Here is a 58683-nt window from a genome sequence, read left to right as displayed (position 1 = left end):
TCCATTTTCAGTATGACTGAGAAGCCCATGGAGTAACACCACATTTGCTATTCCCTTTTGAGAAATGTATCTACTTGACCACCTGTCCTCAATGCAAATAGGTGGATTGGAAGCATGGCCACCTTCTAAAGTCCCTTTTTCCCAGGAGCAGCAGCAGACAAGATTTGCACCTAAAGCTCTAGGTGCATTTGTTTCTCAAAGGGGAAAAGGAAATGGGCTTCTTGAGGACACAATGCAAATGTTGACAATTCCCCCCCCCCCCTTTAATGGACAAATGTTTATTTAAATCTACAGTTTAAAAGTAGATTCAGTCAAAGGTTTGTTGCTTGTTGTTGCCGTGTGTCTTCAAGTTGTTTCTGACTTGTGGTGACCCTAAGGCATCAATAGGAATGTAAACCGCTTTGTAAACCGCTTAGGTTTACACTTTGTAAACCACTTAGGGAGTGCTTATGTGCACTGATAAGCAGTATGGAAATGTACTTGCCATTACTGTAGTGTTTAGATGGAGGGAAGTAATAGTGCCACTCTATTCTGCTTTGGTCAGGCCTCACCTAGAATAATCCTAGGCACCACAATTCAAAAAAGGATGTTGAGAAACTGGAGCGTGACCAAAGGAGGACCACCAAAATGGTCTGGAAACCATGTCCTATGAAGAAAAACTTAGGGAGCTAGGTATGTTTAACCTGGAGAAGAGAAGGTTAAGAGGTGATAGGATAGCCCTGTTTAAATATGTGAAGGGTTGCCATATGGAGGATGTACAGAATCATAGAATCGTAGAGTTGGAAGAGACCCCAAGGGCCATCCGGTCCAAACCCATTCTGCCATGCAGGAAATCTCAATCAAAGCATCCCCAACAGATGGCCATCCAGCCTCTGCTTAAAGACCTCCAAGGAGGGAGACTCCACCAAAATCTCCAAGGAAGGAGTGTTTTCCACTGTGAAACAGCTCTTACTGTCAAGAAGTTCCTCCTAATGTTGAGCTGGAAGCTCTTCCTCTCATTTGAATCCATTGTTCTTAGTCATGTTCTCTGGAGCAGCAGAAAACAAGCTGGATCCCTCCTCAATATGACACCCCTTCAAATCTTTAAACAGGGCTATCATATCACTTCTTAAGTCTCTTTTCCAGGCTAAACATACCTAGCTCATAAGGTATGGTTTCCAGACCTTTCAGCATTTTGGTCGCCCTCCTCTGGACATGCTCCAGTTTCCCAACATGCTTTTTGAATTGTGGAGCCCAGAACTGGAGACAGTTTTCCAGCTGGGGCCTGACCAAGGCAGAATAGAGTGGCAGGATTACTTCCCTTGAGTTAGACACTATAAGGATTGTGGCTGGGCCTTGAGCTATTGGCCTCCAGCTGTCCTGATCTAGTTCACAATGCAGATTGTGTTTTATCATAGCAGGGGAAGGGAAAGAGAGCCTGGCGCACCTTCCTTGTGAGGGCAGGCTAAAGTTAGGGGGTAATTTTTTCAGTTCAGTGAAACAAAAGACAAGGAAAGCAGGTTGTGGTTTGCACAACTATGCCTGGTGCGGAGGAGGTTAGCGGCAGGTGCTCCTTGTGCCTTGCCCTCTGCTAGGAGTCATGCTAAGAGTTGAGGATTGGCACACAGCAATATGGATGGGATTCAAGCAAGTCCTCCATTCAATAGTGTTCACTCACACAACTCCCTGCCACAAGAAGCTAGTTTGGGTGGCATTTAGAGGCTCTTAGAGTGTTATCGCTTTATTAAGTAAACCTGGCAAGCAAACAAAAAGATGCGTATGTCTTTTTTCTCCCTTTGCATGATGTCAGTCTTTTTTGTTCTCCTCCAGTTTTATCGTGGGAAAGAGTAATAAGTGTCACAAAAGTGCCCCATTTGCCAAGCTGATATAATCCATTTGGCAAAAGCGATGCTTTTACAACCTGAAGAGAACGAAAGTCACGCGGATGGAGAGAAAAAATGGGTCTTTTCGTTTGCTTGCTATGCTTGCGGCATGTCATGCTAAGGGCCAAGCAGTCAGGAATTTAGTGTCCAGAGCCTCCAAAACTTGTAGCCTAACTTGTTGTTGTCACTTTGGGAACAAACAGACCAGGCATTGCCTGAGAAAAAGCCTTTTAAGGCAATGCAAAATGCACAGTGGAAACCTAGTGGGTGACCTTGGGCAAGTCACACTCTCTCAGCCTCAGGGGAAGGTAATAGCAAACCTCCTCTGAACAAATCTGGCCAAGAAAACCCCAGGATGGGTTCATCTTAGGGCTGCCATAAGTTGGAAACTACTAGAAGGCACGGAACAACAAACGACAAACTTTCATAAATGCTTTATTCCTTGGGCATGAATTATTATTATTATTATTATTATTATTATTATTATTATTATTAGCTTTATTTATAAAGTGCCGTAAATGTACGAGGCGCTGTACAAAACCAGGTAAAATCAAAAATATATAAAAGCCTGCCTCTGGTGTACAATCTAGAAGTTAAAACAACAAATTAAAAACATCATAAGAAACAAGTAAAATGACAAATATCCAGTATTGAATCAAGCATCAGAACAACCAGGTCACAATCTGAACAGAATGATAGGATAACAATATACTTTATACAAAACAACAATAACTAGCAAAGGAAATGATCTTTTCTGGCATTTTATCTGCAATATATGTGATAACTCTATTAAAATCAACTTATCTGGTAATCCTTGATTCCATATTCAGTCTTCTTGCTAAATCAATAAACTGGGACGGAGACATGCAGCTGATGCGACTCTATCTGGATTTCTCAACAGTATTCTCAGGCTGAGAGAAATGTCTGGAAATGTTTGTAGTCAGTTAATAAACGCAGCAATTCGAAAGGTTTCAGTTCTGGTTTTCAAAGCAGTCTAAATGGGTGATTTGAAAAAGGACTTGTCAAACTTGGATCTGAAAGACATGGTAAATGTGTGCCAAATAATGAAAAGGTGGCTTTTCTGGTTACAATGGGTGCATCTACACAGCAGAAATAATGCAGTTTCACACCACTTTAAATGCTGTTGCTCCAGCCTATGGCATCTTGGGATTTCAAATTTTACAAGCACTTCAGCCTTCTCTGCCCAAGAGTGATGGTGCCTTACAAAACTACAAATCACAGGGTTCTGTAGGATGGAGCCACGGCAGTTAAAAATGGAGTCAATCTGCATTATTTCTACAGTGCAGATGCACCATGAAATCAGAAGATTAGAATAACAGAATCATAGAGTTGGAAGAGACCCCAAGAAGGGCCATCCAGTCCAACCCCATTCTGCCATGCAGTAACTCTCAATCAAAGCATCCCTGACAGATGGCCATGAAGCCTCTGTTAAAGACTTTTAAGGAAGGAGACTCCACTCCACTCCGAGGAAGAAGTCTGTTCCACTGTTGAACAGCCCTTACTGTCAGGAAGTACCTCCTAATGTTGAGCTGGAATCTCTTTTCCTGCAGCTTGCATCCATTTCTCTGTGTCCTGTTCTCTGGAGCAGCAGAAAACAAGCTTGCTCCCTCCTCAATATGACATCCCTTCAAGTATTTAAACAGGTCTATCATATCACCTCTTAATCTTCTTTTCTCCAGGCTAAACATCCCCAGCTCCCTGAGTCTTTCCTCATAGGGCTTCAGGGTTTCCAGACCCTTCACCATTTTATTTTATTGTTTTTATTTATATACTGCTATTCCAAAGATCATAGCGGTGAACAGCAAGTAAGCTAATGAGCAAGTAAGCTAATTTGCCCCCAACCGTCTGGGTACTCATTTTAGCTCCCTCCTCGGAAGGATGCAAACCTGAGTCGAGCTTGGGCCCTTTTGCTGGTCTTGAACTCGCAACCTTGTGGTTTTGAGTGAATGGCTGCAGTACAGGCATTGAACCACTGGGCCACCAGGGCATGGCTGCAGTTTCTCAACATCCTTTTTGAATTGTGTTGCCCGGAACTGGACACAGTATTATTCCAGGTGCGGCCTGACCAGAGCAGAATACAGTGGCACTATTACTTCCCTTGATCTAGACACTATACTTCTATTGATGCAGCCTAAAATTGCATTGGCCTTTTTAGCTGCTGCATTGCACTGTTGACTCATGTTCAACTTGTGGTCTACTTGGACCCCCAGATTCCTTTCCCACGTATAAGTCTCTCGTTCAGCCAGGTGCCCCCCATAATCCTATATCTGTGCATTTCATTTTTCCGCCCTAAGTGCAATACCTTACATTTCTCCGTGTCGAATTCATTTTGTTAGCTTTGGTGCTGAGGACACTAGATGATTAGGAATGGGAAGGGCAGCCATGAAGGAACTAGACAAGATCCTAAATTGTAAAGATATACAACGGAGGACTAAAGTTAGGATAGTCCAAGCTGTTGTATTCCCCATCACCAGGTGCAGCTGTGAGAGCTGGACAGGGAAGAAAGCAGATAGGAAGAAATGCATTCATTTGAGATGTGATCCTGGAGAGGAGTGCTGAGGATACTGGATGGTTAGGAAGACAAACAGATGGATCCTAGAACAGATCAAGCTGGAATTCTCCCTGGAAGCCAAGATGAAAATACTGAGGCTGTTATACCTTGGCCATATCATGAGAAGGCACAATAATGCTAGGAAATATGGAGGGATGTAGAAAGAGAGGAAGGCCAGATGGATGGACTCTATGAAGAAGGTTTAGAAGACAGGGGGATTTTGAGATGTCTCATCCACAGGGTTGCCGTATGTCGAGATCGACTCAAGGGCGGTTAACAAAAACCCAAACTCAGGCATTTTGGGTGGGTGGGGTGGGGCCATGGGTTTGTTGAATCTCAGTAGAGAGAGGGATGCCAGAAGCAGATCCCACATCTTGGGTGAAGAAAAGCAGCCCCCCTCCACTGCATCTGATCTGCTGCACCCCACTAGAGACACATAGGAGAATACTTGCCCATAGGGAAACCTATGAGAATATCTGCCCTTAGGGCAACATTGGAGGATACTTTCCCACAGGGAAACATTGGAGGACACTTGCTCATAAGGGAACATTGGAGGATACTATCCCATAGGGAAACATTGGAGGACACTTGCTCATAAGGGAACATTGGAGGATACTATCCCATAGGGAAACATTGGAGGACACTTGCTCATAAGGGAACATTGGAGGATACTATCCCATAGGGAAACATTGGAGGACACTTGCTCATAAGGGAACATTGGAGGATACTATCCCATAGGGAAACATTGGAGGACACTTGCTCATAAGGGAACATTGGAGGATACTATCCCATAGGGAAACATTGGAGGACACTTGCTCATAAGGGAACATTGGAGGATACTATCCCATAGGGAAACATTGGAGGACACTTGCTCATAAGGGAACATTGGAGGATACTATCCCATAGGGAAACATTGGAGGACACTTGCTCATAAGGGAACATTGGAGGATACTATCCCATAGGGAAACATTGGAGGACACTTGCTCATAAGGGAACATTGGAGGATACTATCCCATAGGGAAACATTGGAGGACACTTGCTCATAAGGGAACATTGGAGGATACTATCCCATAGGGAAACATTGGAGGACACTTGCTCATAAGGGAACATTGGAGGATACTATCCCATAGGGAAACATTGGAGGACACTTGCTCATAAGGGAACATTGGAGGATACTATCCCATAGGGAAACATTGGAGGACACTTGCTCATAAGGGAACATTGGAGGATACTATCCCATAGGGAAACATTGGAGGACACTTGCTCATAAGGGAACATTGGAGGATACTATCCCATAGGGAAACATTGGAGGACACTTGCTCATAAGGGAACATTGGAGGATACTATCCCATAGGGAAACATTGGAGGACACTTGCTCATAAGGGAACATTGGAGGATACTATCCCATAGGGAAACATTGGAGGACACTTGCTCATAAGGGAACATTGGAGGATACTTTCCCACAGGGAAACATTGGAGGACACTTGCTCATAAGGGAACATTGGAGGATACTATCCCATAGGGAAACATTGGAGGACACTTGCTCATAAGGGAACATTGGAGGATACTATCCCATAGGGAAACATTGGAGGACACTTGCTCATAAGGGAACATTGGAGGATACTATCCCATAGGGAAACATTGGAGGACACTTGCTCATAAGGGAACATTGGAGGATACTTTCCCACAGGGAAACATTGGAGGACACTTGCTCATAAGGGAACATTGGAGGATACTATCCCATAGGGAAACATTGGAGGACACTTGCTCATAAGGGAACATTGGAGGATACTATCCCATAGGGAAACATTGGAGGACATCTGCTGATAAGGGAACATTGGGGAGTACTTGGGAAGATACTTGCTCATAGGGCAACGTTGGAGGATCCTTGTTAAGTGGGCAATGCAGCTCCCATGGAGAACCCATCCTTGCCCGTGTTTCCCTATGGGCTGTGAGGGTGATCCCAGGCAGGGCTCTAGGGTCAACTCAGCCTGGCATCCTTCAGGTAAATGCTATTGCTATTGCTATAGGATCCCCATGGAGAATCCATTCATGCCCATAGGGCGCCCACCCGTGCCCATGCCTCCTTATGGGCCACTCTGGGGAAGGATGGGCGCCTATTCCGGGCCTTGCTTTCCGTGCCCCCCCCTCCCCTCCCAGCCTCTCTCTTTTTGGGGGGGGGGCTTCCGAAGGGGGAGGGGGGGGGCTTCCGAAGGGGGAGGAGGGGGGGCTTTTCTTCTTCTCCGTCGGATCGGGCGCCATTCCGGAGGAGGAGGAGGTGGGCATCGCCTCGTCCCTTCTTCCTCACCTGGAGACCAAAGGAGACCTTCGGGGGGGGGGAGCAGTGGAAGGGCCTCTCTTTGCCCCCCATCTCCCCCCCCCGGATTCTTTGTTCGTGTCTCGGGCTCCGATTGGCGCCCTCCTTTCTGCCAAGCCGACTACCGACGGGGGGATCAAGGAGGGGATCACTCCCCCCCCATGGCATGTGCCAGCCTCGGTGCCAGTGGGTCCGGCGAGGCGTGGGAGGGCGACCCCGGGCCGCCTTCCTTCCTCTTTCTTTCTTTCTTTCTTTCTTTCCCGTGGGCTCTGGCTTTGGTCCGTGGGTCGGGCTTTTCGGGGGAGGCTGGCGTCCGGGGAGGACCAGGCCGGAGGAGGAGGAGGAGGAAGGAGGGCAGAGCTGGAGGGGGGCCCCGTCCGTCGGGTCTCTTCGGGGAAGGGACTTGGGGGCCGGGAGGGGAAGGCTGCCCCGAGCAGAGCCAGGCAAGACCCCTCCTTCCCCTCGGTTTTGCTGCTGGGGGGGAGGGAGGGAGGGAGGGCCGCGTGCCCGTCTCTCTTCCAGGGGCCCAGCCCAGCCCCCTCCCCTGCCTGCCCTCCCTCTCTGCTCAAATTGGAAGCAGCTGTGGGGCTGGGAAGACCCCCCCCCGTCCCTCCCGAAGCCAAGGAGAGCCCCAGCCCCGCCTCAGAGCCCCCCTTCTCGGTCTTCTCCTGGGGGGGCTCCGGAGGCAGAGGCAGCAGGGTCCCCCCAAGGCGGTTGGGGAAGGGCCCTCGGACCCCGACTGCCCCCTCCCTCAAGCCCAGCCAAGTATGAGCTCAGCAGAGCCCCCTCCCCTCCCCTCCCCTCCCCGCCCCCCAAGGCCCTGCCCCACCGGCTCTCCCTCTTTTTTTTGGGGGGGGGGCTTTCTTTCCCCGTCTCCGCCTGGAGGGGTCCTGGGCTGGGCAGGGAAGGAGTCCCCTTCAGGTTTCCTCTGGGGGAGGGAAGGAAAGAAAGACCCCCCCGGCTCCGAGGGAGCCTCCCCTCCCCTTCCCTCTCCCCCCCCCCCCAAGTTGGCTGGGCTGCGGCTGCGGCGGCGCTGGGGCTGGAGCCAAGGAGCCCGAGACAAAGGCCGAGAGAGAAGGAGGGAGGGAGGGAAGGAAGAAAAGAACAGGGAGGAAAAAAGGGAGGGGAGAAAGAGGGAAGGAGGGAAAGGAGAAAGAGAGAAGAGGGAAGGAAGGAAGGAAAGAAAGAAAGAAAAAAGAGAAGGAGGGAAAGGGAAAGAGGAGGGAGGGAAGGAAGGAAGGAAGGGCATACAGGGAAAGAAGGAAAAGAGGAGGGAGGGAGGCAAGCAAGGAAGGAAAGAACTGAGAAAAAGAGGAAGAAGGGAAGGAAGGAGGTAAAGAAAAAGGGGAGGCAAGGAGGTAGAGAAGGAAGGAAAGACAGAAAGAGAGAAAGGAGGCAAAGAGGGAGGGAAGGACATAAAGAAGGGGAAAGAGTAGGGAGGGGAGGAGAGAAAGAAAGAAAGAAAGGAGGAAAAGAGGAGGGAGGAAAGGAGAGAAAAAAGGCAGAAGGAGGGAAGGGGAGAGGGCGCCAGTGGGCTGGGAAGGAAGCCTGGTCGACGTCGGAGACAAAAGCGGTCCGGAGCCAGCTCCCCCTTCCTCCCTCCCTCCCTCCCTCTTCCTAGCCAAGGCGTCCTTCCATCCTTCCTTCCTTCCTTCCTACCTCCCTGCCTCCCTCTTTCCCCCGGGGATAGCATCGCTGGGGCCAGTCCGGAGGGGCTGGATGCCTCCTTCTGTGGCTGACTTGGGGGGCCCCGGGGGGAGATCGGGGTGACCCACCCCACCTCACTGCCAGAGAGAGGGAGGGAGCAGGCGAAGAGGCAGCTGTTGGGAAGGAAGGGGGCTCCTCGGCCCCTCTCCCCCTCCTCTTTTGAGTGGGTTAGTCCACGGGGGGGGGGGGGCGTCCTGAGGGCTTCCTTTGGGTCCGGCGGGGGGCATCTCAGGGGATACAGGGAGGGGGGCTCAGGTCTGGCTCAGTGCCTATTTCTCATTCCAATGCCTCTTTAAGCGGGCATGGGATTCCTGCACACTGGGGGAATCCTGCCCCCCTCCAACCTGCTCTAAGGCTTGTTTTGGAGGAGGAGGGCATGCCTTGAATATTTGGGTCAAGAGTGCAAAGGGAAACCCTGCAGGGTCCTTCCTGTGGTCCAGCAGTGCCCTCCCAGGCCATGCCATGCTGCAGTGGGCAAAGGGCACATGCTTAGTCTCCGTCTCCCCCTCCCTTCCCTAACTGGCCTTCTCACTTGCATTCCTTGCAGGATTACCAGGCTGCTGAGCGGGCTGAGGCTGCGGTCACCACAGCCGACACGGCAGGCGCTCATCCTCTGTGGAGCAGACCCATGGAGCTGCTGACCCCTGGGGCTCGGGTGGTCCAGGGTCTCCCCTTTTTCCTCCTCCTTCTCCTCCTGCTCCTGGGGGCGCCTGGGCAGGGCTCAGCTGTGCCAGGGACGCTGGACTTGCAGATTGACGAGGAGCAGCCGGCGGGCACCATCATTGGGGACATCAGCGCAGGGCTACCCCCAGGCACCGCCAGCTATGTGTACTTCATCTCGGCTCAGGAGGGCAGCGGCGTGGCCACTGACCTGGAGATCGATGAGAACACGGGCATCATCAAGACGGCCCGGGTACTAGACCACGAGAGCCGGGACCACTATAGCTTCATTGCCGTCACCCCAGAGGGGGCCACGGTGGAGATCCATGTGCAGGTCAACGACATCAATGACCACGCACCCACCTTCGCTCGAGCTCAGGGGTCACTCTTGATTCCAGAAAATACACCCCATGGAAGCCGCTTCCCCCTTGAGCCAGCCTTCGATGCGGACAGCGGCCCGCTGGGCATCCAAGGCTACACTCTCAAGGGTGGTGGTGCGGAGCAGGTCTTCCAGTTGGAGGCCCGACGTGGCCCTGATGGTGTCTTGCACCCAGAGCTGGTGGTGACCGGAGTCCTAGACCGGGAAATACGCTCAACTTACGTGCTCTCTGTGGAGGCCTATGATGGTGGGTCTCCTCCACAAAGCTCCCAGATGGCCTTGGAGGTCTTGGTGCAGGACATCAATGACAATGCCCCAGCCTTCAACCAGAGCCGCTACCACGCTCTCATCCCAGAGAACCTCCAACCTGGGAGCAGCGTCCTGCAGGTCTTTGCCTCAGATGTGGACGAGGGAGAGAACGGGGCCGTGGTGTATGAGATCAACCGCCGGCAGAGTGACCCTGAGCGGTACTTCACCATTGACGCAGCCACTGGGGTGGTCAAGCTCAACCGGGGCCTGGACTACGAGCTGCGGAAAGTGCATGAGCTGGTGGTCCAGGCGCGAGACCAGGCCCTGCACCCGGAGGTCTCCACGGCTTTTGTCACCATCCAGGTACGAGACTACAATGACAACCAGCCCACCATGACCATCATCTTCCTCAGTGAGGACGGCTCCCCACGTGTCTCCGAGGGGGCTCAACCAGGGCAGTTTGTGGCCCGCATCTCCGTCTCAGACCCTGACTATGGAGAGTACGCCAATGTCAACGTCTCTCTGGAGGGAGGCGAGGGTAAGTTTGCACTCACCACCAAGGACAACATCATCTACCTCATCTGCGTGGACCAGATGCTGGACCGGGAAGAGCGGGACTCCTATGAGTTGCGGGTGACGGCAACAGACGCGGGGACACCCCCCTTGCGTGCCGAGTCAGCCTTCGTGCTCCAGGTGACTGACGTTAATGACAACCCCCCACTTTTTGACGCCCGGGAGTACGAGCAGAGTGTCCCTGAGGTGGTCTACCCTGGAAGCTTTGTCCTGCAGGTGACAGCACGCGATAAAGACCAGGGGGCCAATGGGGAGATCCGCTACAGCCTCTTGCACACGCAGGAGACCCACTCACACTGGTTTACCATCGACCCAGACACCGGCATCATCACGACCGCCTTGCCTCTGGACTATGAGGTTGACCCTCGGCCCCAGCTGACCGTGCTGGCCACGGATCGAGGCAAGCCCCCGCTCTCCTCCACAGCCCTGATTCGGGTGGCCCTGCAGGATGTCAATGACAATGAGCCCATCTTTGAGAGTAACTTCTACAACGTCTCTCTGAAGGAGGATGCTCTCCCTGGCACCTGCTTCCTCCAGGTGAGCACAGCCCCTGACCCCCATTAGGTGGTGTGGGGTACCTTTTCTCCTTTGAGGGTAGTGTCCTGCAGGAGGCAGTGTTTCCAGTGAGGGTGGATTGGGTCAGTCTGCAGAGAGAGAGTCTTGGACCAAAGCTTGAGAGGATTGCAGGCTTTTCCTACAAGGCACAAAATGTCACCCAGAATTTCAGGCACAGACAGAGTCCAGATGGTTTAGGGGGATGGCAGACAGCCAGGTCAGGGTGTCACAAAAAAGCAGAAAAGAAATAATCGGGGTGGCAATTATCTGCACAGGCCAGACGCATCTTGCTGATAAGCCGAACGCCTGAGTAAGCCAATTAACCCGGGTTCGGTGATGAGAACCCCTGTGCGACATCCGGATGAACGGCAAGGCACAGTCTTTCTCACTTGCTTCCCCCAGTTTTGCTCTGAATTTTTTTTTTTTTAAAATGCTACAATGGCCATTTTAAGGCCAGTAACAAAGTGTCTGAGAGGCTGAAAGGTATTCCTACTGGTCTTTGACAGCTGTAATTTGTGAGGTTGGCTGTGCATTGAATTAATCGGTTGCCTAGAGACTGGCCTAAGATGCAGAAGGGGGCTGCTGCTGATATCGCTTTGCGTGTACGAAGGCCTGGCACTGTGGGTGGGTGGCGTTGCCAGGGCTGCCCTGTCATAGCATTGCCAGAATAGACACAGCCACAGGGTTGGAATTTGCACCGTTTTGGTGAAAGCCTTAGCAACTCCGATCAGCAACGAGGAGGAGGATGCAAATATGGGGACCGGAGTTTGCAAGAAATCTGGGGCTATCCCTCTTCCTGAGGAGTGACACCACTTTGGAGCTGACTCAAGATAACAGTCGAGATCACAGTAACTCTTTCCGTAATAAAGGTGCCCGTCTCTAAGGTGCCACACCCAGCTCTTTGTTGTTTTGGCACAGAAGACACATTGAGAGTTAGGAACAACCATGCTCGCCTTGAGACGTGCTCCAAATTGAGGCTGCCAGGAGAAATCCAATCCCAGTCTGCAGGGGCTACAATTGGGATGAGCAGCTGGATTCCCTCTTCAAGGATGAGGATTTGAACCCACACTCCAGCAACCAAAAGTGGCACAGAAACCCACTCCTCCTCCTCTTTGGGCTGCTGGTACTAGCTGGGGCTTTGCCAAAGCGGGTAAACTTTTCACAGGTGATGTTAGCTCATGTGTGGCCTCATAGGACTCCCCCCACAACTAGAGGCCCAGCAGTTTTAAGAAAGGCTGGCTGATGCTGCTTACGGCTCTGAGCCTGCTCTGTTAATGTGACCAGCCCCATTACAAGACTACGTGTGAAAGGAATCTAGGAGTCCTAGTAGCCCACAAGTTGAACATGAGTCAACAGTGCAATGCAGCAGCTAACAAGGCCAATGCGATTCTAGGCCGCATCAATAGAAGTACAGTGTTTAGATCGAGGGAGGTAATAGTGCCACTCTATTCTGCTTTGGTCAGGCCTCACCTGGAGTAATCCTATGTCCACTTCGGGGCCCCACAAATCAAAAAAGGTGTTGAAAAGCTGGAGCATGCCCAGAGGAGGGCCACCAAAATGGTGGTCTGGAAACCATGCCTTATGAGGAACGGCTTAGGGAGTTAGGGATGTTTAGCTTGCGTCCATTGTTCCAGTCTGGAGCAGCAGAAAACAAGCTTGCTCCCTCCCCAATATAACATCCCTTCAAATATTTAAACAGGGCTATCCTATCACCTCTTAATCTTCTTTTCTCCAGGCTAAACATACTCAGCTCCTTCTTTCCCCATAGGGCATGGTTTCCAGACCTTTCACCTTTTTTGCTCTGTGGGGCTCCTTCCATTGCATTGTTTGGCCCCATCAGCCTGTGGGTCAGTAGAGAAGGATACTGTGTTTTGCATGACAGAGGGTCCTGATGCATCTTTAGTCCTCTTGGCCAACAAGCAGGATCCGCAGGCCAGTGAAGGGCCATGGGGCTACACCTAAAGGTCTGAGCAGCAACTGGTCAGACTGGCCAGGCAGAGTTATAAAATAAAATCTGTGCATTGGTGTATAGATATTTAAAGTTTTGCTTGTTCTAGCCTTTTATTTTGTTGCTGTTGTGTGCTTTCAAGTTGCTTTCAACTTACAGCGACCCTAAGGCAATCTTATCACAGGGTTTTCTTGGCAAGTTTCTTCAGAGGCCATTGCCATCCTTTACAACTTCTTTGGAAGTTTTTAAACAGAGGCTGGATGGCCATCCGTTGGGGTGCTTTGTTGGTGTCTTCCTGCATGGCAAAATGGGGTTGGACTGGATAACCCTTGAAGTCTCTTTTAACTCTATGATTCTTTGATTCTGCCCTCTGAGGCTGAGAGTGTGACTTGCCAAGGGGTTTTTATACTTGCGCCAGGAATTGAACCCTGATCTCCAGAATCGTAGTCCAGTGCTCAAACCACTACACCACATTGTCTCTTTGTTAGCTTTACTGTGCATCCCAGTGTCTCCTTGAGCTTCTCATCCAGAGTTCACATCCTTGTGTTTGGAGGTCGCCTTTGGACTGACGTTTAAGCTATCAACTCCCCAAGGATTTAGTTTAAAGCCCTCTTGCTCCAGACTTGCCAAGCTACTACCGAAGAGATCTTTCCCAATCTTCATGGGGTGCGGCCTATCTGTAGTCAGTTGTCCTCTATCTAAGAAGGAAAGGTTGTGGTCCCAGAAGCAAAACATCTCTTATCTACACCATCCATGTAGCCAGTCAGTCATTTTTAGTATTTTCAGAGGAAAAGCATCCTGCCTATCATAATTCAGGATGAATCCGGGTTGAATCTCCGTTGTTCACACGCATCCCGAATGCACCCAATTCAGGTTTTTTTGGGGGGGCTGCCTAAAACCCATTTAATTGAGATAATCGATATAAAGGTTTTCCCCAAATTTTTAAAAAAGGTCCACATTGTCGTTAGTGTGAAAAAACGATGCAAACAGATCCAAATAGACCCAGGATAAAACTCTGCATGCCTTGAACCTATTTTGACAAATGCATTCTCATTATCAACTCCATCTTTATTTGAATGCTTGCACATGTGTGCAACCGAACATGCAGAGATGTGCATCGATGCAGTTCCATAGTGTAAATAACAAACCCAGAATGCGTGAGTGAGATGGTTCACATCGTGGCAAAAGAGGTCTGAATGACCCCTCTATTTGAAGGAATTCGAAAGGTTTGGTTCTGCTAGGATCCTGTTCACTCTTGATTTGGTGCCCTCTGGATGATCCTCCTCCTCTTCTTCCTCTTGGTTTCCCTCTCTCTTTCACACTTGGACAGTTTGCTCTTCTGTGGGCCAGAGCAGTGGACTCTGGTTGTTGATGGTGTGGGGTCAAGATCAGGGGCTCCTCTTTCCCACAGGAGGCCAAAGTGAATGGAAGGGGACAACTTTGCCCTTTAGGATGGCATGGCAAGAAGTGCGCATAATGTGAGCTCCCAGTCTGCTGGGTTTAGGCATTGGTGGCCTCTCAGGGAAAGGGTTGCCATCATTCTCTTCCACAAAATGGGATGGAAAGATTGAGGTGGTTTATCAGTCTCCCACCTATAAAAAAAGACCACCACCACCACCACATTTTGATATTTGACATTGCATACGGTCAACCCCTCATATCCATGGATGCAACCAGCCATGGCTTCAAAATATTCCAAAAATATACAGATTCCAAGAAGTAAAGCTTGATTTGACGATTATATACAAGGGACACATTTGACTATGCAGTTCTATATAATGGGTCTTGAGCATCCATGGATTTTGGCATCCAAGAGGGACCAGGGACCAAACCCCAGCGGATACACCAAGGTCCCACTGTATTTCAGTTGTTGTTTATTTATATATTGCAATCAATTTACATTCTGGGTTTGTAGTTTGTTGCTTCAACCGGCTCAGCTGGCAGGGGTATTTTTCAAAACCTTCAAATCCGGGATTTTCCTAGTTTTCCAGGACAAATGGTAATCCTGCTCAGGGAGCCCAAACTGTTGGCCTGCTGAGTCTGGAAAGGTCGGCTGCATGCAAGCCTGGCTCCTTCCTTCCTTCCCTCTTTGTTTTTGTGGGGCCCTTCAGCGCAAAACCTCCAACGGTGGTTGACTATGCAACATGGCTTATGCCAGTCTTCCCAGGCTTAGAATCATAGTGATAAGAGATCTCAAGGGCCATCAAGTTCAGCTCTCTGCCATGCAGGAATTACACAAAGTACCCCTGACAGATGGCCATCCAGCCTCTGTTTGAAAACCTCCAAAGAAGGAGACTCCACCACCCTCCAAGGAGCAGCATCTTCCACAGTTGAACAGCTCATCCCTTCAGGAAGTTCTTCCTAAGGTTGAGGCGGAATCTCTTTTCCTGCAGCTGAAATCCATTGTTCCATGATGTCCTATTCTCTGGAACTGCAGAAAACAACTACTACTAGAAAACTATTTCCCTGCCTCCTCCTGCCTGCTCCCCACCTCCCCCCTTTTTTGGCTTGTTTTGCTTTCAGGATATGGGATCTGCGCTACATCTTTCTTTGTCTCTTGCTTTGTTTCCTTTGCATTCCAAAAGCTCATCGTAGTTGCAGGCTCTTCTGCTGCTGCTGCCCTTTTAGGAAATGCCCTCCTCTGGAACAGCTTTTCCTGTTGGCCGGCTGCAGCTCCTCTCCTTGAGAGATTCCTTATGTTGCTGACGTCTCTCTCTTCTGCATCAGGCAAGGGACTTTTCTGGCTGAGCAAACCTCTCCTTCCCCCTCCAGCAGCTGTACGGCTGCAGCTGGCCTGGGCCCAAGGTGGACGGCCACCGAAGGCAGAGCTTCTGGCTGGCTGGCAAGCTGGCTGCAGGGTGGACAAGCCAAATCTGTGCACAGCACCTTTCCCCCTTTCTTAAAAAAAGGGGTAAGGGGCACTCTGGCCCAGGACAAGGAGCCAAGCCACCAGCAACAGAAAGGATGTGGGCAAACTGGAGCATGTGCAGAGACAGTGACCAAAATGGTGAAGGGTCTGGAAACCATGTCCTACGAGAAGAGGCTTAGGGAGCTGGGTATGTTTAGCCTGGAAAAGAGTAGGTTAAGAGGTGATATGATTGCCTTGTTTAAATACTTGAAAGGATGTCATATTGAGGAGTGAGCAAGCTTGTTTTCTGCTGCTCCAGAGAATAGAACCAAAACAATGGATGCAAGCTAAAGGAAAAGAGATTCCACCTAAACCTTAGGAGGAACGTCCTGATGGTAGGAGCTGTTTGACAGGGGAAGACACTCCCTTGGAGTGTGGCAGAGTCTCCTTTGGAGGTTTTTAAACAGGCTGCATGACCATCTGCTTTGACTGTGAGTTCCTGCATGGCAGACAGTTGGACTGAATGGCCCTTGGGGTCTCTTACAACTATGTGATTTCATGATTCTAACAAGGAGTCCTGTGGTACCTTAAAGGTGAAAAGATGTCATTCGACAAAGGAGGGTGGCTTTGACTCACCCGAGTTTATGCCAGAATACATTGGTTTCTCTTAAAAGTGCCATGCAACCTTTTTCATGTCTTTTGCTGGAGCATAGCAGGTGAAACCCCTTTGGAAACGTCCTGTAGGCAATTCACTCAATTCCGTTTAACTGAACTAGGTTGACAAGCAGAAAGCTCACAAGCAGATATTGCTGTAGGAGGAGGATTTAGCCTTGTTTCTTTTCCAAGCTGTACTCCTGCTGGGAGAGTAGACATCCCCTGGAGAGCAAGACAAACGCTTGACAATGGCCCTTGGGTGCCCAATGGGGCAAGGGCAGCTTTTTGGCATGGGTGCCATGCAGGCACAGGGTGCAACACAATATTTGTGGCCAGTATTCACAGGACAGGAGTGTGTTGAGCCCTGGCCCCTTGATTTCAGGAACAGTTGCTGGGATGGAGGCTAGTTCAGATCATACCTGCCTGCAGGTACTCTTTTTCACAATGGACTTTGTTGTTGTTGTTGTTGTTGTTGTGTGCCTTCAAGTTGGTCCCAACCTATGGAGACCCCAAGGTGAACCTATCATGGGATTTTCTTGGCAAGATTTGTTCAGAGGAGGTTGCTTTTGCCTTCCTCTGAGGCAGAGAGATTTCCGTGGCTGAAAGTTTCCACTGCTGAGCCAGGATTCGAAACCTGGTCCTCAAAGTCATATTCCAATGTTCAAACCACTACAGCACACTGGCTCTCTTTTAAAATGTAACATTTTAACATATGTAACATAAAAAGGAGGAAGGAAAGGAGAGGAGGGGAAAAGGGGGGGAGACTGTGGCATCATCTTCAGGACTAACTGGTTTTTAATTTCGCACGAGCTTTTGTGGTTATAAACCCATTTCTTTGGATGCAGTACAGAGTGGTATTAAGGCCTCAGGCATAAAGCATATTTATACAGTTGTGGGAATGGGATGGAATGTAAGAGGATCTAGAAAGATGCAAATCATGTCCCTTGTCCTAAATTTTCAAAGGGCTGCAAAAGGGGATGTATTTCCATCAGAGCTTTACAGTGAAAGGAATAAATCAGTTTACCAAAAGTCAGTTTCCCAGGGCTGAAAATACGTTATTTGTGCAATAGCAAGGACAATTGCATCAATACAGTGGTCCCTTGGTATCCGCTGGGGTTTGGTTCCAGGACTGCTGTGGATACCAAAATCTCTGGATGCTCAAGTCCCATGAAATACAATAGCATAGCAAAATGGTGTCCCTTATATAAAGTGGTAAAAATCAAGGTTTGCTTTTTGGAATTTATATATGTACTTTTTAACATTTTCACGTTGTGGATGGTTGAATCTGTGGATAAAGAATCTGTGGATATGGAGGGCCGACTGTACACGAAGTGTGCTATGAAGCCATTGCCCTGGTATCTCTTTGTGCCACTTTCCCCCACTATCCTCAGCTTATATCACTTCTTCTAATGGAGTTCACAGCCAGGGTGACCAGATGTCCTCCTTTTTCAGGGCATGTCCTCAGTTACAGCCATCTGTCCAGGAGGAATTCCAAAATGTCATCCATTTTGAGCATCACTGAGAACATGAATTTACAGTGCGTTCGCCCCATACGCGGGCTGCCCTTATGCAGACTCAAGGTCATGCAGATGGCAAGATCCCATAGAATGAATGAGGCATGTGTCTGTGCTGCGCAGCAAGTGGGAGCTTACCCCATTCATACAAATGGGACTAAAGGTCCCATGTTTTTTGCCTTACATGGGGGGAGGGGGGAACGGATCACCACATACAACAAGGGTGGACTATATATTCCTATGAGTGTTTTCACTTTCATTATGTAATGTCCTACATTTTTTCTTGATTCTCGTATATTCTGCGGTGCCTTGTCCTCCTTTGTAGGTTAGGACATCTGGTCACCCGGTTCATAGTGCAAAAAGAGCTTGCACTCAGCCCAGGAAGGAGGAGCGGAAAGGAGGGCCCAGACTCTTGCCCTTCCCAGGAGGCTCAGGCAAAAGCAAACTGCTGCTGCCATTCCTAGCTTGTCTGTTCTTCTTCATTAATAACCTTTGCCATCCTGGCCAAATCCTGATGTCTATCAGCCACATGTCACCTACTTTTCTTCTGTGAAATATTGGAGAGCGTGCAGCCCCACATTTGCCCAGAGGAGCAGTGATTGAGCAAGAATCATAGAATCATACAATGATAGAGTTGGAAGAGACCTCAAAGGTCATCCAGTGCAAATCTCTGCCATGCAGGAACTCACAATCAAAGCATCCCTGACAGATCCATCCTCTGCTTAAAGACCTCCAAAGAAGGCGACTCCATCATTCTCCATTGAGGGAGTGTGTTCCACTGTCTAACAGCTCTTACTGTCAGGAAGATCCTCCAAATGTTGAGGTGAAATCTCTTTTCCTGTAGTTTGAATCCATTGCTCTGTGTCCTAATATCTGGAACAGGAGAAAACAAGCTTGCTCCCTCCTCAATATGACATCCCTTTAAATACTTAAACAGGGCTATCATCTCACCTCTTAACCTTCTCTTCTCCAGACTAAAAACACCCAGCTCCCCATGTTTCCAGACCCTTCGCCATTATGGTCACCCTCCTCTGGACATGCTCCAGCTTGGACACGCTCCATCCTCCTGTGTGGCTCTTCAGAAGCCAGATTGGAACAGACTGCCAACCCACCTGCCCCTCTATGCCTGTCTGGAGCCAAAGGTTGAACAGGGAGGGGGCAGCACTGCTGGGCAATGGGTGGATGACTGTGGGCATTTTCAGGGAGCCCTTTGCCACTTACACTCCAAGTGTGGATGCACACCTATTTCATTTCCCACCCACTGCGCCTCAGTCTAAACTGACTTTGAAGCTACTGCTTTCTCTGCTTTGCCCAGAGCAAAGGGAGCACCAGCAGAATAACTGGGCATCCCTGCCAGGAAATGCCAGGGGTATTTAGGAATCCATACGGCGCCTCATCTTCTCAGAGGGGCAGGGGCCATTTTAGACCATACTTGGGGCCCTGGGAGTTTTCCTTTGAGGGCTGGACTGATGGTTGGTGGCTTAGAATCATAGAATCATAGCACTGGAAGAGAGCCCAAGGGCCATCCAGTGCAAGACCCTTCTGCCCTGCAGGAGGACATAATCAAAGCTCTCCCTGTGACAGATGGCCATCCACCATCTGTTTAAGAACCTCCAAAGAAAGAGAATCCAGCATCCTCCAAGGGAGTGTGTTCCACAGTCAAATAGCTCTTACCATCCGGAGGTTCTTCCTAATGTTGAGGTGGAATCTCTTTTCCTATAGCTTGCATCCATTGCTCCATTGGCTCCTATTCTCTGGAGCAGCAGAAAACAAGCTTGCTCCATCTTCAGTGCGATACCCCTTCAAATACTCAACCAGGGCTATCATATCCCCTCTTAACCTTCTCTTCTCCAGGCTGATCATACCCAGCTCCCAAGTCTCTCTTCATAAGTCCCTACTCGGGAAACGCTTCAGCTTCTCAACATCCTTTTTGAATTGTTTTGAATTCTGAATTTGAATTGGACACTATTCTAGGTGAGGCCTGACCAAAGTAGAATAGAATTGGAATATTACTTCCCTTGATCTAAACCCTATATTTCTGTTGATGCAGCCTAGAATCGCATTGACTTTTTTAGCTGCTGCATCACACTGTTAGCTGCCGCACCACACTTAAATATGACTGAACCCTGCCTGGCATCCCCTCTCCCCACCTTGGCACTTGAGAGACCCCATGAGCTTCACCAGTGATGTGTTGGGACAACTTTGCTACAGTGGCTTTACCCCACAGGGCATAAGGTCTCCTTGGCAAGTGCATGGTGGTCCCCTGGGGAGCAAGTGGTGTTTAATAGCCAGACTGAGATCATTGCTTTTGGCTCAGGCAGGGTAGCTGGCAAGTGGTAGCGGCAGCAGCCTAAACTGCACTCAGTCCCTGGCAGGCAGTGCTGGGTCCAGTACAGATTCCCCAAAGAGTGACGAAGGGTGGGCTAGAAGTCTGGAGATGGAGAGTCCAGGGTCCCCTGCTCCAAGTCTCTGACCTGCAAATAGGGGGATCCCAATGGGAAGAGTCAGTTCCCCCCAGTCCAGCATGTCATTTCCCAGCAGCGGAAGCTCAGCTGTCACAGATAATAAACTCAGGGATCTTGAAGGGCCTCAAAGGCTGTATAGTCCAGCCTCCTCCCTCCAATGCAGGAAATTATTGCTAAAGTATTCCTAGCAGAGGGATCTCCACCTGGCAGCTGCTTTAAAAACTTGCACGAAGACCAGCAAAGCTCTTCCGCGTTTGGATCATGTCTCCTGTCTTGACATTTGGCCCAAGTCCCTCCTCTTGTCCTTGCATCATTCTGGTTCAGGTCTGACTCTCTGAAGCCGTGGGAAGTGAACTGTTTCCATCCCTTCCTGCAGGGCCTGGGCTGGCCCATTGCCGGCACTTTCAGCAAGCCTCCCTCAAACAGTGTGCCCCCCTCCCTGCTGGCTGTGACTTCCTCCCTGGATTTGTTCCCATTGGCTAGTCTCCTGCCAGAGCAAAGGTGCACTAAATACGGTGCTATGAGGTCACTGTCCTGTCTGGAAAGCTCCCATTCTCATCCTATATTCTGGTTACTGCTGTTATTGCAGCCTAGAATGGTATCAGCTTTCGTTGCTGCTGCATCGCACAGGGGAGCTGCTTCCATCCTCTGCTCTATTTACTTTCCAGGTGCCTTTCCACACATGCTGCTGTCCAGCTGAGCATCACTGCCCCATATTTGGAGAGCTGATGCCTTCTACTAAGATGTGCCAATATGGGCTGATTCCCAATACCTTTTAAACCAGATTGCAAATTGGTTTGAACCGGTTCAAACGACCCTGGTTCCCACTTAAACCTAATTGCTGAAGCAATTACAAGAGGGGGGCCATAAGTTAGACCCATTTAATCCACATCTTTTTGACGCTGATTTTTCCGTGTCTTTTTCGATAAATTGATTCCGCGCAAGTGTGAACCAGATGTGAGTTGGAATCAATTTAAATTTGCCCTTTGGCCGGCTGGAGTGGCTCCATTTTGAATCGATTCATGCATGAAGGTGAACTACAAGTGGATTATTTTAGAGGGAAAAAATGCGGTAGTGGGAACCACACTCAACTGTCGATCCATCAATTTGGATCCCACACTGATTTATCTGTAAGTGGGAATGAGGCCTATGCTGCCTTAGGTTCTTTTCAGAGGTCTTTTGTGGGTCTTGGTCCAATTCTCGGCCACCCCAAGGAGATGTTTTGTGGCTCAGTGGTCTGGAAACGAACCCCGAGCGTATGTTGCTCAGGGCCATCCTAGATTCTGCCCTGGGAGGTCTTTTGGCAAGAGCAGTTGGCCTGGGACCAAAGTGGCAGCTTCTTCCCCCAAGGAGGCAGCCCCCAAATGTCCCTGACCACAACTAGAGATGCACAGACCCCTCTGGGAGAAAGGGGTCCCACTGGGGCTGTTGTTCTCAGTGGGGCTGGTGGGCAGCCCACCGCCTAGCCATCTGCCATGGAGGACAGATGAGGGGTCCTCCTGCCAGTGTGATGCCCCTCCAGTTGTTGCTGCTGTATCTGGGGCAAGTGTGGATAAGGCCCTGCAGGGAGATTTAGAGAGAAAGAGCCAAGCTTCATACCCAGTGTATGGGGAGGTTGGCATTATAATAGCCCCTGCTGGCCCAGAATGGACCCATTAGGAGTCCTGGGGGCACCCACTGCCTAAGTGTAATTGGATGTCTTCCTTTTCCCTGACATGTCCTGCATTTCACCTTTTTATCCTGGTGGAATTCCAAAATGCCCTCCATTTGGAGCAGGACTATGAAGCAGGAATTTGCATTTCTATGACTGCTTTTGTTTTAGCTTTTTAATTTAGGAATGTCCTCCATTTGGTGGTGCATGGATAACCAGAGGTCCTCCTCTTCCTGGACATGCCCTCCATTTCAGCCTTCTGTTCCAAAAGGTCATCCATTTGGAGCAGGAATATGAAGCAGGAATTTACATTTCTATGTGTTCTTTTAGCTGAAGTTTGGGAATGCCCTCCACATTTTCTGGACTGCCCTCCATTTTTCTGAAATGTCCTCCATTTGGCGGTGCCTTGTCCTCATTTGATGTGAGGACCCCTGGCCACTCTGTGCCAACTAACATGCAGCATTGATACCAAGTTAGAAACATGTCTAGCGTAACCAGGCATCTTCTTTTTCCTTGACCTGTTCTCCATTCCAGCCTTCTTCTATCCAAAAAGATTCCAAAAGGTCCCCCATTTGGAGCATGACTAAGAAGCATGACATTTGCATTCCTATGAGTGCTCTCTAGTGTTTTAATTTGGGCATGCCCTCCATTTTCTCCCCAGAATGTCCTCCATTTGGCAGTGCCTCATCCTCCTTGGCAGTGAGGACATCTGGTCATCCTCCAGCCACCCTGCAGGCTGACCCCTGGGCCTTGCAGGCGCCTGAAATAGCCCTCTGGCTGGTCCCAGGGCGTGTGCGCATCGTCGGGGGACGGCTGACCGCACTGGCGCCGCTTGGGCCGCGGCCTTCCTGGGCGGAATCAAAGCCAGATGTGGAGCACAGCAGCTGTATCGCCTCCCCCACGGGCAGCCTGCCATCTGGGCCGACAGCTCTGCAAAAGGGAAGGAGGGAAGGCCACGGATGCTCATCATTCCTCTGCCAAGAAAGGGCTGGGAAGTTGTGGCCCCCAGGGAAGGATGGGGGACCCCCAGGATGTGGGGCAAAGAAGACCACCTCCTACACCTTTCCCACCTCCACATCCTTTCTGTTGCACTCGGTCGTTGGAGAAATGTCAGCGTGGCACAATGGTTTGAGCACTGGACTAGTATGATGCTGGAGTCCTGGGTTCGAATCCTTTTTCAGGCATAGGAACCCATTGGGTGATACTCTGTGAGCCTCAGTCAGAAATAACTTGAAAGCAATGGCAGAACAGCATGGCGCAGGGGTTTGGGCATTGGACTAGGAGGATTCTGGAGTTCAGAGTCTGAATTTCCATTCGGGCATGGAAATGCCTTGAGTGACAATTTCTCAGACTCAGAGAGGTTCTCCATAAGTTGGAAATTACTTGAAGGCAATGGCACAACAGTGTGGTGTAGTAGTCTGAATGATGGACTGGTAGGACTTTAAGATCCAGGGTTCGACTCCTTGTTCAGGAATGGAAACCCATTGGGTGACACTCCCTCAGCCTCTCTCAGGGTCTCCATAAGTTGGAAATTACTTCAAACCAATGATACAACAATGTGGTGTAGTGGTTGGAGTGTTGGACTAGTAGGACACTTGAGTTGAGGATTCGAATCCTTGCTCTGCAATGAAACCCATTGGGGGACCTTGGCAAGTAACATGGTCTTAGCCTCCTCAGAGGATGGCCAGGGCAAACCCTTCTGAAGAAACTTGACATGAAAACCCCAAGATAGGGCCACCATAAGTCAGAAATGACTTGAAGGCACACTACCACCACCACCACATTCATTGATAGCCAGTGCTGCTTCAGGGCAGCAGGCCAAGCCTCACCCTTGGGCAGAGAGGTCTGGGTTCAAATCCCTGTCCAAAGGCTAGCACCACCGCGGCTGTGAGACTTCCCTTCTCCCAGGTTTATTTATTTATATTTTATTTTTATCCTGTCTTTCTCCCAAAGTGGGACCCAGGTTTGTTGTGTGAGGAAGGGGCAACCAGTGGGCAGCAGCCTTAGCTGTTGTGGGTTGGGGTGACTGTCTGGGGAGACCTTCCTGGGGCCAAAACTAAAAAAATGAATTTCAACAGGGAGAAATGCAAGATACTGCACATAGTAAAAATAAAATAAAAATGAAATCCATAGATGTACGATGGGGGACACCTGGCTTAAGGAGACTTATATGTGTGAAAGGGATCTAGGAGTCCAAAGAGACCACAAGTTGAACATGATCCAAGAGTGTGATGCAGCAGCTAACAAGGCCAATGCGATTTTAGGCTGCAGCAATAGAAGTATAGTGTCTAGATCAAGGGAAGTCATATTCTGCTTTGGTCAGGCCTCACCTGGAATAATATTGTGTCTAGTTCTGGGCATCACAATTCAATAAGCATATTGAGAAACTGGAGCGTGTCCAAAGTAGGGCGACTAAAATGGTGAAGGGTCTTGAAACCATGCCTTATATGAGGAGAGACTTAGGGAGCTGGGGATGTTTAGCCTGGAGAAGAGAAGGTTAAGAGGTGATATGATAGCCCTGTTTAAGTATTTGAAGGGGTGTCATATTGAGGAGAGAGCAAGCTTGTTTTCTGCTGCTCCAGAGACTAGGACCCGGAGCAATGGATGCAAGCTGAAGGGAAAGAGATTCCACCTCAACATTCAGAGAAACTTCCTGAGAGTGAGAGCTGTTCAACAGTGGAACACAATCCTTCAGAGTGTGGTGGAGTCTCCTTGTCTTTAAACAAAGGCTGGATGTCCATCTGTTGGGGGTGCTTTGATTGTGAGTTCCTGCATGGTGGGGGGGTTGGACTGGATGACCCTTGAGATCTCTTCCAACTCTATGATTCTAAGCCAGGCATTTGCAGGGAGCTCCCCTCACACCAGGCTGCAAGCTGATCCTCCTCCCCACACCTTCTGTCATCAGCCAGCCAGACATCAGGACCCCCTCCTCTATTCCATGGGAGCTCAGGGGGCAGGGGCTGCAGTGCCAGGCTGTGCCAGGAGTCCACCTCCCTCCTTCCCTCCCTCCCTCCCTCCTTCCCTTCCTCTTCCAGCTGCAGGACAGTGACCCCATTCCTCCTCCAGCAGCCTGCCTGCTCAGCCTCCCAGGCCTCTCTTTCTATGGGGCTGATCGCTTCTCTTGTCCTGATGGAGAAGCAGCTGCTCAGTCAACAGGCACCTCCCCTCCCCCTTTGCCATGACTTTCCAGCCCCCTCCCAGCAGCATCTGTGCAAGCAAATAGCGCAAGAAGACTATTTTGGAGCAAGGATTCCCCTCCAATTAGCAGATCCACATGGGCCTCCCCTCCTCTGTGCATTGCCCTTTCCAAAATGACTCTTTCAGAGGAAGCCTCTCTCACATCATTTCTCTGGTTTGTTGTTGTTGTTAACTGCCCTCTGGTCGATCATGACCCATGGCGACCTGTGGATGAGACATCTCCTTCACTGCTCTGCTCAAGTCCTGCACATTCATACTGTTGACCTCCCTAATAGAGTCCATCCATCTGGCATGTGGCCTTCCTCTTTTTCTACTTCCCCGTACCTTTCCTAACATTGCCTTTTCTACTGAGTCCTGCCTTCTCATGATGTGGCCAAAGTATGACAGTCTCAGTTTGATCATCTTGGCTACTTCCAGGGAGAGCTCTGGCTTGACCTGTTCAAGGATCCATTTGTTTGTCTCTGGCTGTCCATGGTGTCCTAAACATTTCTCCAACACCACGTATCCAATGAGTTGATCTTTTTTCTATTCACTTTCCTGATTATCCAGCTCTTGCAAACATACATAGAATCATAGAATTTATTGGGGTGGGGAAGCACCCCCCAGGGCCATCCAGTCCAACCCCATTCTGCCATGCAGGAACACAGAATCAAAGCATCCCCGACAGATGGCCACCCAGCCTCTGCTTAAAGACTTCCAAAGAAGGAGCTCCACCACTCTCTGAGGAAATGTGTTCCACTGTCAAACAGCTCTTACTGTCAGGAAGTTCCTCCTAATATTGAGGTGGATTACTCCGTGTCCCAGTCTGGAACAGCAGAAAACAAGCTTTCCCCATCCTCAATAATACACGACTTCAAATATTCAAACAGGGCTATCATATTACCTCTTAAACTGGAGCGTGTCCAAAGGAGGGTGACAAAAATGGTGAAGGGTCTGGAAACCATGCCCTATGAGGAACGACTTAGGGAGCTGGGGATGTTTAGCCTGGAGAAAAGAAGGTTAAGAGGTGATATGATAGCCCTGTTTAAATATTTGAAAGGATGTCATATTGAGGAGGGAGCAAGCTTGTTTTCTGCTGCTCCAGAGAACAGGACCCGGAACAATGGATGCAAGCTACAGGAAAAGAGATTCCACCTGAACATTAGGAGGAACTTCCTGACAGTAAGGGCTGTTCGACAGTGGAATGCACTTCCTCGGAAGGTGATAGAGTCTCCTTCCTTGGAGGTCTTTAAACAGAGGCTGGATGGCCATCTGTCAGGGATGCTTTGATTTGGATTTCCTGCATGGCAGAATGGGGTTGGACTGGATGGCCCTAGTGGTCTCTTCCAACTCTACGATTCTATGATTCTATGAACCATCTCTTTCCCAGACTAAACATACCCAGCTCCCTAAGTTGCTCCTCATAGGACTAAATGGTTTCCATACCCACCACCATTTTGGTCAACTTCCTCTGGAAATGCTCCAGCTTCTCAACATCTTTATTGAACTGTGGTTCCCAGAACTGGACACAGTGGTATTCCAGGTGGGTGCTGATGAAAGCAGAATAGAGTGGCACTATTACTTCTCTTGATCTAGACACTATACCTCTATTGATGCAGCCTAAAATCACATTTACCTTTTTAGCTGCTGCATCACACTGTTGATTCACATTCAACTTGTGGTCTACTTGGACTCCTAGATCCCTTTCACACGTACAAATCTCCTTAATCCAGGTGTCCCACATCTGATGTATGTGCATTTATTTTTGGCCCTAAATGTCTTACCTTACCCTGTTGAAATTCATTTTGTCAGTTTTGGCCCAGCTTTCTAATCAATTAATGTCATTTTTAATTTTGTTCATCTGCTGTGGGGTATTACTTATTCCTTCTAATTTGGTTTCATCTGCAAATTTGCAAGGAGGAGGTTTTGTTCTTTGCCCAGGTGGCCTAGGGGCTGTGCCCAATTAGAATACCCCCCGGTAATCCTGGGGCCTAAGGGCTAAGCTTTCCCTTTATGACCCTCAGGTCACTGCTACGGATGCTGACAGCGGCTCTCTGGGCACCCTCTCATACTCGCTGGGCACTGGTCTGGGCACCTCTGCCCCATCTGCATTCAGCCTGGAGGAAGAGAGTGGCCAGCTCTGCACCACACGGGATCTGGACCGTGACGAGGGCACCTCTGCCTACGACTTCACCATCACAGCCATCGACGGGGTGAGTAACCCCACAAGGGACCTTTGAGTATTTGGGGTGGCAGGTGTTCCTGGGCATTTGGGGTGGCTGTCAAAGATGAGCCATGTCCGTCCTGGACCTTTCCTGATGGGCAGGAGGAAAAGGGGTCTCCAAAGAGTGCTTTGTGGAGGGGACACACTGTAAACCGCTTAGGGAATGCTAGTTCACTGATAAGTGGTATAGAAATGTATTTGCTATTGCTATATTGCTATGGAGATTGAGGTGCCTCTGCTTGCCCTATAAGATGTGTGCCATCCGAAGCCCTTCAAAGACCATCATGGGTAACACCCAGTTGCTCACACTGGCCCAGCACTCCTGGCTGGCTGTTGTTGTCTTTTGTGCTGCAGTCATTCAATCAAAAATAAAATACAGCAACACATCGATTTTGGAGCAAGCATCACCATAATTCTTTCATCTGCATGACCCGGGCTGCTGTCTCCATCGCTCTCTCTTCCCATCCTCTCCCTTATGCTTTACCCAGCATGAGGAACAACTTAGGGAGCTGGGGATGTTCAGCATGGAGAAGAGAAGGTTAAGAGGTGATATGATAGCCCTGTTTAAATATTTGAAGGGATGTCATATTGAGGAGGTAGCAAGCTTGTTTTCTGCTGCCCCAGAGAATAGGAGACAGAGCAATGGATGCAAGCTGCAGGAAAAGAGATTCCAGCTTAACATTAGGAAGAACTTCCTGACAGTAAGGGATGTTCGACAGTGGAATACGTTCCCTCAATGGAGGTTTTGGTGGAGTCTCCTTCCTTGGAGGTCTTTAAACAGAGGCTGGATGGCCATCTGTTGGGGGTGCTTTGATTTGGATTTCCTGCATGGCAAGGGGTTGGACTGGATGGCCCTTGCAGTCTCTTCCAACTCTATTATTCTATGATTCTATGCCTATAGCTATTTTTATTTCCCCCCCAACTTTTCCTGCGCAATGCCAGGTCTCTGCAGCCCTGATTTAGCCATAGCAATAGCATTTACATTTTTTTTACCACATTATAATGATCTCAGCACTCTCTAAGCAGTTTACAATCTGTAAGCCAATTGCCCCCAACAAGCTGGATACTGTTTTACTAACTGACGAAAGGATGGAAGGCTGAGTTAATCTTGGAGCCCCTGGGATTGAACTCACAACCTTGTGGCTGCATTACCAGCATTTAACCACTGCAACACCAGGACTCCTTTGTAAGCTTTTTAAAACTTTGAGGCTTCAGAAGCCCATTGTGGGAGAAAGGCGAGATATAAATCATTGTAATGAATAAAATAAAATAAAATGCAGAGATCTGGAATTGTGCAAAACAAAGGAATTTTTTTTTTAAAAAAGTGAGGGGAGGTGGGACGGGGGAGGAGGGGATGTGATGCCATGTGACTGGCAATTGCCCAAGTGCGCTGGAATGGCTTTCTGCACCTGCAGCATTGCCCTGTGAGTGCAAAGGGACAGATGGGAGATGCGTTGGCTACAGGTGGGGAGTTTTGCGATCAGCATCACTGATACCACTTCCATCCCAGGGGAATCGTGGTTTAAAAGCCACGTGTGATAATCTCTTGTCTCTCAAACACACGTGCCAAGGACTCACAGCTTTTGCCTCCACCCCACCGGAGTTCACAAGGGACCCCAGCCATCTCCCGCATATTGCTGGGCCCCCTTGAGGGAAAGAAAGGTCTCACCCTCACCTCTCTGTCCCTTCTGCCAGGGGGGTCTGAGCTCTGTGGCCTACGTCCGGGTGTTCTTGGAAGATGTCAATGACAATGCCCCGGCCTTCTACCCACTGGAGTATGCCACTAGCATCAGTACCCAGAGCCAGCCGGGATCAGCTGTGCTGCGTGTCACGGCTCATGACAAAGACGAGGGGCCACATGGACGGGTGACCTACCACGTGGCTGCTGGCAACATGCCACCACTCTTCACCATCAACCCCGACACTGGTGAGGACATTGGCGGTGGGGAAGGGGGAAAGTTAGGGGTGAGCTGTATTTTCTTTGACCAGAGCAAAGTTCCTTATCTCCCACCTGGCACCTGAGTCCCCCCACAACCCTGTGCTTTCCTTGTTCCTTCTCTTCCCATCTCAACCTCTCTCTGCAGGGACCATTTCCCTGCTCCGGAGCCTGGCAGGCAAGGCCAACACGCTGGCGCAGTTGGAGATTGGCGCCCGGGATGGAGGTGGCCTGGTAGCCCAGCCCAATGCCCAGGTCAACATCAGCATTGTGGCTGGCACCATCTCTGCTCCCAGCTTTGAGCGCACCCAGTACTACTTCTCCATCCCTGAGGACACGCGGCCAGGAAGCAGCATTGGGTCTGTTTATGCCCACAACCCCACAGGTAGGAGAAGAGACCACCCCTTGGACTGTTTCATCAGAATTGCTTTCTTTCTCATAGGACCATCCAACCATTCCGGGGTTACAACATTCGTTTGCACTAAAAGCATCCAAAGCACTAGGGATATGAGTCAACGATGTGATATGGCAGCTAAAAAAGCCAATGTGACTTTAGGTTGTATCAACAGAAGTCTAATGTCTAAACTGAGGGAAAGAATAGTATCACTCTATTCTGCTTTGGACAGGCTTCACTTGGAATACTGTGTCCAATTCTGGGCAGTACAATTCAAAAAGGATGGTGAGAAGCTGGATTGTGTCCAGAGTAAGGCAACCAAAATCGTGAAGGGTCTGGAAAGCATCCCTGTGAAGAACGACTTAGGGAGCTGGGGATGTTTGGCCTGGAGAAGAGAAGGTTAAGGGGTAGCATGATAGACTTTAAATTTTTGAAAGGATGTCATATGGAGGATGGAGCAAGCTTGTTTTCTGCAGCTCCAAGGAATAGGGCCTGTAGCAAACCAGAGGGGAAGAGATTGCACCTAAATATTAGGAGGAACTTGCTAACAGTAAGATCTGTTCGACAGTGGAGCACACTCCCTTGCAGAGTGATGGAATCTCCTTCTTTGGAGGTCTTTAAACAAAGGCTGGATGGCCATCTGTCCCAAGGGATGCTTTGATTGAGAGTTCCTGCATGGCAAAACAGGGTTGGACTGGATGGCCCTTGGGGTTTCTTCCAGCTCTATGATTCTACCATCTCCTCCTCCTCCTGCTCCTTTGGCCCAAAGCCTGAGTGGTGGTCAGTCTTCCCCATGGTTCACCAAGGTCCAGGGAGAACTAAGCCTCTCAGGAACTTTGCAGGTTACTCTTCCTTTGATTCTGGTGCAAGGTTTTTGGGTCTCAGCCTTAAAATGCAGAGAATATCCAAGACAGCTCAGAGAACCTCTTTTTTGTTCTTTTTTCTTTTCTTTTCTTTTCTTTTACAAAAAAGAAGGTTAACCATTTGATGCCAAAGGCAGTGAGGGGTAGCCGGGTCAACCATCAGGCAACCGCTGAGCCATTCTTCTCTTATTATCCCCAATGCATTTTTCTGGCTAGCAGGGGCACATGTACTTTGTTCATTACTTTCTTTCATGTTGTTGTATGTCTTCAAGTTGTTTCTGACTTATGGTGACCCTAAGGCAATCCTATCATGGGGTTTGCTGTCACTTTCGCCTGAAGCTGAGAATCTGGGACTTTGCCAAGGCTACCTAGTGGGTTTCATGGCTGAGCTGGGAATTGAACCCTGGTCTCCAGAGTCGTAGTCCAACACTCAAACCACTATGCCATTCTAGTCCCTAGTTTCTCACTCACCCACTAAAGTTGTTGGGTGGTTTCCATAAGAGTAAAAACATAAATTGTGGAACTGAATAAATGCAGTCTTATTAGGAAAATAATACACCTGATGTGGACTATGTAAAAGCATCCAAGACGCATGCAAAGGCTTCCCTTTGGCCAAGGTGACCATGCTCGAGAGGCATAGCAGGCGTCTGCTTGCAGGACCACTCTGTAAGCAGATAAGGAGGGCTCTGTACTGCAGAGAGATGGGTGGGCAGTTGGGGAGCATCTATTGCTTGACCTCCCCTGGCCTCAGCCCTTCAGGACTGTCAAGGCCAGTACAGTTGGGGGGTCATCTCATACTCCTGGGCCCAGGCTGGATAGCCAGTGAGGAGGGGAGAGGACCCTTGCCAAGCCAAGGGCCATGCTCCTTCCTTGGAAATTTTTAAACAGAGACTGGCTAGCCATCTGTTCCAAGGAGGGCTTTGATTGTGTCTTCCTACATGACAGAACAGGGTTGGACTGGATGACCCTAATGGTCTCTTCTGATTCAATGATTCTCCATCCCTGTTCTCTGTGCCCACCCAGGCCATGCGGATGGTGTGCTTTATTCCATTTCCTCGGGAGACCCGCAAGGATTCTTCTCTATTGACCCACGCTCTGGAGAGCTCCACACCAGTTTGGCTCTGGACCATGAGACACAGCCTGCCCTGACCCTGGAAGTCCAGGCCCGCAGTGGTTCCCCGCCTGCCTACAGCAGTGCCCGGGTGCAAGTCAGCATCTCAGATGTCAACGACAATGCACCCACCTTCCCCGCGCCTTCTGACTCGGTGCTGTTGCCTGTGGGGGCTGCCCCAGGCACTGTGGTGTACACGGTGCAGGCAGAGGACCGTGACAGCGGCACCAACGGGCAGGTGCATTTTGAGCTGGTGCCCAATGGGGCGGTGGGGGCAGCCTTTGCTGTGGAGCGGTCATCAGGAAAAGTGAGGCTGACAGGGGCTTTGCTGCGGGAGGCTGGAGCGCCCTACAAACTGGTCATCCTGGCCCAAGACGGAGGAGTCCCCAGGCTCAGCGCCACCTTCACCCTCCTTGTGTACGTGCGGGCGGAAGATGAGCACGGCCCTGTCTTTGACACGCTCACCTATCGGGTGGAAGTGCGGGAGGGTGTGCCAGTGGGCACTCACTTTTTGCAAGTGCGAGCACTGGCGCGGGAGTCGGGGTCTCCACTCACCTACCACCTGCGTGCTGATGGGGACGCCTCCAGCTTTGGCATTGTGCCCGACACGGGCTGGCTCCACGTTCGCAGTGCACTTGACCGGGAGGTGCAGGAACTGTACGTGCTGACCGTCTTGGCTGTTGGAGGGGAGGGCGAAGGGCGCCAGACGGGGAGTGGCACTGTGCGTGTCACTGTTACCGATGAGAACGACAACAGCCCTCGGCTGAGTGAGGAGCGCTACTTCTTCACAGTGGCTGAAAACCGTCCTGCCGGCAGCAGCGTTGGCCGAGTGGCAGCCAGTGACCGGGATGCCGGGCAGAACAGCCGCCTCACCTATCGCCTGATGCCACTCCTTGAGAGCAACTTCTTGATCCATACACAGACTGGTGAGAGAGCAGGCTGGGTCGGGCTGGGTTGTGTGGTGGCAACCCCCAGGAGGAGCTTCTTAGCAGGGAAGGGGGACTCCAGCAGGGGGCTCTGTACCAGGGCTGATCTGGGGGGGTGCCTGCCTCTGCAGGAGAGCTGAGCATCCGGAAGAGCCTGGACCGGGAACAGCAAGCCAGCTACCAGCTGCAAGTCCTTGTGCAGGATGGGGGCACGCCGCCACGCAGTGCCACGGGCACAGTCTATGTCACCGTGTTGGATGAGAATGACAACACGCCTGCTTTCCTGCACGTGGCTGAGGGGCGTGAGCTTCTGGTGCAGGTAGGGAGGGAGCTGAAGGCTGGGAATAGTCCCCTCTGCCTTTGAGGGATGGGGAAGGAACTCCTGCTTTGAATCATCACCAGCTTTTTGGGCACAGAGCTACTTCAGTCTTGGTGGAGAAGGTGTGGGGGCAGGGGCAGGCCTTTTAGAGTTTAGGATGGCACGGAAAGGATGGTGCACCCCCACCCCCTGCATGCCTCGGCTCAGAGCTCTCCCCCTGGGCATTGCCACTGGCACCGGCACTGCAAGGCAGCTTCTGCTTTGTGAGGGTCTGTGGCAGTGGGGTGAGTGTGATCAGCCCCTATTCAGGCTCTGTGGGGAATAGCAGGCTGCCCCCACCCTTCATGTTGGGGTGCCTGCTTTGGTGGCCTCCATCCCATGGCACCTGCCCCTTCCAGCTGCTCCTGCTTGTCCCCATGCCAGGTTCCAGAGGAGAAACCCGCGGGGCTGTTGGTGGCATCCTTGCAGGCTAAAGACCCCGATGAGGGTGACAATGGGACCATCTTCTACTCACTCGCAGGTAAAAGGGTCCCCTGGATCCATATGTTTAGAGGGTTCTGGGGAGCCTCCCTTCATGTCTCCTCATAATTCAGGTGCATGCTTAATTGTTTCCAGAAAGGAGGCAGGAAAAACAGAAAGAGCAATTGTTTTGTGTTTGCACACACAACATGTGCTGTAACAAAACCCTTTATTTTTAGGGGGGTGGAGACTCTCCAGGATGCCATCTGTCGGGTGGGTGAAGAGTGGGTGATGTTAATAAGGGAGGCAGTAGGGAGCCCCTCTCTGTGCCCCACTCCACCCCTGTTTTCAGTTCCACACACTTCAGTTAGTTTCAAGCCCCCCCCCCCCCTTTTCCCTCCACTCCTTAGCAAGTGAGGCCAGCTGGGCAGCAATGAGCAGGACATTAAGATGCATGTGGAGGAGAGGAGGGGTGCATGAGTGGAAGGGTTGTGTTTATATGCATGAGACCCAAGGGAGACCATGCTGCCAGGACCCAGATGGGTTTTCCATCTCCTTCTGAACTGGATGGGTCAGAAGATGGTTGCCCGCCAGGTCACCTACATGCAGCCAGTGGTGGTGGTGGGCAAGGTTCTTGTGGGCATCAAGCTGCTGAACCTGCAGTGTGTGTGTGTGGGGGGGAGGGGTCTGTGCTTGTGCTGCCTAGAGGATGCCAGAGGTTTCTCTAAGCTTTGCTATGCCTGAGGATGCCAAGATTTGGGAGCAGCTGTGGTATTCCTCTACCATCCTCCTAGTATTAAAGAAAGTTTTGCCAGGGGGAAGAAAAGTGGGGAGGTGGTTTGTCCACTTTGTCCTCAGTGCCATCTTGCAGGACGGTGACCTCCTGTCCTTCTCCTGGTAGGCACCTGGGCAGAACGTTTCTTCCTCCACATAGCCACAGGGGAATTGCGCACAGCCACCAAGCTCCGCCAGGCAGACCGGGCAGAATACATTTTCACGGTGACGGCAAGCGACCGAGGTGTTAGTCCCCGGAGTGCGACGGCAGTTGTGCGCATCCAGGTACCGGGGAGACAGTCTTGGCCAAGCCCAGCAGTTGCATGTCTTTGGATCCCCAGGACTGGGGGAAAGGTCTGAATCTGAGTCCTGCTTGTGCCCTCACAGTTGGCTCCTCCATAACTCTCTTTCCACCATCTCCTGACTGCAGGTGGTATCCATGGCACGTGGGCTTCCTCGGCCGGATGCCATGGTGCTGACTCTCCAACCCACAGAGGGTCTCCCGCCCGGCTCTGTCATCGGCTCCGTGGCTGCTGCAGAACCAGTTCCTCGTGGGCAAGCCACCTATGTGCTCGTAGGGAGCAGCCATGCAGGTGGGCTCTTCACCGTGGATGCAGAGACGGGTGAGATCTACGTGACTCAGGAGCTGGATTATGAGGCTGGGATGAGGCACACCCTGCAAGTCAGTGTGGAGGATGCCCTGCAGGGCTACCCAACCCAGAGGCTGGTGCTGGTCGAGATCCATGTGCAGGACCGCAATGACCATGCACCCACCTGGCCTCAGGACCCTGTCACAGTGGTGGTCTCTGAGAGTGCCGCCCTCGGTCTTTCCCTTTTCACTTTCCAAGCGCTGGATGGGGATGGCCCGGGACCCAACAGCCAGCTGCGCTACCGCCTCTTGCGCCAGGAAGCGGCCCACCCGCCCTTCCAGCTGGACCCTGGCAGTGGAGAGCTGAGCCTGCAGGGGCTGCTAGACCGCGAAACTCAGGCTGCTTACTTGCTGGTGGTCCAGGCCACAGATCAGGCACTCAATGCCAGCCATCGCCGCTCAGCGGCTGTGACTGCACACGTCTTCCTCGTGGACGAGAATGACAATGCTCCCGAGTTCTTCTCCCCCGCGAGGGTCAACATCCCTGAAGACCAGCCCACCGGTTTCCTGGTGCTTCAGGTGGTGGCGAGGGACCATGACCTGGGTGAGAACGGGCGCGTCAGCTATGCCCTGCGAGCTGGAAATGCCAAAGGCCGGTTCCACCTCAACCCCAGCACAGGTGAGCAGGAAAGAGGGAGGGAGGAAGAGGAGGAGGAGGAAAAGGAAGCAGCCTCTGGCCACAGGGAGAGGCTGGATTGTGAGTTCCTGCAGGGCAGGGGGTTGAACTGGATGCCATGTGGCATTCTCTGAAGATGCCAGCCACAGATGCAGGCAAAATGTCAGGAATAAACTCTTCTAGAACATGGCCACATAGCCTGCAAAACCTACAAAAAAACTAGCTATGATTCTATGATACTATGTTTGAGGAGCAGTGGAGTCACCCCCCTTTAGGCTGTCAGCTGGTGCAGTCCGCACTCCTCGCACCCCCTTAGTGACATCACCTTCCCTGATATCTTGGGTCCCCAGTCGCCATCTTCCTTATTCCGTCCCTCCCCATGTTGGCTCATGGCCCTTCCTGGCCTTGGGCTGCCCAGAAAGCATTGCCCTATCTCCTCTCTGCCCCCTGTCTTCCCTAGGGCCAGCCTTCTTTAGCCCTTTAGGAACAGCTCTGCCTTCTTCTGCTAGAATGCTTTGGGAATCACCTTCTGGACCAAGGTAGTGTGTTGCTCTTCCAGTTTGCCTTCACGGCAGCCAAGCCTTAGGCAATGAGTCAACAAGATGTAATACTGGCCCAGTACACACGGGCAGGGAGCAGCGTGCCCATGCCGATTCTAGGGTTCCAGAGTGCACACCAACCGCATGCTCTGGAACCCTAGTCCATATGGACTCCGTCATCATGGCGGCCTCCTGTCCACATGGCGGCTGCCATGATGATGTCGCTGTTGCGCAGTGTCTGGACGTCACTTCCAGGAAGTGGCATCATGACAGTGCCCTTTCCCCTTTATGGCGCCACCAAAAAGTGGAGAAGGACAGGAGGTCTTTTGGCAGTGCATTGATGTTGCATGGTGTGGCTGCTGTGGCACCAACAAGTGGGAAAGACGGGCAGCACAGAGCCGTCTGTACCGAGCCACAGACACCCCAAGGCCAGGAGGCTCAGCTGCCACTTTTCTTGCCATTCCTCAATGGGCAGAATATCTGGGTCTCAGCCCCCCCATCTCCAAGGACTTACTCCTGCCTCAGGGATGGCAACCCCCTTCCAGGCAGCAGTCCTTACAAGTCTCCACCAATATATCAAGGAGCAAAACAGGCAGGAAAGTATCCCCAATGTGGCACTTCACAGTTTTCTCCCAATATTTGAGAGGCTAAGGTGGCCACCATCAGCTAAGAAGGCAACCTGTTTTGTTTCTGAACATTATTGGCAATTTTATTGGCATGAATTGTTTCTCCTCTCTGAAGAAGAAAGGCTTCCACACGCTTCTCTCAACAGAAGCCTTCTAGATAAAAATAAATCTCCCACTCACTTTGTGAGCTGGCCAAAACCAATATTGTCTCTTGCAAGAATAACTCTGGGCTGAAACAGGAAGGAAGCACCTGGAGGCTGCGCCTGGCTCTAGCCCACAAGGGCTGTGTAGCCTCGACCTGAGTAACAGGGAAGGCCAGGGGAGGGGGCTTTGCAGGGGCTTTCTCCCCAAGCAACTCACCCGCCTGTGCTCCTCTCAGGGGTGTTGTCCATCGTGCGGCCACTGGACCGGGAAGAGGTGTCCCAGCACAACTTGACAGTGGTGGCCATGGACCACGGATCCCCGCGGCGCTCAGCCACGCAGCTGCTTTCGGTGCACGTGCTGGATGTGAACGACGAGACTCCAACCTTTGAGAAGAGCAGTTACGAGGCCAGTGTGGCTGAGAACCAGCCCTCGGGGGTTCCCGTTCTGCAGCTACATGCCACCGATCGAGACCTGGGTGAGGAATATGCCAAGAACACCAATGAGCATGTTCAACCCCTTCCCAAATCTATGTCTGGAAGTGGTGGGAGGATGGGAGAAGTTAATAATGGAATGACGAGGTTGTAGAATAGCCATGGGTCAAATCTTCCCCTAAGGAAGAGGGCACATTGCTCACACTCCCTTTGGTAACCCTTTGTGGGCATGAAACTTGGGGCGCCAAAATCTCCACACCACAGGTGCCATCTGGATATCATTTGATCAAGGAGAAAGGCAGAGCAGAAGGCCACATGGCACTGATGGTTAAGTGCTGGGCTGTTGGCCTGATGAGCCTGTTGGCCAAAAGAGGTTGCTGGAAATGCTGGTTTCTGGCTGCAGTCTCACTAGGGTGGCTCCAGCCCATGGTGGCCCAAGTCTAGAGCCAGGGGAGGAATGGGCACTGCTTGCTCCCAGGTTTCTCACCTCTATGCATCCATGGTACAGTGGTGTTAACACTCATCTGCCATTCCATTCAGTCCACAACTTGCTTTCTTCAGTTTGCTCCCTGCTCCAAGCACTCATCCCACTGCATCCCGGGATGGCAGGGAACTTTCTTTTCAGCTGGATGATAGTTCAGGATGCAAAAACTGTGTCACCAATAGCTGGCATATGTAAGAACCAGGAGCACTGAAGAGGACCTTTGAGCCTTTCATCACATTCACAGAAATGTAGGCCTCTTGCTTGCCAGCCTCTCCTGGGCCATCTGTGCATGGCATGAAGAGACAAGGCATTCCCTGGGTGTCAGTTTAACAGGTGCTGACTTGTGCTGGTTGACTGGTGCATTTCAGTCAGTCATCCTGGGAGAATCCTGCGCTTGGATGCAAGCAGGCACTTGGAGAACCTGGAAGAAGGTCAGAATGTGTTTTAGCATCAGCAATAGCACTTACATTTCTATACCGTTTCATAGTGAACATGAGCATTCTCTAAGTGGTTTACCGTGTGTTAGCCAATGACCCCCAACAAGCTGGTATTTATTTTACCAGCCTACAAAAGAATGGAAGGCTGAGTCAACCTTGGAGCCCTGCAGGATCGAATTCATGATATTATGGTTGCAGGACTGGCATTTCACCACTGCACCACCTGTGCTTTTAGAGTACTCATAGGGTATTGTAGCAGGGCATCTCTGTTTTGGGTGGGTGTGGAAGGCTAATTTATCTGCCTTGCTTGGGATCTTTCCACAGGAACCAATGGGCATGTGTTATACGGTGGGATCTCTGGGGGAGACTTCTCCATCGACCCACAAACAGGTCTGATTAGTACCCTCCGCTCTCTGGACCACGAGGAGCATGCAGAACACTTGCTGACAGGTAAGGGACTCCAGGGCAGGGGCCAACAGATTTGGTGAGTCAGGAAGGGGTTCTCATTCACAGTGGCAGATATGTCCAAAGAGAAGGTCAGTGGTCCCCTTCTGCTTGGATTGGTGTTTGCCTTCCAGAATATTTGACAAGGGGTGCATGATATCTAGTCATCAGAGTCTCAAAGGCTCAGTACAGACTGCCGAGGAACGGCGGCCTTTCGGCGGCCTGCCAACAGCTTGCCAGCAGCCTAATTTCCTGGGAGGGAAGTTGCAGCTGCCAAACCGCTTAGCTTCCCTCTGGAGGAAAAAGAACCTGGGAAAACCGACTTCTTTTGTCACCACCATTGTTATGTTGCAAGTGCGCCAATGGTGCACTTGTGATGTAACTGGTGCTGTGTGACGTGCGGATGCTATGCATCACAATGGTGGCGCCCTTGTACACGGGGTGCTGCCATTGTAGCACCGCCAGTCTGTGCTAAGGTTAGGGACCGTGCGGTTGCCGCGTGGTCCCTAACCCTATTTGTGCCGCCGCCACACTACAAAGGGCCTGCCTGTCCCAGGCCAAAGTCAGACCCTTATTCTATTATTAAATAAACCCGGCAGGCAAATGAAAAAGTGTCCTAAAAGTGTCCCATTTGCCAAGTTGGAATAATCCGTTTGGCAAAAATAATGCTTTTACAATGCTCTTCTACACTTTTACAACCTGAACAGAACGAAAGTAATGCAGAGGCTGAAAACAAGCAAACTCACATGTCTGTTTATTTTCTGCCAGGTTTGTTTAATACGTAGTGCTCTTAGACATTGCCTCTGACATCAAACTGGGGCATCACAGATTTGGGGGTGGGGGTCTTGAAGTATAACTGCATGCTGGGAGGTTCCATTTGGGTCACATTGCAGTTTTATGGTGGTTAACTTTCTCTCCCTAACCCTCCTATATCTGCCATGGAGTGGCAAACTGACAGAGACATCTATTTCCCCTCTGGTAGCCAAGAGCAGTGTGTGTGTGTGTGTGTGTGTGTGTGTGTGTACTGTGTGTGGGGTGGGTGGGTGTGGGTGGGTCATATTCCCAATGCAAGTGCAAACAGTTAGAGCCCACTCGCACCCCTGCCTGCTGCATGGATCTGGCATAAATGGATTCTCCTACCTATAGTTCCTGTATGGCAGGGGGTTAGACGGATGGCCCTTGGGGTCTTTTCCAACTTTATGATTCTCTGATTCTACAGTCAACCCTCTGTATCCACAGATTCTTTATTAATAGATTCAAACATCCATGGTTTGAATATACATACATACATAAAAATTCTGAAAAGCAAACCTTGATTTTTTGCCATTTTATGTAAGGAATACCATTTCATTATTATTATTATTATTATTATTATTATTATTATTATTATTAGCTTTATTTATAAAGTGCCGTAAATCTACATGGCGCTGTACAAAACCAAGTAAAATCAAGAATATATAACAGTATATAAAAAACCTGCCTATGGCGCACAATCTAAAAGTAAAAACAACAAATTAAAAACATCATAAGAAACATCGTAAGAAACAAGTTAAAACAGCAAATATCCAACATTGGATCAAGCATCAGAACAACCAGGACACAATCACAGACTCCCTGGGAATGCTTCCCTAAACAATATGGTCTTTAACTTGGCTTTGAAGCTGGTTAGAGACGTGTTGAGTTGTGCTTGTAAGGGGAGGAGGTTCCAGGAGTGAGGGGCAGCGAGCGAGAAGGGACGAATCCGGGACGGGGCCGTGGAAATCCTGGGCTGGGACAGGAGACCTTGACCACCAGAATGGAGGGAACGAGTGGGGATGTAGGGGGAAAGAAGTTCAGAGAGACAGGGAGGGGCCAGCCCATGCAGGGCTTTAAAGGTGAGCAGGAGAAGCTTGTACCGAATGCGGAAGGGAAAGGGGAGCCAGTGAAGGGATGACAACAGAGGGGAGACATGGTCATACCGGCGAGCGAGTGAGATGATACGAGAGGCTGAGTGCTGAACAGAAATCAATGGGTGGGGGTGAGAGAGAGGAAGCCCTGCCAAGAGAAGGTTGCAGTAGTCAAGTCGAGAGGCCACTAGGGCATGGACCAAAGTCTTTGCAGTAGAAGCAGAGAGATATGGACAGATTTTGGAAATATTATAGAGGAAATATCTACAGACCTTGGCTGTGGCCTGAATCTGAGGGATAAATGACAGAGAGGAGTCGAAAGTGAAACCAAGACTGCAGGCTTCCTGGACCGGCTGAATAGAGATGTTGTTGACAGAGACTGAAAAGGAATATTGAAGGGTGGGCTTAGGAGGAAAGACAAGAAGCTCCGTCTTGGACATGTTGAGCTTCAAGCGCCGATGGCACATCCAGTGGGAGACAGCTATCAGACAAGATGAAACTTGCTGCTCAAGCCCTGGCGAAAGGTCAGGGGTGGAAAGATGCAGCTGGGTATCATTGGCGTACAGATGATAAGAGAAACCAAAAGAGCCAATAAGTTTACCAAGAGACAGTGTGTATAGAGAGAACAAGAGGGGACCCAAGACAGAACCCTGAGGAACTCCAACAGAGACCACTGCAAAAGATCTATCTGACAGGTAATATTTAAACCAATCGAGAACGGAGCCCAAGAAGCCAAGGTCAGAAAGTAAGCCAACTAAAAGACAGTGGTCCACAGTGTCGAAGGCCGCAGACAGGTCGAGGAGGACAAGGATGGGGTAAAGGCCATTCGCCTTGGCCCTCAGGAGATCATTTGAGATCTTAGTGAGGGCCGTCTCTGAGGAGTGCCGTGGGCAGAAACCAGTCTGGAAAGGGTCCAAGATGGAGTTGGTTTCAAGAAACTCAAGACAGCAAGAGTAGATGACTCGTTCCAGAACCTTAGAGAGAAAAGGAAGAAGAGAAATCGGGTGATAGCTAGATAGGGAAGACGGGTCGAGAGAAGGTTTTTTCAGAATAGGGGAAACTAGAGCGTGTTTGAAGACCGAGGGGAAGGAGCCAGAAGAAAGAGAGAGGTTAAAGATGTAGCCGAGGGAGGGCAAAAAAGAAGGAGCTATGGAGATTAGAAGATGAGAAGGGACTGGGTCAAGAGAACAGGTTGTGGGTATGGAAGAGTTCAGCAGCATAGAAAGTTCATCCAAAGAAACGGGAGAGAACGCAGAAAATTTGTTAGTAGGAGGAGTCAGGAGATTAATGGTGGGAACCAATTCAGAAAGAGTCAAAATGTAATTATGCCATTACATTTCATGGGACTTTAACATCCACAGATCCTGGTATCCATGGGGGGGGGGGGGGTCATTGATCCAAACCCTAGTAGATACCAAGGACCCACTGTACTTTTAAAGAGCTGATACTTGCAAAGAGTTTCCTTCATAAAGCAATCATCTCCTTTTAAACTCCACCTCTCCATTTTGTTTTTGGAAAGGCTAGGGGAGGCAGAAGGGAAACCGTTGGAGAGTCAGGGGAAGTGAGCACCTGAACTATTTCTATTGCTATTTCCTAGATTCGTACAATCGGGAAATGGCTGATACATTTGATTTTCATAGCCTGTGTACATCCTGGTGCGAAACCTCTCTTGACACAATGGATAGCCCAGGACGGTGACATGCCAGAGTCTTCTTTGGCCCTAGTAACAGTCCTCTTCTCCTTCCAGTGTATGCGCAGGACAAGGGTCTACCCCCCCGCCAGTCCAAGGCGACCGTGCGTGTGCTGGTGACTGATGAAAACGACCATGCTCCGACCTTCCCAAGAGAAACATACTCCTTGGAGGTGCCTGAGAACCAGGCCCATGTAGAGCTCGTCACTCTGCGTGCCACAGACCACGATGCAGGAGAGAACGGGCGCCTCACTTATCATTTGGCAGGTGATAAAGTGGGGAAGAGGAGGGGCATTTTTGGGTATGCCGGGTGAGCATTGGGGGAGGAAGGTGCATATTAAATGGGTCCCTTCACTGTTCCCACGATGCTTCTCCATCTTCTTACTTTTTTTTTAATATATAATCTTTATTAAAGTTTACCATACATATATATAAAAACACATACAACTACATACAACATTCGTAACATTTCCGATAAAATACAATACATACATTCAACATTAACCCCCCTCTAAACAAACCCACAACAACAAATACAATACCAACATTACTACAAGAACATAGTGACTTCCTCCTACGGAGGGGTTGAGACATGCTTTAGCCCAGCAATTTTCCTTAATACAAAAAAAAAGATCAAATTCACCATCCATCTCCATCTTCATCTTCTTACAAACCCCACCTTGTGTTCCCCACTCTCTTTCTCCTACAGCTGGAGACTCTGAGGATGACTTCACCCTAGATCCCATCTCGGGCAAGCTCTCTGTAGCACGAGGCCTGGACCGGGAACGGATAGCCAACTATGCACTGGTGGTCCGTGCCTGTGACCATGGCTCCCCTGCACGCTGTGCCAGCCTGATGATCCACGTCCAGGTGCTGGATCTGAATGACAACCCTCCTGCCTTTGTGCAGAAGGCTTATGCTAGTGAGGTGCCTGAAGACTTGCCTGTGGGTGCCCTGGTGCTGCAACTGGAAGCCACAGATCCTGACAAAGGCCCCAATGGCCTCATTTCCTACTTCCTGGCTAATGGATCCCTGGGCACTTTTCAGGTAGAGCCGCAGACAGGCCGCCTGACCAGCACACAGCGGCTGGATCGGGAGCGGAGGGACACTTATAGCTTCCTGGCGTTGGCTGTGGACTCCTCCCCACTGGGCCCCCAAAGCACCACAGTGCGTATCACCATCACTGTCCAGGATGTCAATGACCATGTCCCCACCTTCCCACTCAGTCCACTGGTTCTTACGCTGCCTCGTGACACGCCGCCCTGGCAAGTGGTGGCCACCCTGCGGGCCGAGGACCATGACGCAGGGGCCAACGCCTCCATTCTCTACCGTTTCGCCACCCCCACTCTGAACTTTTCCATCAACACCTACACAGGGGCCATCCAGCCACTGCAGCCTCTTGATGTCCTCAACCAGCGGCAGCGGACCTTGTTTGTGCTGGCCAGCGACTTGGGAGAGCCACCCCTCTCCTCCACAGGCGTGGTCGTGATCCACCTGCAAGGCGAGAGCTACCGAGGAGTGCGCTTTCCACGCAGCACCAGTGAGGTAGCATTGCCTGAAGATGCTGCTCCAGGTATTTGCTAAAAGCATGGTCAGGGTCAGATGAATCTTTGCAGCCAAAAAGCCGCAGGACCAGCAGGTGGTGGTTCCCAGCTAAGACATCCATCACCGAAAATGGTGTGTAGGGTCTGGAAACCATGCCCTCTGAGGAGAGACATAGGGAGCCAGGTATATTTAGCATGGAGAAAAGAAGGTTAAGAGGATGCTCAAGAGTCATGTTTAAATATCTGAAGGGGTGTCATACTGAGGATGGAGGAAGCTCCTTTCCTGCTGTCCAGAGAAGAACACCCAGAGCAATGGATTCAAACTACAGTGCGCCTGCGTCATACGTGGGCACACCTTACGTGGCTTTCAGCATACGCTGAAAACCGCGCTGGGAAAAGAGGAGATGGGCCGTATAAGGGGTAATGGTATGTGCGCCCGTGGGGCTTGTGCATGCGCCACTGCACTACCACGCCACTGCTCCTCTGTGTGCACAAGCCCCATTCATTTAAATGGGGCTTGAGCATAGGCGGAATTCCCTTTACGTTCTGAGGCAACAGCATCTTCCACCTTGGAACAGCTCTTAGCCTCAGGAAGTTCTTCCTAATGTTGAGATGGAATCTCTTTTCCTTTAGTTTGAATCCATTGCTCCAGATCCTATTCTCTGGAGCAGCAGAAAACAAGCTTGCTCCATCCTCAATATGACACCTTTTCAAATAGTTAAACAGGGCTATCGTATTGCCTTTTAACATTATCTTCTCCTGGCTACACATTCCGAGCTCCCTAAGTCTCTCCTGAAAGGGCTTGGTGGTTTTCAGACCTTTCACCAATTTGGTCACCCTCCAAAATGGTGAATGGTCTGAAACCCATGAGGAGTGGCTTCCCCCATCAGTGTTTAGCAGTTAAGTCAGTGATGCCCAGATTCTGGTCTTCCAATTGACTTGGACTTTAGCTCCCAGAATCCTGGACCATTGGACAAGATGGCAGAGGCTTCTGGGATCCGTAGTCCAAAACACCTGGAGGACCAGAGTCTGGGAATCACTGAGTTAATTGGAAGTCTGACCAGGAACCCCTTCTGCAGAAGGACAAATAGGCCTTTTAAAACATAGGATTGTTTTCATGTGTATTTATATTTTATATTTATACATTGGGGGGGAGCATCTGTGTATGTGTCTGTGCACCAAACTAGGAAAAGGTGTAAATATTGTCATGGGAAGTGTGTTTTGCACACTAAGGTTTTAATGCAAACGGACACTATAATCCTGGAATGGTTCAGATGGTGCTAGGGAAAAGAAAGCAATCCTGATTGAATAGCATTTTTGCAAATGCACTGTTGCAACGGGAGAACAAACGGCCTCCCCTCCCAGTAAAGATCCTTCTGATGTTCTTCCTCCCTCCAGGCACCACCGTGGTGGATGTCACGGCTAAGCACACTGCAGGCTCCTCCGGCCACATCACCTACAGCATCATCAGTGGGAATGAAAAGGGTTCCTTCCACATCCAGCCAAGCTCAGGTACTGGAGTGGCAGTGCCCAGCAAGGAGAGCAAATAGTGCTGGGTGCCAGTGGTCCACTGTTTGGGGAAAGGGCAGCTGCAATGTGCGAGCCAGTTGATATGCCTCCTGGAGGCTGTGTGCCAGCTGAGCTGTTGAGAGCAGCCACAATTTAATTATTTATATAGTGCACCCGCGTCATATGCAGGCGCACTATATGTGGCTTTTAGCTTATGCTGAAAGCTGTGCAATGGAAGTGGCAATGGCGCGCGTGTACATGCATACATGTCCAGAACAGATCCACTGCATAAGGCAAGGGCGCACTGTATAAATAAATTGGTGGCCTACCTTGTAAGGGCCACCAAACACCAGCACATAAATGTAGGGTGATTCATGTTCTGAGGTGGGGGGGACACCCATGCCCACTGTGCCAAGACACAGGTGCCCAGTGGAGGTCTCTCCACAGGAGCCACTAAAATGGGTGGGCAACTTTGGAGAACATACCTCACAGCACTCTGTGCAAAAAGGGGTTTTTTAATAGTTACCCTCAAACATTCTGTAGGTTCATGGGGACATTTTTACCATGTTTCACCACTTATTTAATGAAAATGTCCCCGCTGAGGACTTGGAGGCTGATTGAGGACACTTTTTTGACCCTAGGGGGCCACATGCAGCCTCACACTGAAGGCTCCAGGCCCCCAAGGGAGGCTTGTCATCTTGGCAGGTTTTTAAAAGTCCAGTTGCTTCATCTGCTACCACCTCTGCTTTCTATCTGCTTGCTGTGTTTGGGTCTTGAATTGTTGGTTTATGTGGTAATTTTATTTTAGAAACATAGCTATGTTTATTTTGTTATAGCCTATATTGTGGGTCTATAAATAATGCCTTGCTGGCTGGCTGCCTTGCATATAGAGAGCCAAGTTGGGGGATTCCTTTCATGGTGGGAGTCCAATGAGGGCTACTGCTGTCCAGAGGAGATGGAGTTGCCCTGGGTGGGCCACCGGTCTTGAAGCTGTAAGCCACATATGGCTTTTCTTCACAGACAGGAGCTGGCAGCCAAAGAGGCTACCCAGCCTCCAGCATCTGATGTTATTCAAGAGTAGACTGGCCTTGCCAGGGAGGTTCCATTTAATTTTTCCCAATAACAATTGTTGAGAGAGAGAAACCCACCTGCTCATGCAAACTTAATGCAAATACAGCTTATGGCAATGCAATAATATTTGAACTTAATGCAAATACATCTTATGGCAAAGCAATAATATTTGAACCCTGGCCCCCCAGAGTTGTAGACCAACAGTCATGCCACTACGCCACATTTGCTCTTCCATACCTATCATGAGTAATAAAATGCACCCCATTTTGACCACTCTGCACCCAGTCTGTCTTCCAGGGTATCCACAGTCCACGTGGCTGATGCCAAGATGGGTAGGAGAACATGATGTTAAGGGACAATGCAACAGTTCAGGTCAGAAGGGAAGGAAGACACGGGTGGGAGAAGAAGAACTGTGCATTCCTTTTCTACAGTCCCCAGCATCCATACAGGGAAACAGGCGGTGGTGACTTTTCCCTGCTTCCCCCCAGGTCTGGTGTCTGTGCACAGTTCTGGCAGCCTGGACTTTGAGCAAGGCCCTCGACTGCGCCTGGTGCTGCAAGCCGAGTCTCCCTCCTCCTTTGGCTTCATGGCTGTGAATGTCAACCTGCAAGATGCCAACGACAATGCTCCCCGCTTCCAGCTGCAGAATTATGTTGCTTTCATCCGGGAGGCACAGGGCTATGACTCACCAGTCATCCAGGTAAGTCCCCCCAGGTTGAGCAGGAGGCCCCTAAAAAGCCCACTTGAGCAGTTTGGGATCTGCCCCAGCGCTGGGTAACAAAGTTGGAAGAGACCTCAAGGGCCACCCAGTCCATCCCAATTCTGACATGAAGGAAGACACAATCCAAGCCCTCCCTGTGACAGATGGCCATCCAGCTTCTGTTTAAAAACCTCCAAAGGAGGAGATTCCACCACCCTCCGAGGCAGAGCTTTCCACTGTCAAACAGCTCTTGCATCATTAGGAATGTCTTCCTAATATTTTGGTCGAATTTCTTTTCCTGTAGTTTGAATCCATTGTTCTATGTCCTATTCTCTGGAGTAGCAGAAAACAAGCTTGCTCCCTCCTCAATGTGACATCCCTTCAGATATTTAAAAATGGCTATCATGTCTCCTTCTAACCTTCTCTTCTCCGGGCTAAACATACCCAGCTCCCTAAGTCTCTCCTCATAGGGCTTGATGGTTTCCAGACCTTCCACCATTTTGGTCGCCCTCCTCTGGACATGCTCCAGCTTCTCAACATCCTTCTTGAATTTTGGTTCCCAGAGCTTGACACAGTATTCCAGGTCTGGACACCACCGTTAAAAAGGATGTTGAGCCCAGAGGGTGCCTCCTGGGGCAAGAGTTGGGCTGTGTGTTCAGGGGAGCTCCCATGTCAGCTGAAGGAAGAGGGCCTAGGATCTTCTGCTGGTCCTAGCGCTCTCACTGCCTCACTTTGCAGGTCATGGCGGACGACTTGGACCAGGGCCTCAATGGCCAAGTGACTTACACAATCAACCAGACGCTGCCCATGAATGGGCTTTACCACATCCATGCCCATACTGGGACGATCACAACGGCAGCCATTCTGGACAGGGAGATTTGGGCCCAAACCCGGTGAGCCAGCCTTCTCGCCTCTTTCTCTGCTCTTGCAAGCCCACAGAGCAGCAGAGAGGGGTCTGAACCCTTCAAGCCATTGTGCCTCTCCCTTTGGATGTTGTTCCTCTGGCGAAAGCTCCTCTGATGATGAACATAGTTGTGGCTTGGGGGGGGGGGGGGGGGGTCATTCTAAAAAAGGCTGTCCAGAACATGTGAAGGGCTTGGGGGGAGAAGGGAGACACCTCACTTCCCACCTCACCCTGCTTTGCCCCACACTCCACTTCCAAGGTAGATCTATAGGGGGCATGAGACCTTCCCCAAGGCCAGAGCACCTCACTCAGGCCCCTACCACCATCACTCTGTGCCCTTAACAGGCTGGTGCTGACTGCGACAGACAGAGGAAACCCTCCCCTTGTGGGTTCAGCCACGCTGACGGTGGTAGTGATGGACATCAACGACAACAGTCCCACCATCCCTGCGCCTTGGGAGGTCCGGGTGCCAGAGAGTGAGTAGGTGATGTGGGGTGGGGTGGGGTGAGAAGAAGGGCTCCTGAATATTTCCCAGGCTAGAGCCACAGAATGAGACCCTGTTTGATCGCAGTGGGATGGTGTGGCCGTAGGCCTCCTTGGGCAGATGATATGGTCCCTCAGCCTCTATTTGTCCACAAACCCATCGCTTTCATCAGAGTCAGGGGTCGGATGGCCCTAGAAAATGCCATGGAGAGGAATCCTGAGTCTCCTGCTTTGAGGCTCCCAGCATGCTCTTCCTCCTGAGCCCACAGCGCCCAAGTCTGGGCACCACAATAACATCCTCTGGAAGGCATGTGAGCCAAAATTCCCTTGGCATGCCAGTGGCACCCTCATCTTCTTCCCTGGAAGCCATGAAGGAAGGGCTCTGAGGGCAGGCCATAGATTCCCCCCTTCTCCTTGCATGGCCTCAGACTGGGTGGACCCCTAAGTGTCCCCCCACTCCTGCACACTTCTTCCTATCAGATGCCCTGCTGGGCACCGAAATCACCATGGTGACGGGGAATGACGTGGACTGTGGACCGCAGCTTTCTTACATCCTCTTGCTGGAGAGCAGCGTCATCGGGACATTCGGCATCCTCCACTTTGGTGGGCGGATCACCCTGATGGCCCCGCTGGACTATGAGCAGCGCAGCCACTACACATTGACCGTCCGCACCTCTGACTCCCAGCATGAGACTGAGGCCAACGTTACTGTAGTGGTGGAGGACGTGAATGACAACGCCCCCACCTTTGCCCAGGCTCTGTACCAGGTACCAGACCCTCACAGGTGTTGCACCATCCCTCCAGATGCCAACATGTTGGCTGCCCATGGGTTGGTGGGGCTGTTCCTGTGTTTCTTCTCTCCCAGGGGTGGCTCAGGGGCAGAAGGTAGACTGGGATCTGCTTGGAGTGAAGGTGGTCGGTCAGCCAAGGGACTTTGAAGAGAAGCATGGGGGGTTAGGGCATGGAGTGGCCTTGGGGGTTAGGCATCCCCACCCCAGTGCCAAGAGGATTACCCCTCCTGGCACTCTGTAACTGATGGAAACTGACCTTCAGGGAATAATGTGTTATGTTCTATATCCACCAGGTACTACTGCCAGAACACACCCCAGTGGGTAGTGCCATCCTGACGCTCAGCGCCACAGATCTTGACTCTGGTTCCAACGGGGAAATCACTTATCAACTGGCCAAGCCAAGCCGTATTTTTGCCATCCACAGCAACAATGGTACAAAAGCAGAGGGCAGGGAACAGTAAGGAGAGTGGTGGCAGGGAAGGATAAATACTTCTGAGGGAGTTCTAGCCTGGTCCCTGCTCCCCCCCCACCCCCCTGCCCCATCCTATCAGGCTACTGAACAGTCCTAGCACTGCATAGACAGCATAGAAGGCTTGCGTACAGACTTGTGCCCAGTTGTGCCAAATGCCACCCCACTCCCCCAATTTCCTGGGCAGCCTCTGACATCTCCCACCCAGTCCTTCCCTGCTTTGTGGGGAGTGGGCAGCATCACTGAAGCACTTACTCAGCCCCCCCCCCCCCCCAGATGTGAAATGATCACTACAGCAAGTAGCATTGAGACCTCCAGAGCACAATGGCAGATAAGAGAGTGGAGGTCATAATTTTGCACTTGAACCTGGAGAGACACTCGTGCAATCCTGCCTGCTCCCCATGAGGCAGGTAATGGCTAGTTTTGGGGCTGAGAGGGCTTCAGTGGCTGCTCAGTAAGGTGCATGGATTTCAAGTGCTGGAGAGGGAGGGAATACTACCCCCACTGTGCCAAGGAAAGGATAAGTGCATGCATAAGGAAAAGATAGGCATGCATGTGTCCCTAACACGATGGTAGCTCAATTGTGTTTTGCTCCTGCATACATGCAGGCCACAGTGGCACTCCTGATGATAAGCACACACACACACACACACACAAGCCCTTCCTCATGTCTTGCTGCTCTTACTCCCTCCCTGCAGGCACCCTGTTCACTACCCAGCCCCTGCGGCTGGAGCCACGGCAGCCCATGCTAGACATCCACGTTGAGGCTCGGGATGGGGGCCTGCCCAGCCTCTCCGCCTGGGTCACTGTGCAGATCCAAGTGCTGGACCTGAACGACCATGGGCCACAGTTCCTGAAGCCGCACTACAACGCCAGTGTGTCAGAGGACCTGCGCCCCGGCACCACCCTTCTCACACTGGAGGCCACGGATGCAGACATTGCTCGTGACAATGCCGCCCTGGACTACACCATTGTCAGTGGGAACAGTGGCCATGCCTTCCAGCTGGAGGGCCAAGCTGGAGGGACTGGTGCTCTTGTCCTAGTCGAGCCCCTTGACTTTGAGGCCGTGGCCCTTTACAATCTGACAGTAGCTGCATCTGACCGAGGAGTGCCGCAGCGCAGCACCCTGGTGCCCGTCCTCCTTGGCGTGCTGGATGTCAATGACAACCCACCGGCCTTTGGGCGTGCTGTCTACCACACTGCGGTGAGTGAGAGTGCTGCACCAGGCACAGAGCTGCTTCGTGTGGCTGCCCACGACCCAGACTCTGGCCCACATGGTCAAGTGCGCTACAGCGTCAGCTCTGGCGACCCTGGGGGGCTCTTTCAGCTCCATCCATCAACGGGGGCACTCCGCCTCACCGAGGCCCTGGATTGTGAGATCCAAAACCAGCACACTCTGGTGGTCCAGGCCTCAGATGGGGCAAGCGGGCACTTTGCTCTGGCTTCAGTCACTGTTGAGGTGAAAGATGTGAACGACAACCTGCCCTACTTCCCACTGGAGATCCTGAGTGCCAGCCTGAGGGAGAACCTGCCCTCTGGGAGCCTGGTCACCAGAGTGCGTGCTGTGGATGCGGACGTAGGGGCTTTTGGGGCACTGCGTTATGCCCTCCTTCCAACTCAGGGCTGGCAGGCCTTTGCCCTCAACAGCACCTCGGGGGAGCTGAGCTCTCGCCTTCCTTTTGACTACGAGCGCACCAAGGCAGTTGAGCTGCTGGTGCAGGCCACCGACGCAGGTAATGCCTCAGCCACAGCCACCGTGCGTGTCCTGGTGACCGGAGACGATGAGTACGACCCAGTCTTCCTCCACCCCACTTTCAGCTTTGAGGTCCCAGAAGGAGCGCGCAGGGGGCAGAGCATTGGGCGGGTGATGGCCACTGATGAGGATGAGGGTCCGGATGGTGTGGTGCTCTATACCCTGACCAAACCTTCTCCCTTCTTTGGGCTCAACCGGACCAGTGGCACCATCTACCTGCGCATGGACAGCCAGGTACCCTCCAGTGGATCCCCCAAGCGGGACCCGCGGGAGCTGGTGTTGGAGGTCCGGGCACATGGACCCCTGCCTGCCTCACGCTCAGCTTCTGCCCAAGTCTCTGTTGACGTCACACACACCTCTTTTGGCCTGGCGACCGACTTCAACTTGATGCTAGTGGTGGCTGTGGCAGCCTCGCTGGGGGTGGTGGTGGTACTGGCTGCAGTGGCCATTGTGCTGGTCCTCATCCGTTCTCGGCAGGGCCGCGGTGGCCACAAGGAAGCAGTGGATCCAGCCCATGTGCAGAGTAGCTCTTTGCAGAAGTTGGGTCACGGTGAGCCGGTGCTGCCAGGGGGGGACTGTCTCTACCACGAGGCACTGCCCGGCTATGGCACAGATACAACAAGTCCCTACGCCACCCGTGGGGGCTCACTGGACCCCTCGCATTCAAGCGGGAGGGGATCAGCAGAGGCAGCAGAGGATGACGAGATCCGGATGATCAATGAGTGCCCCCGGATGTCCAGCGTCACCTCCTCCCTGCAGGAACACCTGGCCGCCCGTGGGCCTGACTCCGGCATCCAGACAGATGCCGACCGCCTCTCAGATGTCTCCTGTGAGCCCGCCACCTTGGATGCCGGCCACTGGTTCAAGAGCCGGAAGGGGCCCAGCCTCCTGTTGCCTGGCCAGCCCCCACAGCTCTACCGGGATGAGAGGGCTGGTGCTGGTGGCGTAGGACCCTACTTGGGCACCGGCGGCTGTGGGCTCAGCGTCTCTGTTGCGGCGGCCAAGGACTATGCCTTCCCTGAAGACGGGAAGCCTTGTGTGGATGGCTCCCTGACAGCCATTGTGGCCAGTGATGAGGAGCTGCGCGGCAGCTACAACTGGGACTATCTCCTCAACTGGTGCCCACAGTTCCAACCACTGGCCAGCGTCTTCACGGAGATCGCCCGCCTGAAGGACGAAAGCTCCTTGCGGAAACCTTTTCCAGCCAAGCCCAAACCCCGCATCGACCCCCCGCCTCTCATCACCTCAGTGGCACACCCTGGGGCCAAGTCGGTGCCCCCCAAGCCAGCCATTGGGCGCGCCTTCCCACAGCTCTCTACGCTGCGCCGCTCACCTATCAGCCACGAGGGCTCCCTTTCCTCAGCTGCCATGTCCCCCAGCTTCTCGCCCTCCCTCTCCCCTCTGGCAGCCCGCTCCCCCGTGGTCTCACCATTCGGGGTTTCCCAGGGCCCCTCTGCCTCTGCCATCAGCACCGAGGCCACTGAAGAGGCTGAGCTCCGCATTTAGCTGGGCCCCACCAGACTCCTTGTCCTCCTTCTATGGAGCAGGACAGACCACCCGGTGCATGCCACCCCTGCATCTTGCGGAGCCCACTATTGGCTTTGGACCACAAGAAGACCCTGTTGGCTTGAGTCTGGGACCTCTTCCCCATCCTGCTGCCAGGGGTCACTTCCAGGGCCACGCGCCATCTGCTGCCTCAGTGCAGGGGATTCTGTAAGAGATGAGTTGGGACTCTGCTGCATTTTCCTTGAGGCAGTTCTTTGGACTGAAATGGGGACAAGAGGGAGAGACTGGCCATGCTTGGCACCAGCTGTGTAAGGGCAAAGGGACTCTTGCAGGGAATCACAGCTACCCTCTCCCCCGCAATATATGGACACTTTTTACGGCACATGATATTTTCAGTACTGTTCCTCCCCACACACCCCACACCCACACAAGCACAGAGGGTGGTGGTCTCTCACTGTACACAAGAGCCCACTCCGCCCCATTCTAGCCCCCTCCTCAAACATAGGATTGGTATCATTCTCTTCCACAAGACTGGGACAAAAGTGTGCAAGACAGGATTGGGGCAACTTATCATCCCATCCACCCCACCTTACAAAAGCCGCCCCCCACACCACATAGTGATATTTAACACTGCATACAGTCAGCCCCCAATATCCATGTATTCAACATTCATCCATGGCTTCAAAATATTCCAAAACTTACAAATTCCAAAAAGCAAACTTTGGTTTTGCTATTTCATAGAAGGGACACCATTTTACTATGCAAGTCTATATGATGGGACTTCAGGACCCATGGAATTTGGAATCCAGGGGGGTCCTGGAACCAAACCCCAGCAGATACATCAAGGTTCCACATATTTCAGTTGCTGTTTATTTATATATTGCCATCAGTTTACATTCTGGCATTTGTAGTGCAGCTGGCAGGGACATTTTTCAAACCCTTCAATCTGCTATCTTCTTGGTTTTCCAGGACAGATGGCAAGCCTACTCAAACTTTCTGCTGCCCAAGGAGGGAATGCCCCCCACCAGCACACAGTAGCCGCATAGCAGCCAGTCCTGGCTGTGTCCCATGGCACCAGTGGGCCAGGGCAGGAGAGGCTGCTTTCTGCTTTGGGCAAGCCTGGAGGGCACTATAAGGCCAGCATCTGGAATTCATTATGTCCCTTTGCCAGGGAAGTCCCTGCCTGGCATTGATTAAACCAGCAAAGAGGGCACAGAGGGGGCTGGCTTCCCACAAACGCCCAGAAAGAAGGGCATCATTACTTTGCCTGCTCACTCTAGTATCACTTAGCCTGATGTGCCTGGGAAAGCATAGCACCCTGGCATGCTTGGCACTGGGTGTGAATGCTGCCACAATGCCTGTCCTCCCTGACTCTGCAGAGTTGGGGCTGCTCATACCACACCTAACCATCCTGAGCAGTCTGCTCTTGTGTGTCTGTATGTGGGTGGGTGGGGGGGGGTTAATGGTACTAGCTACAGCAATAATAAAACCTATTCCCTCCCCCTCTGCTGATTCCCCTCCCCCCATTAAATAGGGGAAAGCGGAGGTATTTTGATGGTCTGGCAAGGTTGGTCACTTCAGCTGCAGCCAAAGGGAACACCCTGCAGGTGGAGAACAAGCTTGTCAGGGAGAAGGTTGCAGCTGTGCAACGTCCCATCTCACTCCAACAAGACTTCCAGGGCTTCCATGTTCAGTCGAAGGACCTGGAAACCAAAGGTTGTATGCATGTGGGTGTGAGAGAGAGAAACAGTGTTGTGGTGGATTTGCTGTCATCAGGCTGTGCCAAGGCAGAGAAGCCCTTCCAATGGGCAGCTGAGGCCTTGGACAAGTCCAACAATGCTACCTCTTTTTGCCCTCTGCCAGATGCCATGGAGGGTACAGGAGTCTGCCAGCCTTTGGGAGTTTAGGGAAGAGCTTTGCAACATTTGCCTATGCCAAGGCCAGCTGACTACCTCCCTCAGTCCCACCACCTGGGGCTTTGGGCCAGAGTGGTAGGAGGCCAGGTGCCTACCCTCTTCCTCACAGGGCTTCTTTGAAAAAAAGCAGGGGTCTGTCCTGCCCATCTGGGTCCCAGTGCCACCCAGGGAGAGACCCACAGGGTGCCAGGATCCTCTCAGCAACAGGTGGGCTGCTGGATCCTCTTCTCTCTCCAAGGTGTGGACGCTCCCTTGACCACCCCAGACCCCCACCTTTTTCTCATGTGCACTCCATGCTGCCTCACGCCACCTCCATACCAAACTGTCTACCCCATTTATTTATTGTAGCCTGCTCTCCCTGGGGGGGGCATTTGTATCCTATCGCCCAGCGGTCCTTCCGACAGGCCGCTATCCCAAGTGCCAACTTTTTTTGAAGTAATAATGCCTTAATAAACCACACCGTGTTTGTACAGACTCTGCCTTGCTGGCTGGGGGTGGGCAAGCAGTGGCTCCACTGGTTCTGGAAGGGCAGAGGGGGTCTCAGGCCACCATAGGGGGTGGCTGAGAGGGCTTTATCAGTTGTGCAAGGGAGTCACATAGACCAGAACTGCCGCACAGGTTGGGGGGGGGCAATTCTTCTAGACGGTGGGGGATTTCTGTCTAGTGCTGATCCTGTCAACTGGCCAGAGCATAGAGACCATTCTTCCTCTCTTGACCTCACAAATGCCCCCTGATAGAGTCTTTTCCCCCCACAAAAAAAAAACCAGGCCAGTCACTGGGGGTCCTGCTTTGCCCCTCTCCTCTCCCTTGTTGCCCTAGAGTTTCTGCCCAACAATATCTATGGTCAAACGAAGAGACCACAGTTAATTTCATCAGGGGTCCTGGACCATGATGCCCTCCTTCTCCAAGCCACGCAGCTCCTCAGGCCGGGCTTGAGATGTGGAGACCCCAATTCCTGAAGGAGGGGGTCTTTGGGGTGCCCCATCCTGGAAGCATCCAACGTCTTCAGTCCAGCCAAACGGGTGGGTGGGGGTTCTTGGAGGTGTGGGTGGGCTAATGAAGTGCAATGTGAGAACCGCCCGGTTTGGCTGGACTGAATGCCCCTTCGGTATGGCAAGGATGAGTCGGGTGAGATGCAGGTGTGCCACAAAGTCAGAATGACCTGATGCCTTGGAGCCCTGGTGGTGCTATGGTTAAATGCTGGTCCTGCAGCCACAACGTTGTGAGTTCGATCCCAGGCAGGGCTCCAAGGTTGACTCTGCCTTGCATCCTTTTGTAGGTCGGTAAAATGAGCCCAGCTTGTTGGGGGCAATTGCTTAACACTTAGGGAGTGCTGAGTTCACTATCAAGCAGTATAGAAATGTAAATGCTATTGCTATTACCATAGGGCAACACTGGAGGATACTTGCCCACAAGGAACTCATACTTGCCCATAGGGAAACATTTGAGGACACTTGCCCAAAAAGAAATATAGGGGAATACTTGCCCATCGGGAGTCCTGATGGCACAGTGGTTAAATGATGGTCCTGCAGTCGCAACATTCTGAGTTCAGTCCCAGGGGACTCCAAGGTTGATTATACCTTCCATCTTTTCGTAGGTTGGTAAAATGACTCCCCAGCCTCTTGGGAGCAATTGGCTGAGAGACTGTAAACCATTTAGAGATTGCTTAGTTCACTATGGACCAGCACAGACCTGAATAGACTAGAAAGCTGGGCCAAAGCTAATAAAATTTTGTAAACCGCTATGATCTCTAAGGAATAGCGGTCTAGAAATAAACTTTCATTTATTCATTCATTCAAAATGAAATTCAACATAATGTAAGATACTTCATTTAGGGCAGAAAATGGAAAGGCATAGATATGGGGGACACTTGGCTTAACAAGACTACTACATATGAAAGGGATCTAGGAGTCCAAGGAGACCAGAAATTGAACATGAGTCAACAGTGTGATGCAGCAGCTAACAAGGCCAATGCGATTTTAGGCTGCATCAATAGAAGGATAGTGTCTAGATCAAGGGAAGTAATAGTGCCACTATATTCTGCTTTGGTCAGGCCCCACTTGGAATATTATGTCCAGTTCTGGGCACCACAATTTAAAAAGGATGTTGAGAAGCTGGAGCGTTTCCAGAGGAGGTTGACCAAAATGGTGAGGGGTCTGGAAACCATGGAGAAACTTAGGGAGCTGGGTATGTTTATCCTGGAGAAAAGACCGTTAAGAGGTGATATGATAGCCCTGTTTAAATATTTGAAGGGATATATTTAGGAGGGAGCAAGCTTGTTTTCTGCTGCTCCAGAGAAGAGGACACAATAGAGCAATGGATGCCCCCTCTCTCTGGCTTTTCTTCGGGAACGAAGATTCAGGAAGGACTCATGATCCCGCACTTTCTACAACAACAACAATAATAGGTTTTATTTATATTGTCCCGCCTCTCCTGACGGATCGAGGCGGGATTACAACAAAATTATACAAACACAATAATACTAATAACAATTATTTAAAATCACAATATAAAACCATATCCCATCTAAAAACAATTAGTACAATATAAACATTTATCACTGCCTGAGGTAGATTCCTGATCGGGAGGCAGCAAACTTGTTGCGTCTATAAAAGATCAGGAGGGCATGCTTGCCGGAAGAGGTATCTTTTCAGTGGCTTTTTGAAGGCGTCCAAGGAGGGAATGAGTTGAAGCTCTTCTGGAAGGTTGTTCCAAATCGTTGGGGCCATAGCTGAGAATGCTCTTTGGTGAGTAGATGTTAATCTCACCTTGGGGTGTTCAAGTAGGTTCTTCCCAGATGTTCAGAGAGTGCGGGGCGGATTATGTTGGGAGAGGTGTTCCCTCAAGTAACTCAGGCCCAAGCCATATAGGGCTTTAAAGGTGATCACCAACACTTTGTATTGGGCTCAGAAGCTAATTGGCAGCCAGGGTAAGGATTTTAGTACAGGTGTTATATGGTCTGACCTTGGGGTACCAGTGACCAATCTGGCTGTGGCGTTTTGGACTAGCTGAAGCTTCCGAACTTGGTACAATGGTAGCTCCATGTAGAGCGCATTGCAGAAATCTAAACGAGAGGTCACCAGTGCGTGTACCACAGTTTCAAGGTCCTTTCGGTCCAGACAGGGATGCAGTTGGCGTATCAGCCGAAGCTGGTACCATGCACTCCTGGCCATCGCATCCACTTGGGATGATAACTGTAGGGATGAGTCCAGGAGTACTCCCAAAGTGCGGACTCTGTCCTTTAGGGGAAGCGTGACCCCATCCAGGACTGGGTGGCAAATGTCTCTATCTGGACTTGGGGCACCTATCATGAGTACCTCTGTTTTCTCTGGATTCAGCTTGAGTTTGTTTTCCCTCATCCAGCCCATTCCTGACCCCAGGCAGGCATCCAAGCGTGTTGGTGACTAAAAAGGCCAGTCCGGGACAAACAGGTCCGGTTGCAGAATGCACAGCAGAAAGTCTCCTTGGGTGATGTTTCCGGGTTGTGGTTCTTTCTGTGTTGTCATTTCTCTTCGAGACTCGTTCGGCGTGAGCTTTCAAAGAAGGCTGCATCATCATGGATAGTGTGTCTCCATGCCTCCTGATGCAAGGCCAGGGCGGACCATTGTTGGTGATCAATTTGGCCAAGCCTGAGATGTTGTTTCAGGGAGTCCTTGTATCTCTTCTTTGGGGCACTCCTCTTACATTCTTGACCGTAGAATACCATTTGGATGTATCCTTGAAGCCTGTGCAATGGGTTTTTCTGTTGGAGCGCAGCATGCACAGAACTGGCCTCACCCTTTAAACCAGAGGTTTGTCTGCTGAGGCCTTGGCAAGCATGGACGGTGGCAGTGAGGTCCTCTGGTCATAGGTTTGATTAGAGTTTCCTTCTCTGAGATGGTTGACCTTACAGGGTTAGACGAGCACCATCTGCCCGGGTTTGGGATTAGAGTTTTCCTTCTCCTAGGATGGTTG

General features: G+C 51.1%; 1 protein-coding gene across 1 annotated transcript; it reads left to right on the top strand.

Moving 5' to 3' along the window:
* The first annotated feature begins 8197 nt into the window (after nucleotides 1-8197).
* DCHS1 (dachsous cadherin-related 1) lies at nucleotides 8198-55190 on the top strand. The gene is made up of 21 exons (XM_089513130.1): nucleotides 8198-8324; nucleotides 9006-10856; nucleotides 27156-27344; nucleotides 29051-29282; nucleotides 29440-29676; nucleotides 31572-32585; nucleotides 32717-32904; nucleotides 33328-33424; nucleotides 34265-34422; nucleotides 34568-35405; nucleotides 36947-37186; nucleotides 38388-38513; nucleotides 42141-42350; nucleotides 42793-43656; nucleotides 45026-45139; nucleotides 46696-46907; nucleotides 47646-47800; nucleotides 48157-48287; nucleotides 48775-49061; nucleotides 49379-49517; nucleotides 50253-55190. The coding sequence occupies exons 2-21, from the start codon at nucleotides 9087-9089 to the stop codon at nucleotides 52811-52813; spliced, it is 9762 nt and encodes a 3253-aa protein (XP_089369256.1). The 5' UTR covers nucleotides 8198-8324; nucleotides 9006-9086; the 3' UTR covers nucleotides 52814-55190.
* Nucleotides 55191-58683: the final 3493 nt, after the last annotated feature.

The sequence above is a fragment of the Sceloporus occidentalis genome, unplaced genomic scaffold (assembly GCF_023333645.1).
Source record: "Sceloporus occidentalis isolate IW3139 unplaced genomic scaffold, rSceOcc1.0.p SCAF_2, whole genome shotgun sequence".
Taxonomy (NCBI): Eukaryota; Metazoa; Chordata; class Lepidosauria; order Squamata; family Phrynosomatidae; genus Sceloporus; species Sceloporus occidentalis.
The sequence above is the reverse complement of the archived record's forward strand: the minus strand, read 5'-3'. Positions and strand labels throughout refer to the sequence as shown.

Bases quoted from the DNA above. Each gene is read 5' to 3' on its own strand.
- DCHS1 (XM_089513130.1), top strand. From the start codon at position 9,087: ATGGAGCTGCTGACCCCTGGGGCTCGGGTGGTCCAGGGTCTCCCCTTT. The intron at 42,351-42,792 runs GTGATAAAGTGG...TTTCTCCTACAG, and splicing joins CCTCACTTATCATTTGGCAG to CTGGAGACTCTGAGGATGAC. The intron at 48,288-48,774 runs GTGAGTAGGTGA...TCTTCCTATCAG, and splicing joins GGAGGTCCGGGTGCCAGAGA to ATGCCCTGCTGGGCACCGAA.